Below are 65,372 nucleotides of genomic sequence, written 5' to 3' on the forward strand. Positions count from 1 at the left end.
CAAAAAAATCCTTGTTACAAGTTGGAGGTCTACTCTCCCTAGTGGAAAGTTCCCATGATGATGTTGTTTTCACATTGAAGGAGGTGTTGTTTCCTCTGGTTCAAAAGTATATCTTTGATGAATTCTAAGGATCTTTCAATCTACAATAATACAACATGATCCCATATCTCTAGACAAAAGATTCTAAGTCATATGAATTTTACACACGTACATAGAATTTAAAATGCTTTGATAGGTTGCAAAATATATGTCACTGGCAAAAATGGTCATTCTAAAGTGATTTTCTTTGTATCATTATGATATTACCTTGGAATGATTAAAGTACCTTGTGACTTCTACTCAGATGGTTCACATGGCAGCATGCTATCTATGAATCATGAAATCTTGCTTACCTCTTTAAGTACTGAAAATAGCATCATGAACTCCAATCCATTCAATGACTGTTATCTGAATTTTTTTTTCTTTTTAGGAAATGAATAACTAAAACCAGAGTAATCTTTTCCTTCATACTCCTAACTTTGAACTTGGAAAAAGTATAAGTATAAGAGTATAAGATAAATGTGAAATTTGAAATGAATGTCCTCTTCTGCCTGGTAGAATACAGGGTCTGAATCTTTCAGAATGTTGCCAAAAATATTGGTAATAAATCCTCAAAGAAAAGCCATACTTGACATACTTGTGATAATTTCCCTATTTCAATGGGTATTGTTTGATGTGAATGGTGGTAATTTTTTTGTTTGAACCTTGTGGCCTTTGTTGCTTAGCATGTAAACTTTTGTGTCATTCTTAATTAACTTTTGTACTTAAATGTGAGACTCTGCATTAGTGTATGATCAAAAAATAACCACATAAATTGATATTTTTTCTTGTGTCCATGTAAACCTCCTGGACAAATTACTTTAGTTGCGGAATTGGTTATTGTTGTAACAAGTTAATCAAAGTTTATAATTGTTGTTTGTTTTGAGACGCGAATTACTTTTCAATTAATAGAAGGCGGCCAGAGACCTTACATATGAATAAATGTGTACAGGATGTTTTTATTTGAGTTGGTGTAAGCAATATATGTTTTCAAGGAACAGGTATGAATGAGCCTTAATGAGCTTGTGCTCTTTTGCAAATAATTAAATACTTACTGTCTAATTTCTGTTGAAGGTTATAATCATTTGATATTGCTTCAAAAACTTTTGCCCGACAGATAATACATGGGATGATAACAGAACAGAGCCAGGATACAAATATGGAGCCAATAGCTACTCAGCTAGAGGAAAATCAGGCTGCATGGGCAGATGATGAGCTGCAGGAAAGCATTAGGATGCAGGCTACTGAGTTGGCTCAGTTGCATGTGGATGGGGCACAGGCATAGAAGTTGATGCAGGTGTCTTAGACAGCTCAGGGAGAAGAGGTGATGCAGGTGATTGAGGGGGTTCAGGCAGAAAAGGTGATGCAGGTGGCTGAGGTGGTTCTGGCAGAGGTAATGGAAGTTGCAGATGAGGGGGTGCTGGTAAAGGAAGTGGCCATATGGGTGGGGATGTGTAGAGGGGAAAAATGACACAGCAGGCACAGGATCTAGAGTTGCCTGAATTAGGTACATCTAAACTAATACTTTCCATTTTTAGACAACTGAAAAAAGCAAAAACTACTTCATGTGAGCTTGCAAGGTCATGAGAAAAGAACTAAAAGCCAAGGTGACCAGGCTGAAGAACAAACTTGCCACCAACTAAGAGCAGTTGGATCAAACCTTAAAGGAAATTAAAGAGCAAAATTGCCTCCCTATGATTAACATGGGTAAGACTGCCATTTTGGCACACAACACCTGTTCTGTTAAAGGTGTGAAAATGATATAGGGTATGTGACTTTAATCTACTAAGAACCTGAATCTTGCACACTATACTAATGGTGTAACAATTCATATTCCTTGCAATTCGATTGGATTTTGATTATTAACTTTTGATTTCAATTATTTCAATCGGTTTAGGCAAAATATTAATGTTTTTTTTAATTCTTATGGCATGATACACAATGTAAACAACATATAACCCTAAACCCTCAATTTGAGAAGAAAAGTCAAAGACAGACCAGCATTGACTCTCCACATGGCTTTTGTGGTTGCATTGCATTATTACTTTGATTGCATTATTACTTTTAATTTAACTACAGTGGTATTTCCCTTCAACTCTTTCAGGCTAATCAGGCAGGTAGCAGTTCCAGCATGGAATTCCTCACATTTCAGAAGGCCTTTACTTTCCTGCTAGGCACCAGTATGATAATGAAGTCATTATACGTGACTGCCATACTTCCATCCCAAAGTGGATGAGGGAAGACTGTGCAAGACACTACAGAAACTTGTGAAAACCTGCTGTCCAACACTTCTTTGACAATTGGCATATTGGAAGAGGTAAGCTTTATTTTCACTGGCAATTTCATCTTTGGTTAATAAGGACAGAGTAGTCCAAAATGGTTCTCCATAATTTTACATCAGTTTTAAAGGTTTGGTGCTTATTTTTATGCATGAAAACAACATCCTTATTTTAGTCTCATGCCTGGAAAAAAGGAAAAACAAAAAAATAAAACAGCATGTGGATTATTAATTCATGTCAAATCATTCCTAGAAATCCAGAAAGTACTCATAAAGCAAAGAGAAAACATGAGAGATCATTGGCAAGCAGAGAAAAGCCTGAGTGAGACACTTATTGGGCCATCACATCATCGAAAGAACACCTAGAGGAGGTGAAATCAGTCACATTTCATGCCTTCCTCTCCCATGTGCTTAACAAGCACAAAAATCTACCAAACAGATTATTCAATGCCTGTGCACATGGAAACATCACAACTCCACGTGTATGGATAACCAAAGGTATGACAGATACATTGTTCATGTAAGTTATGGTGTTTAAGATTATCACAGTAATAAATCCTTAAGTTTCCCTCACCAGATATGCCATTACATTAAAAGCCTGCCTGCTTACATAGAGTTGAACTTACTCTACTTCTGTTCTTTATCCTTGAATAAATATTACTCTGTAAGACTTCCCAGATTTTGTCTCAGTCCTTAATGCAGCAACTTCCAAGACTTGCAAAAGGCAAATATCTTAAAAGTTGTGAAAAAGTGTAATGCATTTCTTTTGTTTGCCATGCTCCATAACCTCCCCACCATGGTTGATTTCCTGGCAGCATTGGCATATTTCTGCTTTAATTGTGAACTTGGTCAAACAGTTGGAGCAGATGCACCTAAAATAAAAAGGACAAAATGAGTTAAGCTGAATATTAGAAAAAGTAAAGGGAGACAATAAAGACAATTTGATCAAAAGAACAAAATTCTTACACAGAAACCAAACATCTTCTTGTTAGAGTTTGACAACAGTTGTAAACAAAAGAGGAGATCAGCCCAAAGCATGCTGTATGTAAAATGGCAAGCCAGTTTCTTTTAAGGCCTGCATTAGGCTGAACAAGCATTCTGATTAGAAAAATAAATCTGTGTAGTCTTGATACTATTTGTCTCAATTTCAATACAAGGAATTATTGTGCTTCTACAATGTATTTGTTAAAAAAGATTGTGATCCTTTGAAAAAAAATTTAAAGAAGTACAAAACCTGTTTGATTGAAAAATTTCCTTGCAAATGGTCCTTGTCTACTGGTGAATCTCAGTGATACTTATTCTGTAATTGTAATTAGCTAGTGTTGCTGGTAAAATACACATATTGTTTAAATGAGATTCTAGATAAATACAAAAATCGTGATATAAATCAAGTGAAACTAATCCTATTCGCTATTCAAAATTCCTTCTTCGTGGTCTTTCTAGCACTGTCACCTAGAGTAACAAAATGATTCTTTGCATAATACTTCTTCCTACTTGTCAAATGGTTTCTGGAAATGGAGATCAAGGAGTTATAATAGCCCAAAGGTAGTCTCCTCCTTTCTGTGATTTCAAATCCTAGATCTGTTTGAAGTTGAAAATGATTTGATGATCTATAGGGTACAAATGTGTAAAATAGGCTAAAAATTCAAATTCAAAGATGTTTTCAATTCAAATTCAAATTTGCTCTTACTTGATGTAAAATAGATCTTCACCTAAGAAATGTTCACAATACAATTTTAAAGTTTGTGGTCATAAACATGGACAGATATTAATATTCTTACATTAACCATCATGCATTACCACTTTTTAATTTCTGGTGAATATTGCTTTTTTTTTTTTTTAATAAAAAATTATTCACTAAGTATAACTTATTTTGGACAAGATTTAGTTTATAATAACCCGTTTGGGGTTGGACAAATTCCAATTTATCTCTGGAGCAACTCAAGCATTTGGGTGGAATTTTTGTTATAATTATTAATTATGTCTCATCGGAATTGTTCAGCACTTTTTTTGGGTTAGAAGGATGTTCTATGTTCTCATATCTAAATATGTTTTGCTGAAACAGTAGAACTGCACTACATTACTGAAGATTCATGAGAGGTGCTATCATGCATGGTGGTCACATCTGTTTGTGCTCTGTCCTCTTTACCTTATTCTGGACTCATGTTTTATCTGGGAGCACAACAAGTAAGTTTTTCCAACAGCACATTGCAGAGTTGCAGGTTGGAATGCATTCCCATTAAAAAAGATCTGGGCATTTTGATCAACCATGATTTGAGCTGGAATCACCATAATGGTACTATCTTTTCCAAAGCCTAAATGATGCTTAATTTGCTCTATAGGACATGTAAGGATATTACTGACATTAGAACTTGGATGGGGTCACGTTTAGAATATGCTAGTGTAGTATGGTCACCCTACACCAAAAGAAACATTACCAACTTAGAACAAATTCAATCTAGGGCCACAAGATTCATTCTCGGCAAGTGGTATACAGAATGAGAGTGTGTTAGTCAGTGAAATCTATTACCTTTACAATATTGTAGGGTAATTAATGATTTAGGGTTTTTTTAAGTGTGTTAATAATATACAAGACTTAGATATTCCTGACTATGTACCATTTTGCTCCTGTAACAAGCCTTTGAGAAATATTGATTATTTAACACTTGATGTCCCTTTTGGTCATACAGAAACTTTTAAGGATTCTTTTTTTACTTGGGTTTATCATGCATGGAATAATAAGTTCATTGCCAATTTTTCTCTTAATTATCTTATTTCTGTTATAGTTGAAGGTATTTTTAGCTCTTATTTTTTAACTAAGTAAATAGTCAAGGCAGCTTATTTTAAAGAATCTTGTATTCTGTTATAACCTGTCCTCAAATTGATTGAATTGACTTGTTCAATGTGATTGATTCAGAATTTTATTAAAAATTTAAATTAAATGAGATTAAATAGCTTAAATATCTTTGTTTCTGTACACTGCGAAGTTTTATTGCTGTAGTTTTTCGTTTATAAGGCACCCTGTGTTCTCTGAGAAAGTCATGTTTTCTGTTCAAAATTACTGCCAAAGTTCAAGTGTGTCTTATAGCTAAATATTTTCGGGAAACAAAGTTTTCTGATTGCATTTGTTATTTCTATTTTAAGGTAATATGAAGGACATGCAATGTTGGTCTTTGACTTTTGTAGATATTGTGGTTCTGAAAAAAACCTTTGGCATTTTAATGACTGCTGCCTACTCATCTTCACTTTTGCTACGGGTGTCAAATTCAATCTCTAATTCGTCATCTGCATCCTCACTTTCTCCACCTTCAGTCTTTTCTTCGTAAACAGCATCATTCTCAGTGCCATCAAGTGCATTTGAAATACTGCAGGACAAGAATGATTTGATGACCAGCTCTGCAGGATTCTCTGCCACAGTTTGTTTACCCACTTCAACACAAGTTCTTTCCTCGGTGCCCACTTCTTTCCTGATGGCAGATACATGAAGGGTCCATTCCCCATCCAGTCCTGATACTGTGCTGGATCTCTGGTCTTGAAGGGCATGTTTAAGTATTTGTTGGGTGCCTGCAGAGCCAGAGTAAGGCTGCTGGGGATAAAAGCAAGGTCAAAATTTTTTGGTGTCAGCAGCCCTTCCCCGCTGTCGGTTAGATGGAAGGAATTCCAAACAAGCAAAGCTCTCTGCTCTGGAGCAAATTGTAGGTTTTTATGAACCCATTCATTAGTTCCTATAAAAAAGAGATAAAGAGTAAAGAATTACCATATTATCACTTATTTTGCAAGATTTAATTTTCACGATTTTCGCTATTTCAAAAAATTCATGAAACTAAAGTCCTGTAAAAAAAGGTGGCATGAAAATTAAATATGCGAAATTTAGAGACCTTTGTAAAATCCTTTATTTAAGCTCTCTGTCTTCTAGGAGTTTACATACGAGTAGGACAGCTCAAATTTCAGTTCAAGGCATGCCCTTATTCCACTTCATCTGACTCATCTTGCTGAATTAGTTCCTGTAACACTTTCACAGATGCTGACAACACCTCTCTTCAAGAGAAAAAAGTGAATTATTCTAGAAATCTCCCTTGGCAAATGACCAATGGTAATGTTGGCAAGCTGTCCAGGGAGTCGCTTCATCGCAGCTATAGCATAGGGATCAAAAGGATTTTTTCTTTCATGGCAGCACCTCAAAACCAATTAGTGTGTGGAATTTTGAAGGGTGAGATTAAAGTTGTCTCATTGATCCCCTATCATGTGCGCTGTAAAGATCTTAAAGAGGTCTATTGTAATATTTTCACCACGCTGTTCAGGCATGATGTCCTTGTTTCACTATGGTTTTAAAACAATTCAAACACCAATAGTTTGCCTGATGCCGAATTCTCAGAAGTTGCTACATGTTTACCAAACCAAGAAAACACTTCTCAGGGCTCTGTTGAGTTTAAAGCTGTGGTGTGGTTTCAGTTGGAAGAATGACAATGGCCATGCGCAATTCTTCTGCAGTGCCCATAAAAGGCCTAACTGACAAAAGAAATGTTACTTTAACTTTTTTTGTTGTCTGGCTCTTTTTTTGGCAATGCAGATCATTTACCAGGGGAAAACCGATGCCGGCCAGCCAGGGCGGTTTAAACTCCCAAATGCATTTGCAATTTTGCAGAATCTAAAGCATTATTTGAACGAGCAGCAAATGCTTTCCCTGATAGTAGGCTCTTACTGATAGTGCTTGTAAAAAAAAGCATTAAATGCTTAAAGCAGTGCTTGTGTTTTGCCAAAAAAGTGCTAAAAAAGTGCTAGTTTTTTTGAAAAGTGCTCGTGGTTTACATAAAAATGCCCACTTTTTTTCCGATTTTCTTAAACATAGAATATTACATTTTTCAGATTTTCAGTTACATTTTTCAACAACAAAATGTCATGATCAATGTTTTTTTTCCATAAGTCCAACACAACGTTTGAGGTTTTCTGATACTAGAAGTTAATCATCGCTTGTTATTGGGTCATCATTACCCATAGTAGAAGTTAATCATTGCTTGTATTGGGTCATCACACTTGCTTGCAGATAGTAAACTAAGGTGTGCTCTTGTTGATCGTTGAATGAGGAATTGAGAATAGAGAATACCCTTTCTGCTGCAGCCAAGGATGGCTGTACCAGCAGTACTTTCTTCACTGCAGATGCAGAAAATATTGCTTGAAGTTGAGGGAGTAACTGAGGACCGACATTAGTGGCTTCTGCTTCAATCAAGAATCGCTCAATATCTGCAAACTGCATTAATATTTGTTGATAGACTTCCCACTTTGACCACCATCTCATCTCACTGTATGATGTTGGTCTTTTGCCAGTCAGATCCTTCCACTACAGCTTTGTCTTGTAGCTATGGTGGAACTGGTGAATCCATATGCTACCGAACTCTAGAAGAGTTGGAATGACAAGATGATTCCCAACATTGTCAAGGACATGTGAGAAACACACAACATTGAGCATTTTAGGAAATATAAATACAATCCTATCCAACGCTGCCTGGTTCACACTTGCACCATCTCTCATGGCGGTGAGCAACGAATTGGCCTTGACTCCATAATCAACTGATAGGCACTGATTAAGCACTTGTGCAAGATCATCGGCATTTACTGATTTGGAACATATATCAATTCTGAAGAGACATTGCATAGTCACCAGTTATTGTCAAGGAAACGTACGATCACAGCAATTGCTTCTCCTTGTCATATACTTCCATCAAAAATCCTTGAAGCATCTCTTGTCATGCTAGTCTGACCAGGCAAAGTCAATTCATTTTTGATCCTTTCGACTTCCTGCTTGAAAACAATTGATATATACTGACCAAGATGAGCACTTGCTGTGAGACATTGGCCATTCTTCTCTAAGAGGGACTGTAGCATGTCGATTCTCCCAATTGGGATGCCAGTCCTCAGAAACTCTTTGACCACTGTGAGTAGGTAGGCCTGTTCAGTTATGGGTAGAGTGCTGTCTTTCAGCATCCTGTCCCCCGCTCTAAAAGCCTCCATAATCGTCTGATCCTTCAGCTTAGACTTCTTCAGTTTGTCTTTACCATTTCCATGTTTCTTTGAAGCCAAGTGTGTAAATACAATACTTTTCTTTGTAGACACTATTTCGAGGCATGCCAGACAAAACAACTTCCCATCTTTGGCTAATAGTTCTTCTCCTGGATATTGCTGAATCTGATCATGTATACTTATGTTTTTTGCATCGCAGTTCCCCTTAGTCTTATTTTTTCTACTGATTGATGGCAGAGTATGCTCTTGAGCTATCTCTGCCTTGGCTGGCTGACTTCCATTGTTCCTTGATGACAACGTGGATGACGCCATCTTGGAATGAGTGTGATGGACTGGGTTTCTGGAAGGCAACTGCCGACCCATCAAACCTATTCCCCAAGCCTCCTTGGCTCCTTTGACTAAAATGAGGCCAAAATGTGGCTTTGGACAAGATTAATAAAGTCAGATTATGCTTTTTAGCACAAAATTATACAAATAATCAGTCGAAAATCCAAAATAATGCTAGCAGGATAAAATGTTGAGACCACAAGGAAAGAGCTTAAGCTGCAACCAATACAGAAGGCGCTGCTTATCTGGGATGTTTTCAAGGGGCAGAAGACTGACAAAGTTTTGTTGAAGTTGGCAACCTTGAATATCGAGGTTATGTCAATACTTGCCAACAGGACACTCTTTTTCCAGCCCCTGGATTTAACTGTGAATGGAGAGGCAAAGCACTTTATGAAGGATATGTTTACAACTTTGTATTCGACCGAAGTTCAGAAACAAATGGCATCAGGGAACAGCACTGAGGTCAATTTAACGCTCTCTGCACTAAAGCCCTTACATTCCCCTGACTGGTGAGCCTTTACAATCACTCGAAAGGCAGTGTGTGACACACAGTGCGGCGCACTGCAAAAGGATGGAGCAAAGCCAAAATATCTGAACTTGTTCAAGGGAAGACAACCCTATTGCCTGATGATCCATTTGGCATTGTTGAGGCAATTTTTGTCTAAATGCTAATTGGCAACGTCATTGAGTTTGGGCTTCTGGATTGTGTTCATTTTAATGAGGTATGGAGGTTGGTTATAACAAAGTTTTGTCCCATACATTTAATGGTAACTTTGGCCATGCTGAAGTTTATTGTATGTTGTACCGCAGACTTTGTTCTATAGTGGTTCCTTAAATCAAGGTTCTGCTGTAAAAGTAAATGTATCTGAAATCATGACTACAGACTAAGTGAGATAGAATAGTGAGTTGAAGCAATGGGATCTGCTCTGAAAGTTTCGTCAGAGCTTACCAGTATCTCCTGCTACAAAAGGCTGTAGATACTGATAAATTAGGAAAATATTTCAAATTTATTATGATGGAATAACCAGTAACTGAAATGCTAAACATATATAAAAGTTAAAAATTTTTTCCAAACTCGGAGCTAAAAGTTAAAAGTTATGAAATATTTCATCCGTATTTCGACCGGACTTCATCAGTCAATGATATGAATGTTAAAAAGATGAATTTTAAAAAGGTTTTTTTTAACACCTCTTGGGGGTTAGAATTGTGTCATAGATAGCTGCTAATTCGTAACCATTGTCTCTGTTTAACGCCGGTTTCGTAAGTTTAATTTGAATAGCTTCTTTTATCCTGCGTTTGAAGGTGTTAACTTCGGTTGATAGTACTTTTGTCTTATTTGGGTCCACCGAGTGGCCCTCTAGGCGACAATGCTCGTGAACAGCTGATGAACTTCTTGATTGGTGTTCTTTCACTCTGATTTCTAGAGCGCGGGCCGTTTCGCCAACGTACTCCTTGTTACACTTCTCACAATGGATCTGGTACACAGTACCGCATTTCTTGAGATTGACAGTTGTGTCCTTGACACGTACCAATTGTGATCTTAAAGAATTGACGGGTTTATGAATAAGTGTAACATCGTGTGACTTGAACGCTCTTTGCAGGCATTCCGAGATACCTTTGATGTATGGCGTTGATGCATAGATTTTCTTCTAGTTTTGAGGCTATTCGGTATCTTCTGTTGTAGATTTTGGATGTGGTATTGTTAGCATCCATTCTGGATAGTTATTCATTTTTAGAGCTTGCTTGACATGCTGTGTTTCTCTAGTTCTGTCCTCGTTTTCTGTAACCAAGGTCTGAGCTCTCAACATCAGGGTGTTAACCACAGCTCTTTTGTGTTGTAGATGATGGTTTGACTGGAAGTTTAGGTACTGGTCCGTGTGCGTAGGTTTGCGGTACACGGAGATCTTGGTAGAACCATCTTGGTTAATACTCACACAGGTATCAAGGAAAGGAATCCTGCCATCCTTTTCTTGTTCCGAAGTGAACTGGATGTGTTGGTCAATGGAGTTTAGATGTTCTGAGAAGGAATCGACGGCGTTTTCGTGAATCTTGGCCATCGTGTCATCAACATATCGATACCACATAGTTGGAGGGGTGGGGGCGGTGTCCAGAGCTCTGCTCTCGAACTGTTCCATGTAGAGATTGGCCACTACAGGGGAAATTGGAGACCCCATTGCGGCTCCTTTCTTTTGTTTATAGAATTCACCCTGGAATGTGAAGTATGTGCTCGAGAGGCACATCTCTAGTAGAACAGATAATTCGGCGATATCTAACGGGCATCTGTCCGGTAAGCTCTGGTCACTTCCCAGTTTGGCTCTGACAACTGGAATGGCTTCATTGATCGGAATGCTGGTAAACAGTGAGGAAACATCGTATGAAACGAGTTTCTGTCCAGGGGGTACTTCAAGTTCTGCAATCTTGTTGACAAAGTCTTCACTGTTAACGATGTGATGACTGTTGAGGCCAACAAGAGGTTTCATAATCTTAGCAAGGAACTTGGCAGTGTCGTACATCACGCTACCAATGCGCGAAACTATTGGCCGTAGCGGTACGTCTTTCTTGTGAATCTTGGGTAGCCCGTAGAACTTTGGGACATTCTCTGCTGTGGGGTACAGTTGATCGTAAAGATAATTAGGGATTCTCTCTTCTTTGCGCCACTCCTTCAAGGTTTGAATGAGTTTGTTTTTGATGGCTCTGGTTGGGTCAGATGTTAATTTGACCAAAAACTTCGAAAAAAACATGAAATTAAAGAGGCTGCCGTATTGAATGTCCAGACAACAGTGTTAGATTTTCAAATGACAACAAGAAGTCCTATTTTCACTTATTCGCTAAAAAATATATCTAAACTTGTTCTAAAAAGACTGGTTTACATAACTTTCTGATTTGTACGTACAGGGCTTGATCACGTGACCTCCACCGGTTTGCCGTTCAAGGTTTCTGCTGAAAACCCTGGTGCTAAATGTCACTTCTGTTAGAACTTGCCTTGATCATCCCCAAAAGATCAGCAAGTTATAAACTCTCTTTGAGTCCAAGAATTGGTCGTTCCAGAGACAGTATACCCATGCAGATTGATTGCAAATTTTTAATTTTATTTTTACTTTATGGTTCTCTCAGCCAACCTCTCCCAGTCTTTAACAATGTATTAGACTGGGGTATGTCTTGTGTTGAAAAATGAAATGTTTTGGGAAAATTCAAAGACATCCAACATTTTCTTCTCTCGTTTAATCTTGCCAAAAAGGTTGCACAATTGATTTGGGTTTGTAGCAGGGGCTAAGGAAGAGTCAATAGCTGATTGTATCTGGCAACCTCCTGGTTTTGTGCTTAGAGAGACTTAGCCAACTTTCAAATTTGGGCTCAAGTCAATGAATTTTTCTTGGGTATGTCTTGATTTGTCGTTGCAAATTTTCCCTAGAATATCAACTTTTAGGTCCTGGTAAATCAAGAAAGTAGGGATACACTTGAAATCAAAGACAGTTTGGTAGCTGTCTTTCAGTTTACACAATTGTCACAAATTTTAAATGATAGTGATTTTCTAAACATGTCAACAACAGTTGTAAGTAAACTGAATTTTGTTCAATGAATACTACAAATACTACTGCGTAAGTATTGTAAGTCGTGAAAAATAAATTTATCCTTCAAAGATGCCACATTAACATGTATTTATCATTAATCACAATGATCACTGTGAACAATTTAATTTTAAATAGGAATGAAGTTTGGTCAACTTTCCTCCAATGCAGGATGTTTTTTTTTGTATCTTTTTTTTTTGTCCTGAACTTGTTGCTAGCTCAACTTAAATTCCATTTCTAAAGACAGACTTGATTAAAACCAGGATTATTGGTGATACCTTTGAGCCCAATAGCATCAGGTATATTGTAGGACACAATGTCATTGTTCATTGACTTCTGGCATCCCTCTAGCTTGCTGCAGCAGTGGCATTCACTTATATTTTAAAGCAATTTGGATTTTCAGTTACCACACAAACACCTGCAAGAAAGAAGAGTTGAGGATGTTTTCTTCCTTTAAGTTCAGATTTGCTAATGGTAATGTAAACAAACAGCTAAATAATGAAATGTTCAAGATTATAAGCAGCAACTTACCAAGAATCCACAACTTTAGTGCCATTCAATCTTCTTTCCAGCATTCTCTGAAGCTCTTCTTCTTTTACTTCCTTTTCATTCTTCAGCCACTCTTGATCTGCCAAAGGTTTGTTGGTGTATGCCAATTTGTTGAGGGTTTTGCTTTCAGGAAGCTAAAGAATTAAATGAAAACATGAATTTCTTCATGAAAATAAACTGACTCTCCCTCAAGTTTTAAAAAATTATTTTTACATAAACGTCCTCCACTTTTCTTTTGCTCCCTCAGAGGCTAGATACATGATAAGTGAATACTGTCTAAAAGCATGAAAATTTGTGGTTTTAAATTATGGATATGGCCTGATAATACTGATTATTGATGTTATATCCAGAAAAAATAACATCACAATTGTCATTTTTGGCTATTTACTTGCAACTTAATGAAGTATTTTAGATAGCCTATCCCTTTTCATAATTGCATAGAACAGGTGAAAGTTTGGTTGTGTAGTAAGTCAGAGGCTAACCTGTTTGATGGTCGCTGCAAAAGTCTAATTCCCAATGATATGGTGAGATTGATTCAGTGTAGGATCTGGGCTCCTGCTTGTTGTCTGATTCAGTAACTGACCCAGGATCTTGCTCTTCTTCAGGTCCACCCTTATTATACCATCTCTGTTATTCCTCTTTCTCTGTTTGTGATACAAATTTTTGTTTGAGGCAAGCATTCCCAGACTTTAATCAGTCCTTCAAGAAACCCTTGATGACATTTATCTACAAAAAGCCGAGGTTAAGGGGTATCCATAAGTTGCTTGTTTGCAGCAAATGAACCAGGAGATACCATGCAGCTCACTTATAAAGTACTGGCTGCTGGTCTAATGTTTATGTATCAACTAACAGACTAGTTTAGAAAAATGTATGTGCCATTGTTATTCATAGTTATACCTTTGCTTTGTGTGCCATTGTGTTCCACAAAAAAAGAGATGTTAATGTAAAAGCTTTGGTCCACAAGTATGATATTCGGAAAAAAATTATGAAAACGCCAGAAGAAATGTAGTACATGCAAATTGTTGAACAGAAGAGCGGGTTAATTTGGTATCTGTCAAACTTTTCTTTGAAGTTAAGAAAGAAATTGGGCCTAAAGGGAGACAGGATAGACAACTAGAGTGTTGAGATGTTCCAATGATTGTTTTGTTTCTCTGAAATGTTTTCCATATATTATAGTATAAGCTATGAATTTGATATGCTCTTAAGAGAGCATGTGGAACATTGTGTTTGATGCGGGAAAGGACTTTGGCCAGTCACATAAATCTGACATTCACTAAAGGTATCAATGAAGTTTTAGGAGACTATTGTAGTGGAGATGATGCTAGGTTTTTTTTTTTAATTTTTTTTCAACGACAACAAGAAGAAGCTTTATTACCAAAATGAGAAGTTAAACTTAATTTACACACTTAATATATCGATACAAAAAAGGTAACATTTACTCAGAATAACTGAAAATCTAATCCAGCTGAGTAAAAGTAAATAATGTTTAAATAGAGGACGTAGGTTGGCACTAAAGCTTGAGCAAAGCAAGTTATTGGTAAAAAAAAGAAAAAGAAGATAAAGAAAAAAGAAAAAGACGAAGAGACCAGTTGAAAACTCATGAAAAGTAAGACTGTAAGATGTTTAGTTTGACTTTGTTTTTAAATTTTTTAAGGGGGAGGTGTTTAATGCTTTTGTCAAGGTGATTCCAAACTTTTACAGCTGCAAAGTGAATGTTGAATTTACAATGGTTTTTTTATGGTATTAGTGTAATAGGTGTAATAGGTTGATTTAGAAGCAAGCTTGGTATGGTAAGAGTGCATGGATGCTACTGTTTGAAAAACATTTGCAAAGGAAGATGGAAGAAGATTATAGTAATAGTGATACATAAAAAGTGCATTGTGAAGGATAACAAGATCAGTTAATTTAAGAATCTCTAATTCCTTAAAGAGAGGCTCAGATTGTTCATCTGGTTTTGAGAAAGTTATGGTACGTATAGCTCTCTTTTGAAGAATTATGAAAGGTTTAATAGTAGAACTACAAGTATTGCCCCAACTTGATAAACCATAGGTGAGGAAGGGGTAAATGTTTGAATAATATAATTGATGTTATATGTTTCTGTTTACATGATACCTAACTTCAGATAGTACTCCAATACCTCTTGAAACCCTCTTGCTCAATTCGTGTAAGTATGGTTTCCAGTTCAAATTGGAGTCAAAAATGAGTCCTAAATATTTAACTTGATTATAAGATTTATCAGATGTACTGGAGATACTAAGATTCAACTTATGAGCTATTCTTCTTTGTGGAGAATGGGATAACACAAAGCTGGTTTTTTCAATGTTCAAAGATAATTTGTTAGCATATAGCCACTGGCTTACCTTGTCTAATTCTAAATTTAAGTTGGTTTCTAGATTTAGAATGTTAGGACTATTAACAAATAGGTTTGGATCATCAGCAAAAAGGTGAAATTCTTAGATATTGGAGCATTTTAGGCATATCATTTGTGTATAAAAGAAAATGTGGGCCAAGCAGTGACCCCTGTGGTACTCCACATGTAACAGTTTGGTAGATCATGGTTAAAGTCAAGTTCCTTAATTTCCTTTGCACATGGTGCTATGGCTATGAACTCCACAACTTCTTTGCTGTTGGAGATGAACTTGTGGAATCTGAAACCACTTTTCATGCACAGCTTGATTGCTTCTTGTACTGTGGGGGTTGACTTGAGTCTGTCATCATCCTGTGGCCCCACCAGTGAAAATGGAGGAAGTTGCACTGTTCCTCATTGACGTGGACTTGGTGGAACATGCCCTCTATATCGCAGGAGAATGTCAAAGGTTCTTGTCTGAAGTTACACTGGAGTGTGAAGAGCATCCTTCGCAGAGCAACAAAACCATTAACTGCAGTGCTCTGTCACTTAATTTATGTGGGACATTTGTTTCCACCTGTTGTTGAGCAGGAAGGTTTGGGTCGGAAATTCTAGACAGGTCTTGTTTTTCTGTTGAGACCATGGTATTTTTTGTTGGTTTTAAGGTGACTGTGTTATTTAATTTTGACTTTTATTTTTTAATTACTTTGGCTGGGGAGAGTTCTCCATGCAATTCCCCTTGTTCATTTATGCACTCCAGCTCCCTGTCTTGGAGCTTTAATTTGTTGCGCAGCCTGTCGATCTCTTGATGTCTTTTTAAAGTATCTCATCTGCTTTAATCTTGACAGTTTCAATTGCTGCACATTTCGAGGAGGTTGCAGATAGGGGATTGGACAACACAGATCACAGAGAATGCAATGATCTTTGTGACAGAAGTTTGACTCTTTCTATTTCTTGTTCTTTTATGTGAATGTTTAGGTATGCTAAACATTCTAGTGTGGCTTGATTCAAGTCACAGAATTTTTATCCTGTTCCCTTTGTTCTCAATCATTGTACTCTAATCTGACCAGTAGATTGGTCACATTTTCACATGCAGCCTTCAAGTTGTTTAATTCATCTTCCAAAGTGTCCCTGCAAGTAGGCACTAGGTTTCACCAGATTTGCAGACTCTCATAGAGATTCATAGATTTCATCAATGTGAGATGAGACATCTTTTATTGCTCTTTCCCTTTTCTTTCTACTAACTTCTTGGTGGGATTGTAATCCCTTCTTGGTGTGGTTTTGGATGGAACCTTCCAGTCATTCTTCAAATTCTTTAGTGTCCCAGGGGGTGTTTGTGTTAAGAGTTTCACAGCCAGCGTGTGCAATGTTGGATGTACTGACTTCATAAATTTTTGCTCTATCAAAGTCCATAGTTTAAATTCAGTTTGTTCAAGTCATGCAAAATCTCTTTTAGATTTGAGTTCTGCGAGTTGTTAAAACCCTCTTTGTTGACTGTAAATGTTTCTTTCAAGCTAGAATTGAAACCTGATTCCTGGGTAAATATACGTGCATGCAATAAACACTGAATCAATATAGGATCCTTTCTTTCTTTATTCCTTAGAACGTTTTTATATCAAAGCAGTCAACTGAAATCAGTATGTGAAGAAATTACCTGAGCATGTGTGATCATAGCTTAAGATTAATCTCAATTTTGAAAACAAACACATACCAATTAATAGGAAAGGTAACATAATCACTAAACAAGTTTTTGCTCACCAATGTTTTTGGGTCTTGATTACTTTCTTGAGGCTTATAGTCTAACTTGTCTTCTATTCAAAAAATGATCATGATCACATGGGGTCTTATCCTGAACTGAAATGCTTACTATAATTTTCTATCTAAAAAGAGCTAATGATGCAATCTAACCAGAAAATAACTCACAGCTTCTCTTGGAAGCAGTAACATTTAGCTTTAGCCTGAGCAGCTAAAGTGGTCATTACAATTCATTTTGTGACTTGTTCAAATTAGAGGTCCTCATTACATTTTTAGAGAAGTTATTTTCTTACTGTAGAGATTCTTCCAAGAGGACCAAATTATCAAGCCAATGCAAAGGGTGAAGTTTGTATTAGAGCTATCAGTCTTTCTTACAATTATTTAATTAATGTTGTCTACATCTACATCTACATTTTTTGAGTTGATAGAATCTTGTTAGAAATCACATCAACTATAAATAAAAGGTAAAATAAGATATATATAAAAAAATATAGATATATATGTATATATATGTACATATAAATAAATTACATAAAAGTAAAAATGTCCAAATAACAAGATAAATAACGTACTTTCCTAAGTTTAGCTTAAAATCAGATAATGACGTGCAATTTACTAAGTCAGTGGCCAGTGAGTTCCACTCTGTTATTGATCTAGGGAAGAAAAAAAACTTAAAGACGTCCTTAGATACTTTTGGCATTCTATACTTAAATCCATGGCTATTGCGTGTTCTTTTTTCTCTCTTTGGTATTAAGTGTTCTTCTGTGTTAATGTCTACTAGGTTATGACTTAGTTTGTACATTAGAGTCAATCTCTTTTTCTTTCTTCTTGTTTCTAATGTGTACCATTTAAGATCGAATAACATGTCTGTCACACTTGCTGTTTTGTTGAAGGTTTGAAGACAAAAACGAGCAGCTTTTCTTTGAACCCTCTCCAGGTTGAAATATCTTTTTTGTAGTGTGGGTCCCATGAGGCACTTGCGTACTCCAGTTTGGGTCGGACGATGCTGGTATAGGCCGTTTCATGTACTTTCCTGGGGCAGTTCCAGAGATTTGTCTTGATCAACCCCAAGGATCGACTCACCTTGCCTTAGATAGATGAAATGTGTTTGGACCACTTTAATTTACTGTTAACAGAAATCTCTAGGTATGATGCAGTGTCTACTTGTTCAAGGTTGGACCCACAGAAAAAGTATGTTCGTTGAGGAGGACTTTGCTTATTTGAAATGCAGATGATGTTGCACTTTGAGGGATTAAATTGCATCTGCCACTTGTGTTGCCAAATTTCTAGTTTGTTGAGGCCGACTTGGAGATTGTCGCAATCTGAGTCTTCAACCACCACTCTGTACAAGAGAGTGTCATTGGCGACAGTTCATTGTCATGCGTGTTAGTTTCCTTCTATTGTTCTTTGGCATGTCTTATAATTTTCTATTGTTGTTTTGCTTGGAAGGTTCAGGTTTATTTGAGTTTGATGGTAATATTCCAGAATTAATTAAAGACTCAAAAGAATTTAAAGAACTTGGTAAAACCACAGAATCTGAAGAGTATGGCTTTGAGTTCGATCTACCACATATTGAACACAACCATTTACAAAATGGGTGAGATAGAATGTTGATGTAAATAGATGGTAACTTGCAACACCTAGCATGGAACCACCAGTCACATACATCGGATTGATTTGTTGCTTGGTGCGGCTGTGCAGGCTTGGAACAAATGCTACGAGGATGTTTGTTGCCTGGATTAAGTTCAATATCCCCTCCAAGAAGAAGAAGCAATATTAACGGCATGGACCTTTCGCTAGTACAAAGGCATAAACATGTGTCATTCTTGGCTGAGTGAGTGAGTCGATGAATCACTTCTATTCCAAAGTTTATTGCTTCATTTGACGAAAAAGGAAAGCCAAATGTAAAACCTAGGTTTCCATTATGATTTATGACAGTATATTCCAGCCTAGAACATAATTTTTGTTCCAGGATACATGTCACCATGGTGTCCTGTCTTTCTTTACTTTCTTTAACTATTAATACCTCACGCTAGAGTGCCAACAAGTAAAAACTGTCCCAGTTGCATGCTGAATGAAAATTAGGAAGTAACCAGACCACAAAACATTTTCCAAACTGAGTCGTTGTTTAAAAGAGCATTGCAAAACTTGCATGTTATTCTTTGCTTTTTAAAATGTCTGTAACAGCTAAACTTGTAATGAAGATCAGAGGTTAAATGTCTGTCCCTTGCATTATCTGAGACACAGCTGAAACTGTAACATTGTTGATAGAAATGATCATGAATTTCAAACGTCTCTTTTTTTTGTCAAATTTGTAATTTTGAGCACACTAGCTCGATAAAAAAAATAGGTCCGCAATGCGTACTGGTGTGGGATTTCATTGACAAAGTGTTTGCAAGGGGTTTTTGAGCGGAAGCAAACCTGTCGCTCACCGTGAGTCAACTGTACTACAGGGGTGATATTAGTCCTGGAATCAACAGCCTGAATAGTAATTTTTGTGCGGGAATTATTTGAACAAATACAGATTCACAGGAGGGATCTGGGGTATTAACTTATACTTTTATCAAGCAATATGCCTTTCCCTCCCTCCCTGGAAGCTTTTTGGCGTGTTTTTGAACGTTTGGTAATCGTCTTCAACAAATAAATTACCTCTTGGTGGCTTAGGCTATTTATTTGTTTATACGGCAATACTGGAAATACTTGGAGCAGTAAATATTTTCGTAACAGTCACTGAAAAAAAATTGAAAGAAATTCTGCTACTACTGTTTAACTCGTGGATACACGATAGCGTAGAAACGAGTTCTTGTGGGCGCTCTGCGATATGCAAATTAGCGTGGACTCTTAGTCGTAATTAGTCGGCTTCGAACTCGAGATCTATCCTTCCGAAGAAGTAAGTCCAAAGTCCTGGCGCTATTATGATTGCACTGATCGTTGCGATATTTATTGTCTTTACACGCCTGTTTCGACATTTACTCTATTGAAATGGACTTCAAATGTTTCAGATTAGTGCTATGATCAACTTAAAAACCAAATTTGAAGGGTCTTCGAATCGTCCATGCGCTAAACATAACGAGGACCAGCGAGAATCACGAAGACTTTGTGAGTGACAGCAAGCTGTTGACACAGAAATTCCCACGGAAACATGTACCCATGAAATAAACAATGGTAATTTGCGGCATTATTTCTTTCTACGCCAATTTGGGTCTTTCCGTTGTAATCGTTTCGTTTTGTTATTCTTCTATGCAAACATGACTGTTTTGATGGTAAGAATGAAAAATGATCGCTTTGAAGAAGTTGCCGAGCACGTGACTATAATCTGGCCGGTGTTGTTTTGATCACTTGACGATCTTTTTCGCTGAAAATACAGGACGACTTCCTATTTCAAGGAATGATTTTCCAATTAATTTCTATCGCATCGGTGTAAAAAAGTACAGGTATATGGGTGTTCTGAAAAACAAAAGGGAAATTCAAAACTACGAGAAATTGCGAGTAATCGGCCTCTTCTGCGACACGCGGGTTTTTTTGGTGTAACATGCGTGTGTTTCCCATAAGTTACAAGCACTTTACGCACGTGGGAATGCTGCAATCACGAATTTTAGATTACGTGAAAGTCACGCATGTGGTTGTTTGTTCACTTCACTAATATGTTTGTTTGCTTGTTGTTGTTTTTTTTGGTATCCTGGAGTATTTCAGGAGGGGTTGCAGACTTAACTGTGGAATAATTGTTTAATGCAGGGTTGTCAATAAAGGTTGCAGTTAGAAATTAGCCAAGATGCTAAAGGAGCTGCCTTGAAATTTCAAGACTGTGTGTTATGTAGTTTATTTTTGTCTTTTGTAAATGGTTGTTAAACTGGACAACTCTTAGAAAGATGACTTCAAACTTAAATTTAAAAGGCCTGTTCTAGTACCAAATGAATAAGCAGCATTTCCTTATTAATAGTTTTGCGAGTTTCTCATTACAAATTCCTCTGAAAAAAGGGAAACAACTCTTTTCATAACTATTTACTGCTTTCTTTTTGTTGCTCTCTTAACTTAAAAACAATGTACATCATGATAAAGTAATTTGTTAGAGGACACCGTGAAATGAGGCCCAAACAGCTTTATGATCTGTGAAATATGTTTCTAAAACATCTGCTTGTATATCAATGTTAGATATATTTGTATATATATGATCAATTACTGTATTGTTGTCAGTTGTATAAGTTGATATGAACTGTTTGTAATGGTTATCTCTCACTAGTAAATTATACAAAGGTCTTCTGTCTGTTTCAACAAGCCAATTTATATTAAAGTCTCCAGTAATGATATTGTTGTCTGGTGAAATGTTATTTAATACCTCAGTTATTGTTTCATAAAGTTGTCTTACAGGCACGTTTAGGGAGTGATATATCCCTATGATTATCCAATCCTAAAGACTTGCTAACTTAATTACTGTTATTTCAACACCATGTATATTGTGACAATAGGGGTATCCAGGTAAGTATGGGATTTTACTGTACACAGCTGTACCACCATAAGACCTTGATCCATTGCTGGAATTAAGGTTATCATTACGGAAGAGAACATAACCAGCAATGTCATACATGTCATTATTATCTTGAGAATTAAATCTTGTTTCTGTGAAAATATTGATATCAGCACTGAGATAAATTAAGTCTTTACGTATATCTTCTATGTGTTTGTGAAGAGACCTTACATTAAGATAACAGTTTAAGAAGGGAAAATGTTATGTCATGGAGAGGGGAGATGCAAAGCTTAAGTTTTGCAGTTGTTCTTAATCTCTCCATCTGGATTGACAGCAATCTTGCTTTCACACAAATCAGAAATATATATGCCTTCTATAGCAGTCACTCTACTGAGTCCCACATAATGTATGTGTGGAATAGTATTTCTGGTACTAAAATCCACAACAATTCTACTGTCATTATCAGCTTGTGACCTGTGAATTGTTTTTGCTGCTGCGGGACGCAGTGGAAATTGTCTTCTAACAACTTGTGCTGTTCTGTTTCTACCTATCGCAAACTGTGTAGTCACAAGGTTTACTGGGGTCCATGTGTGTTCAATTCCTTGTACATACAAATGTCTTTTTTCATTCCTTGTTTTCTGACCTACATCTGAGTGGTCAAATTGTACCCATACAATACCAGATGGTTTGGTTTGTTGATGTAACTGAACTCGTTTAACAACATTTCCAGCACCATTTGTCATGCCATCTTCGGTTTGTACATTCATGACAAGGTGTGTTCTTTCACCCTCAGCAAGACAAAGGGTTGAGGCTAACTGTTTTGTTTTTCTTGGATCATTGGGTATTTGTCTTAGTATTTTGTTTCTTAGCTCTGGAGAGATAGCTCCAATAACACTATCTTGAGCATTTATTGTGAATTTGTTTCCTGTGGCTGCATTATGGGCCCTTTGATTAAATTCATCTACTTTAGCATTCTGTATAAATAAGTGAGGTGCATCCATTGGGTTGTTGATGTCTTCTTGTATAGCTCTCTTTAAGTTTTGCAATGTCAGCCACTGTGTGTTTACCTTTACGCAACCTATTAAGTAATTCTACAAACAATTTGCTGTCTCTTTGACCCATGATTTCATTAAGTTCAAACATTTTAAAGTGTTTATGCCATAAACTGGGAGAAAGAACAGCATAAATCTTCATTTTTGAGGTCTTTGAAAACATAAGCATCTATAACAGATTCTAATTGGAATAAGTCACCAATAGCAATTATGCTCACACCTCCAAAATCCTCTCTACAGCCTTTTATATCTTTAAGCCTATTGTTTAGCTGTATTGCAAATTATCATTACCATTTCCTACCATTGAGATTTCATCAACAAAAATCAATTGACTTCTCAAAGTGTTTAGTCTACTTGAATCAAGCTGTTTGTAATTTCTCAGTGATTGATTGGCAGGAATGGCCAGAGTGCTATGAAGAGTGTTACCCTTAAGCTTTACCAGCAACCTGCACTGAACACAAGCCGCGTTTCAGCATGTTGGCTTACGTGAAAAAATCTTCTGTTATAGACACCTGAAGAAATAACGAAACAAACGCCTCAGATTATGAAAGAAAGAACACAAACCAGGTGTACAAACGTAATCGCCTTTTGTGAGAGCTTAATCGTGAAGCTCCCACAACAAAATTGAAAAGTTAAAGCACACAAAGAACCCGTGAAAATATGAAATGACTTATCCTTACCTTGGAAACGAAAATCCCCAAGAAACAAATATGAAATTCCGAATAAGTTCTCCAAAACCCAACGACTGAGAAGAGAAATGGCTGCCGTACAATACACTATGAAAAAAGCCGACTGGAATCCAGTCTTCACGGCTCACTGAACGCAAATAGAAACCATGTGACAAGCGCTTCTCTCTCATGGACAAATAAATAAAGAAATAAAGAAATAAATTTCGCGGGCCTTGACAAAGTGTGGGAAATCCCACACAAAAAGTGGCTTTACATGCCCTCTGATTGAGTTTATAGTGAATATATTCAAGTGTTTTTTTGTCTTCAATGGCATGCTGGCTGATCCTGTCAAAGCAATGGACAGTTTTAGCAAGTTAGCCGTGAGTGTAGCACACTTGTTGATTTCGAGCTGATCTCAATAACTGCCTCACTGGGCTTTTTTTTTACAATATTAGTTTCTAGATTTGTAACTCTCTGGCTCCCAAAAACGCTTGCATAAATAGTGTACAATTCAGTGAGGTTTGACCCTTAGTGATCCTTTAAGCTCTTAAAATTTGTTATCTCCCTGCAAGAATTTATTTGTTACTATTTGTCTAGCTAGATAATTTATTGCTTTACTTCTCGAAGAACTACAAAGCTTCCCATTATTTCTAGCCCAAAATGGTATTTCTATGGCATTTGTAACTGTCAGCAGTTTGGGACTGAGTCTCACCTGCAAATGAATATGAACTACTTCTAAATATTGACCAAGTGTTGTTAATTTTATCTTCGCTAGAGTACAAATCATGTGTATCAAAGAAATTTCCATTAGTGTTCTCTATGTAGCCTCTTACAGTGGAAGAGGCTCAATTATGAATCTAAACTCACTGCTGTTGTATTTGCAGATGTTTCTGTGAGGAATGGATGGCATCAGTAGTTTTAAAATCCAAGCCTGATGTTTGGGTATTTTTGGAGGAGCTGTGAGATTTGTTTTGTTTAAGTGTTGAGTACAAAAAGGTACAATATGGAAGGCTTGTTAATCATTATCCTAACATGAGAGGGCCTTTAACTGGAAAGAGGGAGCTCTTTCTCACAAACATTGTTGATAACCTTAAAGAAGATGAATATGTAATTTCAAATACATCAGCTTGTTTTTATTTTTTTATTGGCTCTTGATCTGCAAATTCCGCAGTTGCTATCTTGGGAGTTTATATACCCAAATCTTCCTCTCTCCCACACAAATTGTTCTTATAGCTGAAAAGTTTTTCTGAAAATATTTCTTCAGCAGTTTGCACAGTTAAAGTTTTCAAGGATCTAAAGCAAGTTTGTGACATTTAATAGAAAAAAAAAGCATGTGACTGTAAAATGTTGATGTTGTCTCACAATATCACAGGAAAGGATAAACCACACACTTCTTTCAAGCTTGAAGGCTATCACCTCGCAAGGAAGATTTTTATAGCTTGAACACACCCTTTTGGTGAATTTATTTTGATGTCATTTTGAACACCATAGTAACTTTGTCATCTTTGATTGTTCCATGACAGTTTCAATGTGTATTTGAGGGGAGAAATCTGACTTGACTGACTTTGAACTGTTGTAGGTTAAAGCTTGGGAAGCTCTAGGAATTTAGGTTTGTTTGTGTGTTTATAACATATGTTTATGGTACTCTCAAATCCTTTCCTTTAGATAGCATTTTGAAAGCTATCTCCCCAGTGGTTGTTAAAATTAAGGAACTAGGCTATCACAAGGAAAAAAATTATAAAACTGAAATAATTTTTACAACTCTTAGACTCTTGGCTTACTACAGTTGGTTGTTGGGCAACAGTTAATTTCAAAACATGTGGTGTTTGAATTGCACTTTGGGAAACTGTTGGATGGATTTTTGTGCTTATTAAAAAGCACTCCAACAGCATTTTCATAACTCCTTTAAACCATAATGTCTATTTTCAAAGTAGAATAAAAGAGACAGGAGCTTAATTGTTCTCAGAAACTTGGCATAAATAATTACATATGTAAAGGCATTTTTTATTGGGAGTATGAGAAATGTCTTTCAATATGGGAATGGTAATGTGTTTGGCAATTTTTTGTAGACAAAAAGGTTAGTTTGCAGACATGAATTTGTCTCCTTTGAATGTTTTGTTTTGTGCTCCTGTTGGCAGATAGGTATTTCCTGTGCAAATCATCTGACCAGAGCTTTTCACTCTAAAAGAAATTGTCTTCAATCAATCAATCCTTTATTTGTTTAAGCAGGTTAATAATTACAAAATTGCTTGGAGACAATATTGCATTGGCAGCCACAGGCTGATGTGGAGCTTCTATATAGAGTAGTAATATTATAAACTTAATAAACTATAGTAAACTTAATGATAACTTAACAATAAATAAAATCATCTGATGTGGACCTAGTATGTAGAATCATAATAACAATAATAGTAAATAACATCAGCTGATGTGGAACTGCTATGTACAATAATATAATAAATAAGACTATAATGAACTGAATAATAGCTTAGTAATTAAAAAAATCATCCTTCTGGTTTGAAATTGTAATAGCTTTGTTAAATGGAAATTGTAGAATATCTTTGGAAAGCTTTCTTAAGATTACTTTAAATCCTTCTTTACTAACATTTGAAAGTTTATAAAATTCCAAAATTAATTAAGTTCTACAGGAATAAGTGAAGACATTGGGTTTCAACCACACCCTTTCAAATGTCAAATTTACAATTTCCTTTCAATTGTTTTCTTTTTTTAATAAAATTATGTATGTCTCCTCTCCTTGTTGGAAATGTGAAGAAGTGTGAAATTAAACTGGGAAAAGCTTTCCTGACCTTTTACTGGCCAATATATTAGGTGGGAAAAGCCACCTTTCTCTTGAATACTTGAAAATATCTGCCCAATATTTACTTCTAGTCACTTGTGTCCCAATCCACGTCTTCTAAAGGATCTTTCCTTCAAATGTTGACTTAAAGTAGATGATAAAGTCCATCAATATCTGTTTCTCCACTTGCATTGAGCTTTCTTCTTTGCCCCAATCAGCAAGTGGCTCATTTTGATATGGGATGATGACACCATCAATAACTCTAGCTTTGCTATCAGAACTGTCACTGTGCTCTCAATAGACTTTCACAAGAGTCACACGATTCATTACATAACTTGGAATCACTAGACATCCTGGAAAGATGTGTTGGAAAGGGACAGAGTTTAACAAGTACCCATGGCTTCCCCGTAAAACACTTTTTGCTGATCAAGTGATCAAAGAACATCTCGTGTTCTCAGTCTTTTGAGACAGTTTTATATAGGAATCAAGCAAGTTTTGGGTGGAAAAAAGCAGTCGTAGGAAAAAGTCTCATTTTTAACTGTCTCACTTCATACATATTGAATTGCCAAAAACTGATAAAAACATTTTTGTGATATACACGTTATAACCATTTGCATGGTTTCTGCAGTTATTGCTATGAGTGTGGTTCCTGACTTTAGGGAAAGTATTTTGGTTAGTGGTGGTAGAGGACATGCATATTTAAAGCCTGGTACAAAGTGTTTTTGTATCATTTAGAATTGCTTTTGCTTGCCTTGCTGTATTTGAAGAATGTATTGTGCTCCACATGAACTTGTATCTTTTGGAATAAATTGCTAAAAGGATTTAACTGCAAGGGAGTTAGCTTTCTGCTATTGCTTCCAGGTGAAGATCTCTTGATCTTCCATCTTAAAAAGGAGCATTTCATCTACCAACCCATTTTTTGAGGCCACAACTTCTGGTCAAACTGTCTTGAGGAACTGATGGGTGGTGGTAAAAGCAAGGAAGGCTAACTGATGTCACACTGACTCATTTGCCTTGTCCCTTTAACTATACACCAGAAATCAACATCATAAAATTTACAGAGGCAATCTATTGTGAGGCTCATCAGAGACTCCCCTTGATGTTATATTATCTTAGGAGAGAGTGTGTCATCCACAGGATCTGAACTGTGAATGTTACAATCGAATATATCAAATTGTTCATATTTCATCATATACGGAATTTATGTTTTGCTTGACAGGTAAATGTAAATTTGAACAGAAATGAAACTAATTTAAAGCGCTACGCAGTGTACCAACTTACCCCCAAATGGAAGAGGAAAGGGCCAAGGAGGATCCCTAAATTCAATAGTCCTTGTAGCAAACCCATTCAAGAAAATTTTGCAGATTGTTGCATAACTAACAGGCAAATATACATATTTTGTAAAAATAATTCAACTCAATGATAATATCATTTACTTATCAATACTTCAATTTTAGTTGTTACACTATCTTGGAAATGACCAGTTTCACACCTTGCTTGTTGTTCCATTGCTACAAGCAAAGGCCCTTAGTCATTTATGAAGATGTAGGGGTACAACTTTGTCAATAGGATGACCTAATTCACGCAGCTGAGACTCCATCTTCTGTAGTCAATGGGCCATTAGTTTGTGTGTTAATGATATATGGACAAAAATAAAAAACTAGAGGGTTCAAAGCTAACTATGTATATTTATGGACAACTTCTTTATGGCAGGGAAAAGCTGGCAAAAATAATCTTAAACAGGTGTCTCAGTCAAAGATTATATTTTAGAGATTGGGGCACAAAAATTGATGGAACAATTCAACTGGCCCAACTGGCGACTTAATCTACCCAAATGATCCAAGTGGCTTAGTAAGAGCATGAAGCTTATTGTTGTGGCAAACGAACATCAAGACCGAATGAAGAGCCAAGAAAATGGCGACCGGAGAAAATACCAACCAAACCAGAGGATACGTTACAGAGACAGCTTTAATCAATCTCGTAAACTGTAAGTGAATTAAATAAGGGACTTATACAATCGATTGTATTCAATTAAACACATGGCGACTTAACAGCGTAAATGAATCTAACATAATAAAGGAACTAATTAATGAACCAAGTGCCACGGCAAACACAAATTATATATACAAAGTAGAGACAAAAGAGCTTGCTTGAAACGAGGTAAAGGAAAAAATTATAACTAGAAATAGCCACCTGACGATAACAAGGCAGTGACTAAAAAACACACACAAAGGCATAAATAAGATCATAGCAAGAGAAACGCTACCTTGCATAAATGGGGCAAGCTACAAAAGTGAAAACAAGCAAATACAACTTACATATCAGTCCCTATATGCCAGTGGCTTGAAACCAAACTTAAGAGATTAACTTGGGATGAACGCCGGACATGAACAGTGAATAGTGAAAGGGCGTAGGATGCAACAACTAAAAATCAGCAGGAGAGAAAGACTATCCAAAGGAATCAAATGGCACAAAGGCCAACTCTAACACAAATGTTACGCAAGTTTAAAGTCACGCATTTACACTTGTGTTGCAGTTCTGTGGGTTCAACTCACTCATCTTCCCTGTAATATAAAATCTATTGTTTCATAAAACGCACCTTCATGTCTGTTGAATCTTGTTATGGTAATGATCATAATAACTATAATAAACCATACCATTAAAAGCTGTTAATACTGCTCGATAAGTTGCTTTGTGCATAAAATTGAAGCCAAAAAAAGTTTCTTTTACCAGCAAGCACCAGTTGTCCTGAAGCAGTTGTGGAAGAGCTGCAGAGCCTTGAAGCTTTTGATTGCATCCATTACATATAAGTACAAAGGCCCCCTGAGAATGGAGATGGCCTTTCGGAGGAAGTCACCTGTTTGCCTTCCTGTCACTCTTTGCACCGCTCTTTTCCCCTCTGCCTTTTGGCATTTCTAATGAAGTGAGTGACATTGCATTGGGCTTGGCTTCCTTGGCAACTTCATTAAAGAATTTGTGAGACTCCTCGGACACTTCAGTAGCTGCCAAAGCAGGGGCACAATTTGTGAGTAGGCCTGTTTGCACAGGAGATGTTGTCGGTGAACTTGCCAGTTTCTTAGGGAAATACTTTGGTTTGATTATCTGGTAATGACTTGCTGGATAGTGTTGTGGAATCAGTGAAAGTCCAACCTATTTATTGGTTGGGATTTGTGAATACTTGGAAAAAATTCATCTCAGTTTCTCGAATGGGATGTGGAGGATCTGCTTGTCCTCCAGGGGATACAGAGATAAAGAATTTATCATTAATGGAGGTGGCATTACCTGAGGCAGAGTCATCTCAATGTGATGACTTGTGGGATGCTAGGTTTCTTGTGCTATACCATAGGCAAATGGACTGAAGTTAAGATTTAACAGGGCCCATTATGACTTTATAAGATATGATGTCCTTTCAACCTTTTTGGTCAATTTTTTGGAGAATTTTATTTCCACTACAGTTGATAGGCTAGTTTTAGTAATTGGGGTAAGAAAGATCATTGAAAAAGCATGAACCTTGACAGTGTGCATGCCCTATAAGCTAAAAGCGTTTTGCAGAGTTCCAATGAGTGTGTGGCATGTCTACATCCTCCCAAATGCACATTCTACATGCATATGCACAGAGGTGATCCTCACACTGACTTAGGTTTCCACTGCAGTCATCTAGTTCTTCCCAGTCATGGTAGGAGGCATACTTAGTGTTTAGCCATTTGGCATAATATTTGAAATGTCATAGCCGCTGTCAACCAGGACATTGTCGTTTGGCTCATAAAAATGAACACCACTTTCCCTTGTAATATGCTTGTCTAATACCTTTCCTCCCCACAAGTCTGAAATGAATGACACCTGACCATTTGAAGTGACCTTGTCTTTCAATGTGTTATGGTAAATTTAATCTGACCAAGTTTTTAGAATGTGCTAGCAGTGGATAGTCTCTGTATAAATATTTCACTGTAATCCAAGGTAATTCTCACAATGGGTATTCTGCACACTTATGGTATGTTCTCTGTATTCTTGTGATGGGAAGAGAGAGTCCAGGGAGTTTCTTAGAAAAAAAATTTATCCACTGAGTGTGAATTCATGAAAGCAACACTCACCCTTATTCCAAATTGGCATTAGAGATTTTGCACAAACAGTCCTGCCTTCAATCTCATCAGAACAATAAGCAACTCTTCAAGGTAGTTAAGAGTCCTTGACTTATGATTGGTTTTATCACACTGTCGGTATTACTTTGTTTAAAAGCAGCTATTCTTTATATGGTTAGCTCTGAGATAAATTAGGCTGCAATTATTTTTTGGAAGGATTCCTCTTTGATCTTTTGATCATTAAAACTGTATGTAAGAGGCTAAATGGTGTTCTTTGTTGCACTAAACAAATAAAATTCTACAACTGACGCCTTCCATGGAAACCATTTACAGTTCAGATTATTCTTTTGAGCTGCACATGTCTGCATTGTTAATGTAAAAGCATGACAGAGGTTTCAAGGTAATCCTGGGAGGTGAACTCTTGCTGTGATAATAATAAAAATAGTAACTGTTGTAAATGGGTGTACTGGGCAACTAAAAAATTAACAATTAAGCCCATCCCTACCACTCGAACTGACAGCCATATTCAATTTTTAACGGATTCTAAATTTGTCTTTAAAATGGCAACTTTTCATGTAAATTATTAAAGTTCAAATATGTTAAGAATTTTTAAATGATTCTAAGAGTTACAGACCAATAAAAACTGATTTTAGCCCACCCCTTTCAATCTCTGGTGGCCATTTTGGATTTTAGCAGAATTGTTTTTCTCACAGAAGTACCTCTAATCTTGGCAAAATAGCATTTGCACTTATTAATTGCATATGATAAGGTACATGAAAAGAATATAGTTCATTTTCAATGTTCAGTCTCACTCAGTATGGTAAATTTTGAAGCAAGGTGCTGGACAAAGTCCTGGTTTGTGTGCACAATCCCCACAGTGGTATTTGCTTTCTTGTTTTGTTTTGGTGCACACAACACCAGGAGGTGTAAGGGCAGAGGGCTCAGTAGCAGTTGCAGTAAGTAAAACATTGATACAATCAAGCTTGAATCTCAATAGTGGTTTTCTGCTGCCTTGCTTATAGAATGTGAGCATACAAGGGCCCTTCTTCAATGAAATGGAAAGCCATTTTTTGGTCCACTTCATGCTTTTTCACAGGCAAGAGAAGGTGCCAATCATCTTGTCATTCCTGTCAACACCCTTGATGTACTAGTTATAGTTGTCTGCAAATTTGAGCTTTCTGACCACATTGCCATGTCTGTCATGCTTTTCTATGCTATGGAGACACTGAAAAACAAAAGTTAAATTGCACGTAGTATAAGGGGCTTTAAGGGAATTCCTACTTAGTTGGCATAGTGGTTGATGATCAATTATTCAAGGAAAACTTAAATGAAACTGGTTTGTGTTCTTTTTCCAAAATGTTCTTCAATCCATTGGTAATTGTTGTAATCAACCTGATGAGATCTCAAAAACATTGATGTGGCTAAAAAAAAAAATTGGTCAGTATGGTGTGTTCACATTGCTTAGTTATTGAAGCAAATATCAAATGTGTTTTTTTCCTAGGAAGCTGGTCCAACTAGCAAGTATGTAAACAATCTGTATTGGCAGCATTGAAATACATGCCAAAAGATGAACTATTGATTTAAGATCTCATTACCTTTTTTGAACTAAAATTAAAAAAACATCAAAGAAAGGAGATGAAATTTGACTTGTACACAATTCATCTAAAACTTATATTACAAGAGGAGTTGAATTTTTTTCAAACATTTTTCTCAGCAATGTTGGCAAATTAGGATAATGAAAATCAATGTAGGCATAGTGCCTTCTTCCTAACAGGGTGTTAACCATTCACTCTTTAAAGTACTATTGACTTATCCTGCAAACTTCTATCTTAGACATTCATGTCATCAAAAAATAAATGAAAGGTTAATCGTTATAATGCTTTAAAAAAGAAAACCTATGAATTTCAATATAGGCATTAAACAAATACCTTAGGAAAAATCACTCAAAATAGAAAATGAAAATATTAAACAATTGAAATGTTAGTTAAAAACATATACATAAATTGAATCTTCAAAACCTGCAGGAAAAAGGGATGTTTTAAAATATTTTTTATAAATATTGTTGTTTTCCCTAAAGTTTTAAAATAGCAATTGGACTCTATTGCAAACTGCTGAGTATACTTACAATTGTACTCTCTTTTGTCGCTGTCACTGTACCGTCACCATTATGATCATGTGAATATTTCCAAGATTCCTACAAGATATCAAAAAATTACTCCTCTGAGTTTTGATCACCTAAGTCTGCAAGTTTGTTTTCCAAACGAAAAGGTTGACAAAACGCTTGCATTTAAGAGTGTACTGTAATGCAACCCTCAACTGGGGATAATTTACCTGTTTAATTTAGTGAATGTTGAGTAAAAATGTGTTAACATTATCCATGTACTATGTCATAATTCTTGTTCTGTTTCACAATAATCTTGGAGCTACAATCTGTCACATGGTAGTCAAAACCTGAAAATGAAACATGAAATTACATTTACATGTGATATACTCGTGTAAGAACACTATGAACCCAAAATAGACCTCACTCAGTGGTATTGCTAGACTTGATTTCAAGTTAGGACAATTGACCTCAGAAGTTGTGAAATGTAAATGGAGAAACCGTTGTAAAGTCAATAAGTTCCTGGTTCTGTCCCATGAAGAAGCCAGGCCATGTGTAGGTGGTGGCTCATTGGAGGTTAATCTCCAGGATTTTATGAGATTTCCCTGCAAGCTCTTTGGGTCTCAGTAATACTTTAAGAGTAAATGTATCTTATCCAAAATCACAACTGGATGAGATATAGCTAGGTCTTGAACCTGACTGCAACTCAATCTTTAGTTCCACATGCTTATGATTAACCCAACACATGTTTATCGTTACCTGTACTGACTGCCTATGCAAAACAACTCCACCCAGTTACTTCTTGTGCAGTGATGTACATAAATGGCCACATAAGGGGCATGTCACTTGCTGCAGTCAGCCTTCTTAACTGCTAGAGATCATAGGCAGTTTTACCCTTGGGTTTGTGTATTGAAGAATCAGTTAAGTAAATGTGTTCTTTGCATGACCAGATTAAGATGAATCATTTCAAATCTTTACTTTCTTGCCTCTGCACTAACCAGGTCATTCTCCTTCGTCCCCACTGTCCCAGCTGGAAAACAGTAAACATGTCTTTTTACACTTGAACTCCATATTTGATATTTCATTTAAGATATTCATGGCCAAAACCCTTCTAAACACGATTTTAATTAGGCTTGAAAGGCCAATATGTGACCTTAAAAATCTATGTATGTTGGATTACTCATTATCTTGTACTGCAGAGGCAGCCACTCCTTACGCGCAGCGATTAAGCATCTGTCTTGGTTTAACAACTAGCTACTGCACTTGTTACGATCGCCACTTCGGTTGAAGGATTCACTTTGACTTGCAGCCCCTGTTTGGTTCAAACTGAAGTTGATTTCTAGAATGGACCTTAAGAACTGACAATGAGTGTCTATGATGGTGGTTGTGAACTGGGAGGAATGGGGAGAGGTTGCCGTTGTAAGGCACATGAAATAACCTTAAAAACACTTGTGGAAGACATGGATGGCTTCATAGCGGGCATTTGCTTCTTTAGTGAAAATATGGATTACAGAGATATGTAACCTTTTCCTTGAAAGATTTGATGACCATGATATTTTTCAGGACAAATTTCTTCTCTACGATGCAAACATAAATTTATAGCATTTAATTATTTGAAAATCTCGATGTGTGATTAGCTATGACATCTTTTCATCTTCATGTTTTCAGGAAGGTGTGGTGCTGTGAATGTTGCTTGTTGATTCTAGGCATTTTCTCTCTACGATGATGTCAAGTATTGGCTTGAGATGACCATTGCCTGTCTTCTCAAATATGGGCCTTGCCACCTATGCTTTTGTATTTTTTGGAAGCACTACCTTGTATTGCAATTCCCGTTGGTTGGCACCCCTGAATACAGTGGCCTATTGCCTGCCAATGTTGGCATTATGGTCTAGGGCTGCCAACCGAGTTCAAGTAACCATGCCATTATAGGAGAAGTGCTGCCGCTTGGGTGCATATTTAGTCTGCACACTATGATATACCTCAAAACTGCCAGTATGACAACATAATGTTAGTTGTTGAATGTCGTTCAACATATTTTTATCAAATACAACCTCCCCCAATGCATTATAAGCAGAGGAGCTTTTGAGCAGAGGAGCTTTTTAAGTTAGTGCTTTAGGAATGCTCTTGGAAAGGTGCCACATGTCAAATTGATGATCAACTTCTGGGAAATTTCTTTTCATGTCAGCCCTTATACATGACACATGACAACATTGCAACAACTATAATTCCCCCCCCTACGCAAATGTCCAATACACCCAACCTGAGTCGGGTTGTCTTCACCAGCAGGCAGATTGAGTCCAGTTGTGACCAGAACCAGAAATGGGGCCAAGGGACTTGATCAGTGGTACTAGAAGTAAGAGGTTGACAGGAGCAAAGGGGGGGGGGGGGTTTGAAGAAGTTGGCCAAAAGACTTCATTGGATCTGATGGAGGCAGTTCATCCTGGCAAGAGTTGATTGGACTGTCTGCAGATCAGTTCGCGAGAGACAGAGAAAATATCTCTCAGCCATGAGGAAAAACAAGTGGGCTACAGATGAAATATATGTCATTCCTAAAGCCATGAGGCGAAACAAGTGTGCTACTCTTGTAACATTCGTTGTTCTTTAAGCCACGAGGCAAGACAAGCATGCAACGCATGAAATGTACATTCTTAAAGGCATGAGGCAAAACAAGCACGCTTCATGTGTAACATTTGTTGTTCTTTGAGCCATGAGGCAAGACAAACACTACATTTGTCATTTTTTAAGCCATGAGGCATGACAAATACTTCAATGAAACGTACATCGTTCTTTGAGCCATGAGGTGAAACAAGCGCGCCACAATGAAATATCCATTGTTCTTAAAGGCACAAGGCAAGACAAACGCGTTACATGTGTAACATTCATCACTCTTTAAGCCATGAGGCGAGACAAATGCTGCACATGAAATATACATCAAGTTCCTAAAGGGAGAAGCTGAAACAAGAAAGGCAATTGAGGCATTTCAAGAAATAAGTTACTTTCCCCAATTGGTAGGTGCTATCGACAGATCCCATGTACTGATAATTGCACCTAAAAATGACCCTAATGACTATTACAATAGAAAGCAATTCTATAGTGTCGTTCTACAAGGCGTAGCTGATGCACGAGGACATTTCATACATATGAGTTGTGGTTGTGCAAGGAGTATCCATGATGAAAGAGTATTACGCATAAGTGCATTGGTCAAGAAAGTGGAACATGGTAACATCTTATTATTTCCCATCATTCTTACTTGGGCTGGTGACGAAAGAAGGCCCCTTCTGGTAGCTGATCCTGCTTACAAGCAGGGTTGTCAATAAGAATTCAAGTAGGCGGAGATATTAGGAAAGTAGATGGCTCTGAGGGCCGAAGGCCCCCACAGAGGGGAGGGGTCTGGGGGCCGCTGAGGCCCCCAGTGAGTTACAGAGGCAGAGCCCCTTTGGGGGTCCAAGGGGGCGAAGCCCCCAGAAGCAAAATGAATTTGACGTTTTGACACTGCCAAAAATTGCCTTTCCTCACAGAAATTCGAACAAGCTTCACTTCCTGAAAAGAACAGTACTCTTGATGACTATTCATTTGTTTTATTAATTTATTCTCAAGTAGCTTTGACTTTTATTAACCTTTAGTTTCAGTATAAACGTTTATGTTTCAAGTAATCTGATTTCCTATAATCTGTCATCGATTATCACAAAGTAACAATTCAGACTTCACTTACTTGCAGTTACAAAAATATTGTTATTATTTTCCTATATAATCAATGAATTTTTTAATTTTTACTAACATTAAGAAGCTGACAATAATATTGAAGCTTTTTGTATAAACGTTCAGTCATTTCTACTTTGCTTTTAAAAAAAATAATTAAGTCATGAAAAAAGTAAAGAAATTCAAGATCATTTGGATGTTGTCAAAACTCATCTTCACTTTCAAAGTCACTTTCAATTGCAGAGTCATAATCTAAATCAGGCTCCGGAAGTTCAATTGCAGTGGCAACAGTTGCCGCTTCTTCTTCTGCAGCTGCAGCTTCAATTTCGTGAAGGCTTTCTTCAGGTTCTTTGAGAATGGCAACTTCAGCTCCTTTCAAATCGTCACTTTCTTACTTACTTGAACCTGGGATGACTCTAAATTGACTTCAGGCTTGGATGAAGCAGCTGCTCTTTTTAACTTTCTTCTTGGCTTTTGCTTCAGCAAGTGATCTATGGCAGCCTTCACAACATCACCACATTTGCTGCTCTCTGGAGCATTGATGGAGACATGCATGAGGGCATTCAACATCTGATTACTAAGATGGTTGTGGAATTTTGTTTTGGTAATGTTAATCACGCTTCCTCCTCTTCCACGCCAGGCATTGCTGCATGGTAATGAAAGCCCAACTTCAGCCACGAACAAGATCTCTTAATCATGGAGGGGTGAAAAATACCCTTGTTCTTTAACAGAAATGACAAGAAGAAGGTGGTGCTTTGGGTTCCAGATGGTGCTTGAAAGGGTTTTCCAGATAGAAAAAACTTGACCCGTGACCACTGGCAAAGCAACTTCCTCTTCTTGTCTTCATCCCCTGGAAAGAAATGGTTGGCAAGAATTGTAACTTCACTCTCCCCATATTCCCGGAAGCTGTCATCGTCACTGTTTGGCAGTAAAAGGGGATCAAAGATGGCAAAGGCTTCGATCACATCAGGAGAACTTCCAAGGCGATCTTTGATGTTACTTGTCAAGGCATCGACATATTTGCCAGTATCGTTGCGGAGCTTCAGATCATCGGAGATGTTTGTGAAGGAGTCAATGTCTGCCTGTAGTTTGTCTAAAGGTTGGTTGGTTGTCTTTTAATTTGTCAAAGTTGAGATGGCTCGATTAACAGCTGGCCTTATCATTGAAAAATGAAAATTGCCAGCTTGAAACTGCCTTGAAAGACATGAAAGAACAGGCAGAATGGCATTAAGAATATAAAGGGCACCAAGAAATTTTACTGACTTGAGTTTGCTTATTAAGCCGATGGCTGTAGCATCATTTATCTCTTGCAAAGACAAGAGAATAGCTTCATAGCTCTGCAAGGCTGCAGTGACAGAGGCATCAAAACTGAGCCATCTTGTCTGGCATGCTTTCTTAAGCCTTTTTGCTAGGAGCTTCTTTGTTTTGCCAGCATGACTGAGACTGATTTTCTTCAGCTGAATTTGGCACTTAAGAAAACATGCGGCTTTTTTAGGGGAATTGTGAAAATAGTACCATAGTTGCCGTAGAACATCTTCCACTTCTTTGATAAACTTCAGTTCCTCACAGCTGTCTGTGCAAGCCAGTGCAAGGCGGTGGCAGACACAATGCAAGTTTAGAAGCTTATCATTACTTTGCCTTAGCTTTGCTGCAACCCCATTGGTCTTTCCAACCATCACATTTGCCCCATCTGTGGACAGGCCCATCAGTTTGCAGATATCCAATCCAGAGGCAGACAATTCCTTTTTTACCAGCTCTGTAATGGCTTCTGAGTTGCAACTAGCAAAGTTCTCTAAAACATTCTGAGAAGAGAGAAACACTGTTGCGACAGAGGAGCTTTCTTCATCCCAAAACTGCAAGAAAGAGATCAGCTGTGATGCCACTGATATGTCGGTAACCTCATCTATCAGTATGCCAAAGCTTTTTGCTTTCCTGGCCTTTTCCAAAAGGTTTCGCTTCACAGTTTCGCCAAGAGCTAAATAGATTTCTCTGACAGAACCTTGTGAACGGTGGGAGAAGTGCTTTAGCGGGGACAGTCCTAAAACATTCTCCATAAAACTAAGAAGGGGGATCAGCTTGCGATTAGCAATGAATTCTTTCATGAGAAAGAAAGCAGTGGCAAACACATTTTGAAGAACCATTGTTTGAACTTCATTTCGTTCAACATAGTTGTGATGGAAAACTGACATCCGTTGAAGCAGGTCTGCCTCAACTGCCGAGGAATGGACACTTGAAGCCATATGTGTCCTCAACGAATCCTCCTTTAGACGTCTTGAAGGACTTTCTGAGAACGTCTGGGACCTTTTCTGGGCGTTGTTCACATTGTGCTTCTTACAGAAAACAAAAAAAAATCCACGGCCCTCCACATAACACACAGACCAGTAGCATGGGTTTAACATCCATTCATGTTTAAACTTGTCAGGTTTTTTCTTCTCCGTTTTCTTGGCGTCTTCTGCAAACTGAAGTCGTCCCCGCTCTTCCTTGCTTAGACTGGAGCATCCTGAGAGCCTACAGGCAAATAGATTGTGGACTTTTTCTTCAGGCCACATTTCCTTAATAGCTGTGGTTACTTGATCGGAAGTCCCAATCGCAGGGTCTGAAATTTCAGCAAAAGTAATTAGTGAATCGTTTTGTAAAAAATATTTTCATTGTGCTAACCTGACGATTTGCTGGGCTGTTCCTCAATGTGTGCACTGCCTTGGGTTGCCACATTAACTTCAGATCGACAAGGTTCTAGAAATAAAGAAAAAAACAAATAAAATAAAATAAACATCAGCAATGTGTCAAGTGTGCTTTGCCGCTATTTTGACAAACACACTATACCTGTCTGCTGTTGAAATTGAGGTTTAGGAATTTGAACCTCACCAGAGCCAACATCGCTTGGGTTTTGAGACTCTTGAGCTCCTTCTGCCGACATAAAAAATAAACATTTGTGTCATGTGAAAACACGTCAAAAGCTGACTGCACTTTTAGAACGAAACGAAAAAGAACGAAAAGTTAAATGAAATTCACCGAACTTACCTTCATTTCTTGTTCCTTTGCTAAAAAATTCTCTAAAGAAGACTGTCGTTTAGCCATTTCTTTCAGATTTTATACGAAAGTAGAGTTTTGAAAACCGCGTGTCGTTAACTATTGTGCAAGTGTCAACCAAGACGGAAATATTTGTTTACTTTAGGTTGCGACATCGGAAAGTGTGAAAGGGCAACTTAAAAGTATCGCATGCATTTTCCGTCAATGAAAGCTTTACAATTTGTAAAAAATTGTTTTCTTTTAACTGTTTGTAGCACGGCTGGTTTCTTTTATTGGTCCCTAGACCTACTCATCGCCGGCAATTATGTTTCACACTGAGTATTTCGATTGTATTTTTCTCACAAGAAAGGATTACGTGACGCGACGCGACGCGACGCGATCAAAACTGATAAACACACACGCACAAAAAAAAAAAAAATGTAATACTCAACTTTTTATGTCGATGAAATAAACTAAGGTCGACAGACAATTTTTTATATTTTTATTTGTGTTTATTTTTTTGTAAATGAATGGACATCACCTTGAACTAGTGAAGATTAAAACTTTACGGGTAATTACAGTCAATTGCCGTCTTTCAAAACTTAATTTAGGGCCTGTTCACATGAGAGTGGGGTACCCCGGGTGCCTGGGGTACCTCAGGTAGCCGGGTCGATAAAATGTTTGTTTCATATGCGTTTGATGACCCCGGGGACCTGGGGTAGGGTGCGTTTGAAGTCATTGCGTGGTTACCTAGCACGCAACACACGCATACACACTCAAAACAAAGATGGCGGACAGAAGACAAATTTTGGCGGCAAATGCTATTTTCCTTTCTCTGTCGTCCTTGGCAGCAGCTTTCCAGCTTTGTGGCTTGATGTTGATCTATTTGATTATCGAACAGCGTAGAATGAGGAGAATCGGCATAGAAGTCGCAAATCAGCACGAAATCGCTGTAGCTCGCCTTAGGAACATGAAAAGAAGGCATGTTTATCGAGGGAGAGTATGGCGAATACCAGGCCGCACAGAACAGTGGTGGTTGAATCTTTACAACGGGGATCTACCAGAGTTGGAATGGAAAAAGAATTTGCGTATGAATCGCAAGGTCTTCATGATATTGGCGAATGAGCTTCACCCCCATATTGAACCCAGAAGGAGTCCACAAGGACATGATGTATTGACAGTCGAAAAGCAACTTGCGCTTACGCTCTACTTTCTTAAAGATCAAGGCTCACTTTCGATGACGGCCAACACATTTGGAGTGGCAGTTAACACTGTTTCCGCCGTAGTGCGTAAAGTATGTGCTACTATAACTAGGGTAATGGGCCAACATTATATAAAACTGCCTCAAAATGATAGGGAAATGGTCGAACTAATTACCGGAATGGAAAACAAATATGGATTCCCCCAAGGATTTGGATGCATTGATGGTACACATGTGGCAATTAAACAGCCTACTGAAAATCCACATGATTATTTCAGCTACAAAGAAAAGTATACAGTCAATTTACAAGCTGTCTGTGATTGGCGAGGCAGGTTCATAAATGTTGAGGTCAAATGGCCAGGCAGTGCCCATGATGCGAGAGCTTTTGGTAACTCTAGAATTAACAAACTTCTCAAGGAGGAAAAACTACCAATGATGTACAAAGAACTTCTACCTGGATATGACAAATTGCCAGCAACACTTATTGGAGACCCGGCTTACCCTCTGTTACCATATTGCATGAAAGAATTTGCAAATCCCAGGAGTAATGAAGAAGTAATATTTAACAATATGTTGAGAAGCACTAGGAATCCTATAGAGTGTGCATTTGGGAGACTTAAGGCTCGGTGGCAAATTCTAAACAAGCGTATTGATATGGGTCTGGTTTTTGTGCCAGAGATTATTTATGCATGCTTTGTTCTCCACAACTTTTGTGAGAAGCATGGCATTGCTATCGAAGATGATGCTGTAGCTAGGCAGCTTGCATTTGAGCGGCTACAGCCAGACAATGCATCAGACTGCCTTTATTCCTTTAACACAGTGGAAGGAACTTATTCTAGGAATATAATAACTCGTTTTTATAAGGAACATATTACCACATTGACATATTTCCTTTTTTGCTCTAGTAGGACCAGGGTTAAGGATCTAGAAGGAGTGCATTGGGCTGTTCTTTTTTTTATCTGGAAACCTTTATTGAGGACTACACTAACCAAAAACTTTTGTATCCCAAAACATTTCTTTCTGGATATGGCTATTGTCCACACTAACAGGGTTGATTTGCAAGGGTATCCAGTAACTTTTGAAATCAGGGTTAGTGTGGATACGGAAACTTTTGTATCAGAAAAGGAAAGTTTTCGGATACTGAAGTTTCCGGGTTAGTGTGGACAGGGCCTTAAATGTGGAAAATCCAGCTGGGTGCCATACCCTAAATCTAAGATCATGTTACACACCCCAAGGAAATCCATTTCTCAAAATTGGTATTATCCCCTGGGCATCCAGGGCCAAAGTTGCGATACTCTGAGGATATCCAAGCTCAATAGGGGGTTACAGATAACAAATTAAATAGCCATTGTAGAGGTGATTGAGACAACCCGAGAAGATGAACCTTGTATCTCAGAGCAATTTATTATTTCAACATCAATGAAAAAGCAGGACATAATATTGCTGCACAATTCAATCTCTACCCTGGAGTGCTGTAGTCATGGTATGGTTCACATGTGAACATAATTTATCAATATCTTTTCCCTATCAGGTTTACATTCTCAAACAATCCTGCTATTTTATTGATATCTTAGCAGGGCTCAAAATTAAGAAAACAAAAAAAGGCATATTTTCACAACCAATCCTGAAATTTAAGGCTTTAACACTTTTCACCTTATTATCAAGCATAATTTTAAGCCTTAATGATTTTATTGTTATAGTATAGGAACTTGTAGCAGGTGGAATTTCAAGTTCTGCTAGGAAGAAATGAATATGATCCCCTGGAAATATATTGTCAATGATTTTGTACTATTTCAAGTGTTGTTTATTGTTGTATTTGCATAATTAACATAAATTGCTAGACAAATTGTATGATTCAAGTTCTCACTTTCAAGATTTACTGTCACCAATGAATTATTTGGTTTCTCTCTTTTACTACAAATAATTAGCAATGTCTTGTGATAATTTTTCTATTGGTATCATCGACTCTGAACATGCAAAAATATAATTTTTTACATAAGTTTTGATTTGGCTTTATAAAACAATATGATTTGTTTTTTTGTATTTTGTAAATTTATATCTCTATCTGTATAAACTTCTGAAATAATTGTTTTGTAGATTAAAATTGTTTAGAATAGATCTAGGTAGATAAATATGATGTCCATATAATTAACAAATACTTTTTATCATTTAAATTTTGTTCATATCATATATTATAATAAGCAATACATCTTAATATGTTTGAATTAATATACCTTGATTCATAACAAAACATAACAATGTACTGTACACTTCCTTGATGACAAAATTATTCTAAATCTAGCAATCTGTGTTCAATAAAGGATATATTTAAATATCAGTCTTAGTTTGGACTATTGAACTATTTATGTTAGTAAAGGTATTAATCCACAGGCAAATTTTATATGCAAATAAGGTTACCTTTCTTATCCTGGGGTCAAAGTGTGTAGATCAGATACCATGCTAACATAATTTAGAATTTAGATAATCTCTCTGAGCCTGAGAGAGTGCCTTTTCCATGTGTTTCCTTTTGTTGTCCACCAGTTTGGGAATTGTTTTGACTGCAATATTGGACCTGGATGGTTGTGGGTCATCTAATGGGCTGTCTGGAGGTAGTGGCGAATCAGACTGTGCAGAAATGCCTAAGAAAAGATTAAATCAATGTGATGTGAAAGTGCTGTCGACCAATAAGGCAATCAAGTGGGTCCACAGTACATGGCCACTAGGACATGTGTAAAAAAAAGAAATACAATGCAAAATCTGAGGCTACATGTATTTCTTTAATGCCACAGCAGGTTAGTTGATTTAAATCTGTTGGGGAGTAGGGTGGAGTTGTTGGCAAGTAAGGTTTAACAAGGGCTCTTCCCCACTGTGAGAACCTGTGAAACTCCCGAATGACATACATGATGGTCGGTTGCTATGTAAATTCCTCCCATTGCTATCTTAGAGGTCACGTGATGACGCGTTCACGGCTTGAGCTGATTTAAGGCGTCAAGCTAAAGGGCTTTTTTCAGTCGTTTATTTTACATTGGATAAAGCTTACCAACCTTCTTTTTTTCATATTGAATGACTATGGCCTTTCACTTATGGCAGAAGAAAGAAAAAATCAGGTTTTTCGAATGACTTCTCCATGAAACGGCTCGTCTAAGATAGGTACGCTACCGGCTAGCAACGGGTTTACAGAAGCCAATACGTCAACACAACCGCTGTGATTTCTGTATTTCTAGAGTCCTGGTACTGAGAGAACAATTTTTTACTTAGGGGGCTCCACTGTTAAGACAAACGCAGAACAAAAACGAAGAAAATACACCCAAAATACCTGTCCTCTTCCTTGAAAAGTATAATTTTGACCGTTTAGTTACCGAGCGTGCCATAAATCGAAAGTTGAAAGTGGACTTTGGTGTAAATGGCGTCGTTTTCGCCAATTTCTTTGGAGGAATCCAGGTAAGGAAATGTCCTGTAAACTCGATTTTCTCCGTTGATCAGTTTAGGCCGCCATCTTGAATTTCCTCAGGCTCAATGTCGAGTGTTTTATTTCATCTGTAGCCCTGAAGGAGACCGTAAATGTTGCGGAAAATGCAGCAAAGGGAAAGGCCATGTGGGCAAATGTGATTCGAAATGACAAGTAAATCGTTTCTGGGAAACATCGCCCATTTTTAACATTCATAAGGAGCGCCAAACGCTCCAAGACAACTTTCGCCATCTTCAACTCCAAGAAGATGCTTTATCCAAGAAGGAGCAAGATATCTTGGCTTTACAAAGGGAGACAGATTCTCTAGTGGAGGAATCAGGTTAGTTTCCTACTTGTAAGTGGGTTAGTTGCGGCAAGATAAACAGAATTGATTATTATTTATTCATTTATTTGCCGTTTTGGAATTGTCATTATTTTGATGATGATTCCCTATCCTTGTTTATAGAAAGAGCACTGCAAAAATCAAAAGGAGAGAAAGAGACACTAGACAAAGAAATAAGTGAAGCAGAGGAGACACTGAGAGAACTAAAGGAGGCATATGAGAAAGTGAAAAAGCTGTTGGGGCAAGAGGAATATTCCCGAAGACGAAGGAATGCTGCTAGCACATCATATGAAATGATTAATGATTATAAGTCGAGCACTAGATATAGGAGAAGGGAAGAAACTAAAAACATTTTAGAATTTATTCATGGGGGTTTTGAAGCTTCATTGTATGGGGCATGGGATTTTTTGGCTGCCAATGCAAGTAATGAAACCATGACCAAATTAATGAGTAGTTATAAGAGGGGCCGATTTCTTCAGGGTATTTTTGAGAGAGCCATTAATGATTTTCAGAAGTCAGAAGAAGTACTGAAACAGTCTGTGGCACTTAAATATCAGAGTTATTTGTCTAGAAGAAAGTATAATCTTGTCTGTAAAACACAAAGTTCATTTTTTAATGCTGAAAAAGAAGTCTGGCTGCCACGTAACATTAAATGTCTTGGAGTTGACTTAAGGTTACCCAAGCTCAGCTTCTCAGATGACAATGTTGACAAGTTTGTGAAAAGTTTAGACATTGGTCATGTCACACAGATCCCAGGGGTATCAGGTGTTTCTCGCACAGTCACTGGCCTGGTGTTTATGATTATTGATTTGCACTTGAGAGTTCCCCATCTTTCTCGTAAACTTGTCTGGTTCAATGAAAATGAAAATCATTTTATTTTTCAGTTCTCAGATGATGGAGCTCCAGAAACAAATGAGCTGACAATGTCAATAGGAAGTATGGTGTGCTGGAACTTTGGAGATCAGGTACGAAGTAGGGACTTCCAGTACCTCCTCCACTGTGTAAGTGTAAAAGAGAAAGATCAAATAATGCATGACCTCTGGAAGCAGCACACTGAAGAGATGAAAATGTTGGAAGGTAATGTTTTGACTGTTTGTGATAAGGAGTGCACTGTTGAATTTCAGCCAGGAGCAGACATGTCCTGGCAGAGCTGGGCTGCCAATGAACTCAACCAGGCAGCTACATATCCTTCCCCATATGCAAATGTTCATAAAGGAAACATGAACACTATGGGGGGTAGTATTGGAGTGGGTAAAGATGACACCTGGAAGCCTTACACTATGGAAATGAGAACCTCTAATACTGAGAAGGTAAACAATTTTATCGCCTCTCTTCCCTCAAACCTTTCAGAAAAAAATAAAAATTCCAGAAAGTTGCAGTTTATGGCTGAAAATGGCATCCGACAGTTAGGTCTACCAAGGATTGGGCATTTTGCAGACAAGTTAAGGCCAGAACCCATGCACTGTGAGATCAATGCCTGGCAGCATTATATTGATCTCCTATATTTAGAGGCAGTAAGAAGAGGAAAGTTTGATCCTTTTGTTTCTGCCCTGGCAGCACCTATAGGGAATAGAGATGGAGATGTTAAGGAGGGACAACCCCAAAAGACTCTTTTGAGGGTTTCTGATATAGACAGTGTTGGGGAGCGTGCCAGAAAGCAAGAAATGTTACAGAAATCAGAGGAGGACCTAAAACAATACCTGCAGAAGACAGGTTTTCCTCATGTAAGGCATGCAACAGGTGAGGGGGGGTGTGGACTGGGATACTTGGCTTCAAAAGTAAAAGAACATTTTAGTGATGAAACTAACAGGTATAACAAATTACCAGTTAGGCTTATTGGCAATCAAGCTATTGCATTGGCTCGATATTACTACTGTTTAATTGACACTTTAGAAAATGAAGATGAAACAGAGGCACAAACAATCCAACGACTGGCTCTTAGCAAGATAGGTGAGTATCTGAGGAATGCTGGGGGGCTTTTTAATAGAATAGAGACCAATTCTGCTCAGGTTGCAGAACTGAAAGAAATGTGTAATATGTATTTTAACCTGATGTCTTTGTTTTTTTCATCCAGTGTTAATGTCACAACATGGACAATTGGATATGCCATTCCCTATCATGCAAATTTCCTGTTTACAAGGTATGGGGTGGGCTATGGGATTGTCTCTTTGCAGGCTAAAGAGGCCAAACATTCTGGTGTGAAGGAAGATTTGACCTTAACTAACCGGTCAAATGTAAGTACTGCCACTGGTAAATGGTGGCAAGTAATGCGAAGTAATTATGTTCGCTCATTTTACCTCCCAGAACATCAACCAATGCCCTCTTGCTATACCTCACACTACCAATCACGTTCTCCACCACACTGTCACCAATCAAATGTTTGTAATTGTGGTAGAAATAAAGAAAACGATTTGCTCAGTTGTCAAGTTTGTTTCTCCAGTATTAACCTTGTGACTTGTGCAAGCAGCAGAGGTCTGACAGAATCAGTGTTGTGTGCACTAAAACCTGTTGTCTGTAAACAGTGCAATACTTGCTTTGCTGACAACCTGTCATTATTGTCTCATTTAAAGTTCTGCAATGCCACTGAGGTAAGAAAGGTAGCTATACAGCCAACTTTGATGACAGTACCTAGTTTAAAGGAAGCTTTACGAAGTAGAGGATTAAGCACTGCAGGTACTAAGGAAATTCTAATTAAGCGCCTTGAAGGTGCATTGGCTGGGAAGGGGTAGTTGAATTATTTTTTTAATCAACAGTTTAAATCTCTCAAAATATTTGATTTTCAAGTTATTTTTCTTGGCCAAGTTGGTGCACAATAAGGCATACTTGTTATGAGAATGATAACTAGGCTCTCAACAAATTCTGTGTACCAGTAATGTGAGTAATATACCTACTTCATAAGAAAAATATATTTAAATTGGTGCAAAGTTTTTTAAATTAGCTATGTTTGTCAGAGAGGTTAAACCTGTCCAAATGCAAAAGTACTGTTGTCACTGATATCACTTGGTATGCACTGATATATTACATTTAAAATTTTATAAACCCATTATTTTTTTTACTAACTTGCATTTTAGAGGCAGGGTTTCTGCTCTAATGAATTTATGGAATTTTGTACTTAAAGGTTTGGCCACTTAAGCCTTTACATGCTAACAACAGCATGAATATTCTCTATACTGTTCTCAATATATTTTACAAGGTGTTGACAAGGAGAATTTGCTAAATAATCAAGAGCTTCATTAGTTAATAATTATTTCCCTCATTCTTGTGACCTTATGTTTAATTTGGGGTTAATATTGTAAGAAGAACTTAGATTCTAGACATTGTAAGGGGTCAAAGGGTCAATAACTAGTGGCCAAGCATTTTGCTTATGTGGACACAATACATTTGTTTTATTAATGGATTTGTCTCAAATAAAAGGTAAACGAATTTGCAGCTTGATAGTTTTAAGAGTAAGATGAAGTATACACAGATAAATGAAATTTGTATCTAAAAGGAGTAATTCTGTAAACTGATAGATAATTTCATAAATGAGTCAGACATCATTGTTAGTCAAATAATAAAAAAGCTTTCAGCTATTATGTTTAGGTAAAACCATAATTCTATTTATTCACTCCAATGTATTACAGTCTTCAAGATACGAAGATTAAATTTTAAAATATCTACTTGTTAATACACACACTTTATTTTTCTTTTTTTTACAAAATAATTTAGATTATGTTGACCCGCAGATAGCAAATTTGCTATTCGAGGCGGGTCAATCGTCAACAAACATTTACAATATATAAAGAAAATTAAAAACTAAATAGTTAGATATTGTTAAATTATAAAGAGAAGCATAACTGGTAAATACATCAATAGTTGTTCCATAAAGTATAGAAGCAGATAAATTAGTACTTAAAGCAATCGGATCAATTTGTTTTAATTATGCAGTCCTTAAGTTTAGAGGAGATCTTTTCAACATCAAGATAAGAATCTTCATTATCTAGTATCTGAAATAAAGACGTTTTTATTTGTTTATTAAAGGAATGTTTTGATAACGTTTTGAATTCTTTTGGTATCTTATTCCAAATTTTGACACCAACACGCGAGAAAGCCTTTTTTTGTAGGTTAAGTCTAGAGTACTTTGTACTAAAGAGCTGCGATTTGGATGATCGAGTATTGTAGGTATGAATATGAGATGTTTTAGTAAATAGTTTCAAAATATTAATGGGAGCCCTCTGGTTGTGCACATCAAACATAAGTTTACTTACGGCTTCATAATATAGGAACGTAACAGGCAAAATTTTTGCTTTGGCAAATAAAGGGATGGCATGCTCTCTTCGATCGGTGAAATAGATTAGGCGCAAAACTCGCTTTTGAAGAACTAAAATCTTGTTTAAATAAGCATTTGACGCATTGCCCCAGGCAAGGAGTCCATAAGTTATATAAGGTAGAATTAATGAATTGTAAATATTTACAAGGACAGTAGAGGGAACGAAGTACCTCAGCTTTGCAATCATCCCTATTGTTTTACTTATTTTTACGATAACAGAGTCAACATGGTTTTTCCATGACAAATTTTGATCAATTAAAACGCCTAGATATTTGATATAACTTTTTTGCTCTAAACTAACTCTTCGGTTTGTCTCACAATCTAAAATACCTATTTGTGGAGAAAAATGCATTTTTTTCTGACGAGGACGAAAAATTAAGAAATTTGATTTTTTTGTATTCAATGTCAACCTATTTGTAGTTAACCAGTCATGTACGTTATTCAAATCTACATTAACCGTTTGCTCGATCGCCTTAAGATTCTTATCAGCATAAAGTATATTAGTATCATCCGCAAAGAGATAAAATTTAAGTTTATCAGAACAAAGGTGAATGTCATTTATGTAAAGTAAAAATAGAAGAGGTCCAAGGACTGATCCCTGGGGGACACCACAGGTGCTCTCCAATCTGAATTGTTTGTGTTCTATTTTTTAAATATGATTGAAACCAGTCATTTATCAATCCACGGAAACCGTAAAAGTTCAATTTATCGAGTAATATTTCATGATTGACCATATCAAATGCCTTTTTCAGGTCAATGAAGACACAGCATGAGAAGTACCGTTTATCCATATTACGTAGTATATCTTCGACAATATCAAGTACTGCATGCTCTGTGGAATGTGACTTGCGAAAGCCATACTGTGAGGAGTACAATAGGTTGTTTTTGTCAATAAATTCCTTCATCCGGTAGTACAAAAGTTTTTCAAAAATCCTATTAAAATTAGACAAAAGAGATATTGGTCGATAGTTTGAAGGGTCGGTCTCGTCGTCACTTTTATATATTGGCGTTATTTTAGAAATCTTAAGTTTTGAAGGATAAAAATCGAAAAGCTCGTTTCCATCACGTCTCTTATTTGGGTATTTAGGTTTTTATTAAAATTATACGGAGAATAATAACGGCTGTAGATTTGTTGATTGAATAAGTTATTGTTGGTATTTAAACTGTCATCAAGATTTGAGTTTAGTCTGAAAAGATCAAGATCATGCAAACCATTTAGGTTTTCGAGTTGTCTCTTAGTCGGTAGCTGATTTTGGATCAGAGAGTTGTTAAATTGCCCGTGGTAGAGAGTTAAGTTGCCAGTGAAGTTATAATATGGAAGTTCTTTAAGAAAGAGTTTTCTATTTCGGTCCTGTTCTTTGTATCTTCTGGTTCGCTTTTGCATCTAAAGCGCGTTTGAAATCATATCATAGGTGAGATATTAAAAAAAAACAATAATATTGTCACTGCGTTACTTATCTCTATCCTTGGGTAAATGCGTTTAGGTCCTCCATATTTGCAAATTTGCGGATCAGTGAATTCTCTGATTTCCTGAGAAATACGGAACCATTTTTCGCCCAGCAGAATTTGAAGCTGTTGGCTTCTTTGAACTTCTTTGCCTCATACAGAAGGGTTTGTAGACGAGGTGTCAGATGATCATAAATATTGAGGTGACTCACATCAATCTCTGAAGAAAATCCTAGTTGCTGTGCTGTTATGTTCCTTATTGTCTTCCTAGACGCCATGATTTTTTCCTTTACCATCCTTCTAACAAATTTACAAACTACTGCGTCTGGTTGATTCGAGGGATTCCTTGATGGAACTCGGTGGGCAATGTCAATGTCATTTATCGAAACATCTTTCACTCCCATCTGATGAAATAGTTGAAGACTTGTATTAAAAACATGTTTCTGCTAGAACTTTGTTTCAGATTACATTCAAGGTTGTCATTCTTGTGATGTATGAAGTTTCGTGACAAGGTCTAACAAAACATTAGCAAGTCCTACTGTTAATTAACTGTCAAGCTAGATAGTGTTCAAATTCAATAGCTTTTGCAAATTGGAGTCCTTTGCAAATCCTTCTCGATCATAGCGCTGCACGCAAAATGTGGTTACTACCCTTTGTTGTTTTGTTGAATAAACCATTTGCAGCAGCGTAGTTGGTGTTACAACAACAATTGACTTGCCGCTGTAACTTTGAAGCACGCAACCATCCTCGGGGATTTTCTCGAAGTGCCCCTTCTTGAGAAAATTCTCTCCTTTAAATCTCGCAGGAGACCAAATTTTTTCTGCAGTGTCGAGCCTTTGGAAAGTTAGCGTTATTCTCTCACCATTCTTGGTTGTGTCCGCGCTTCCCCCGTAGCCTTGTACTAAAACCCAGATATGTTTAAAGATTTGAAATGGCATAAAGAAAGTGATGGGCGCCATAAGACCGGTCATTCTAGAGCGAGCGAGCTTCGCATTAATAGAGAGCCCGATCTCCCGATTAGGAAGCCATCCACCAAGGGACCTACAAGCTCCAACTTGTTGCCTGTGAGTTCTTCCAACACGGGATCAAGGTCTCTCATCCCGTAATTACGTTTATTTTCTGCGAAACGAACCCTCCTCAACCATTCTTTCTCCGCAGAGAACTTCATTTCTACGGAGTTGGTATTCCAAAACCGGTCTCCTCTCTCTGTTTCATCCTCCATGCCGAAGTGCCTTAAACAGAGTTTGTTTGATGTGCTCGCGCTGTTATTATTTGCCGCCATTTTTGAATAGGCCTTTACTTTTCGTGCCAACTGCCGCTGATGATTTCTGCGCCAGCGCGCATCAGAGTTGCGGGAGGAAAACCCATGGCAACCGACCATCGTGATAAAACAAACAAAGCAAAAGAAACAGAAGTATAGCTCCAACATGAAACAATGAGCAGAACGAGAAGAATACAATGGAATAAATTAACAGGTTCTTACACCGGGTTAAACCTGTTCTGAGGGTTTCCCTGGGTTTTCCTCCCTTTTCAGTTACACTGTGCTCACGACAAGCCACATGCAACTGCCAGAGGCACCTTCATTGCCATCCCAAGGGATGTACTCAGGAATAAAGTGTTGGGTAGGTTTGACAGAGTACTGTACCAAATTTTATACCCAAAATAATACCTGAGTCATAAATAATTATTTTGCTCCCAAAGTTTAGCCAAAAAAGTTCAAAAAGTACCCGAAGTTTGTTAAATTGATGTTTGTGTGTCCAAAAAGTCAAGAATATTTTCATTTTGTATGTTTATCTTAAGACAAAATTTATACCAAGAATGTAAGAAAAGGTCACACTGAAACATGAGATGACATGTAACTTACTTTCATCAGTTGAATCCAGCAGTGGCTGACTATCCAGTTCTTCCTCAGTACCTTGAGCACTATCGCCATCAACTCCGAAGGGGAGAGCAGTTGTTGCGGGCGAGCCACCCCAAATGTCAGCTAAAAGTTCAAAGTTTTCCTGGACTATTTTGCCGCTACTGCTTCTAGTCCCCTTGTTCACCGCGGTTTGAAAATCCTGCCTCACATTTCGGATCTACCCTTCAGCGGTCATAGCCTTTCTTGGTTTTCAGGACTCCTTTTAGCCACTTTCGCCTTTATAGATTTCTGCTGAAGACCATCTGAAGGTTTTCACTTTCCCTTCGAGTTCATATTCGTATTTTGCCTTGGGGCATCCAATTCCAATGAAATCAGGGCCTGATTGGGCTGAGATGCTGCAGTCTCGCTTAAACCATCAATATCCTGACTATTTTGCCCCAAATTTGAGCTGTCAAGTATAATTTGGAGGTGTTGTTTGCGGAAAAGCTCACCAGGTTGATAACAAGTGGACGCCATTTTGTTTTGCCGCTTGTTTTTGGCGGGCTAAATTGTGGAATGCCCGTATGAACCTCACCCCGGTACCCTGGGGTATACTGTTCACATGGAAAAAATCTACCCCACTCAGGCAGGCAACCTGCCCCAAGGAGACGGGTTGCCCGGCTGAGTGGGGTACCCCACCACGCATGTGAACGCAACCAGATGAACAACAAAGAATATATGGAGATGCTGGGAACCCCAGGCACCCGGGGTACCCCACTTCCATGTGAACAGGCCCTTACATTTGAGAAAATCAGATAAATTCAATTGAAAATTGACACTGCTAACTTGTACCAGAATGACAAAGTACATATAGATAGCGTAGACATATCCAAATTTTAAAACAAAAGGCGACAATGTAAATTAAACAAACCTGACCTGTTCACTCGCAAATCATGCAGCACATGAAACTAAACGAGCCAAAACTTCTGTTGTAAATCGCGCATTGCAAATACATTGAAATTATGAATGAAACAAACCAATTTTCTTTTTGTTTTTTGTTTCTTTTTTTTTTCTTTAAAGCGTTTTGATAATGACTGCTTTTTTCCCGCTTATCTCGACCAATTTGCAGCCGGCAAAAACGTTCAAGTAGCTGGCGATATCGCCGGTTGCCGGCGCTTATTGACAACCCTGTTACAAGCATACGAATTGGTGTATGAAGCTTTATCCTGAAGCAAGAGCTATCACTAAGTCAATGAAATTTCGACAAAGCACTAAGTCAGGGCAGGGTGGTTATAGAACAGGCATTTGGAATGTTGAAGGGCATTGGCTTTATCTCTCAGTCAAACTTGACAAATTGATAGACGAAATACCTTTTACAATTATCACTTGTATTTTGCACAATATCTGCATTGACATTCGCGATGTGTATGTAGACCCAGAGCATGATGAACTGGATGGGCTCCCTCTACTCCCAGGGATTGGGTAAAGGAGGCTTTTTTTCCAGTAACTTGTGCTTATTTAATGAATGCTGCTGCTGTTTTCATAATTGTTACATTTCTTGAGCAAAATATTTTTTACTTATCGTTTTAAAATCACAAAACAAAATTACTGTTGATCCAAAAGGGTAAATTACATGTAAAAATATAAATTGGCAAGAAAAAAATTAAACCAAACTTTTGTGTGTAAGTAGGACGGTTCATGTTGTAGTTATTTTTAAGGTGTAAAATGATTGGTATAATTTGTCATTATATCGTGATTTTGTGCTTAATATGCCACTGGAAACAAAACGAAAACTAAGAAAAGTTTGTGAACTTCAGATGATGAAACCCTTGTCCATTTTCCAAAGTTCTAGCAGCTCTATATGTGCTTTATTCTCTTTTAATCTCTTTATTCTCTTTTTTGCAACTTTGTTGACCATGGAAAACATCATTTGCTGGCTATTTCATTCTCTCTCTCCCTCCTTCTCAGCCAGTTGTCCAAAAAATTTGTGATCATGTTTCTGACTTTCATTCAGGAAAACAAAATACTCAGTGTTGCTGGGGCTTTGACTGTTAGACTCCCTTTTTTCTTGGGCTTTTAACAGCTGGTTGTTTGGTAGCGGGCTCCTTTTCTTTGGTCTTTCTTGCACATTTATGCTTGAAGAATAGCAACTCAGAAAATGCAATATCGTTATTCCTGGCCATACTAGATGCTGTAGATTTTGGGCACTGTTGTTTTGAAGAATTCTTCTGTGGAGACAGTTTGCACCTAAATGTGATTGACCTTCTGCGGAATGACAGACTTTCTACTAGAACATGACAGGGAGATATTCATTGACAGGCTCCTGTCTTCAAACCCACAGTCAATAATGGATTTCGGCGTGATTTTGGGATGGCAACCCAGAATTTTTTTTAATTCTTTGTAATATGTGAAGGTTTTGTGATCATTACCACTTTTATTATTTTGATCTTTAATGTGCTTGTACTTGTCTTCTAAATTCTGTATCTTTGCCTTGCATTGGTTTCCTGTGTGAATGGACCCAATGCCCTGTTCCCTTAGCAGCTTATTTAGCTCACAGACAATTGATTTCCAAATGGAGGAATTGTGCCGCTTACTTATGGGGTGATGGTCTCTCCATACACATTTTAACAAGGAAAAATATCGCTGAAAAGTATCGCTGACAAAAGGTTGTACACAGGTGGAATAATGAAAGCAGACCTAAAGCAAATGATTTGTTATGTTGGCTGGTTGCTTTACATTTCCAATGTTTCATTAAAAATGAGATACTAACCTGGCATGGCTTAAATGCAGATCCTGTGTAGAGGAAGTGCCACTTTTTGGATAATTAAACAGATTCATTTTGTCTTTGCTTCCCTTTTTGTCCTTTTGCTTTGGCTAGAAGCATTTATTTCTCATTTGGCAGGCTTGTCAAATCAATTATGGAAGTTGCTTCTCATTGGCAGAACTCCATTGCCGACTTGCTTAACCTATCTGGTTTGGTGGCTTAAATTAAATGGGAATTTAATTTAATTAAGCCAAAACGCTTAAATTAAAGTGTGTTGAAAAAGTTTCTGTTATCATGAAATGTCCATTTGTCACTTGCTAAGTGACTTGAAAGTGTTTGTGAAAACCCAATCCTTATATCTAAACAATTTAAATCAGTCCTATATGATAATATGAATTGCTGATGTGTTGAAAAGTCATCAGAATCCCAATATCATATGTTATTAAGAACAACAAAGTGTTGGCAGAGTTCTTTGAGATTTGCAAGTAGTTTTGTTATTGGCTGTCACATTCTTCACCTATTCAAACATTTATCAACTTTGGAGAATATTACTACGTTATCTTTTCCTTGTATTTGTATTATCTCTCCCTTGAAAGCTTATTTTGGTTACATTACAAAGCCATTTGTTACAAATAATAACATTTTCATCATAGGACCTTGTTGTTGTCCTTGTTCTCTTGGAAAAATTGTCGCTAACTACATTTGAATGATGCCACTTGAGTATCGGTTAAAAAGAGTAAGAACTAGGAGACCCACAGTAATCAGTTTAAGCAACATTACACTTGGGGATGTGAGCATCCTGTTGGCTGCTTTGACTTTTTGTGGTGGCTTAAATTTAACGAGAATTTAAGTTGATTAAGCTGACTCGCTTAAATTAAAGTGTCTTGAAAAAGCTGCTGTTTTCATGAAATGTCCAATTGTCACTCGCTAAGCGATCTGAAAAAGTGTTCATGAAAACACAACCATAATATTTATACAATTTAAATCAACGCCATAAGGGGAACAATATGAATTGCTGTTGTGTTGAAAAGTCATCAGATTCCTGATATCATACGGTATTAAACAAAACAAAACATTGGTAGAATTCCTTGAGGTTTGCAAGTAGTTTCTTTATTGGCTATCGCATTCTTCACCTATTCAAACATTTATCAACTTTGGAGCACATTACTACATTATCTTTTCCAAGTATTTGTACTATCTCTCCCTTGAAAGCTTATTTGGGTTACATTAAGAAGCCATTTGCTACAAATAATAATATTTTCATCATAGGACCTTGAGGTTGTCCTTGTTCTCTTGGAACAATTGTCGCTAATTACATTTGAATAATGCCAAGTTATGCAACGTTACACTTGGGGATGTAAGCATCCTGTGGGCTGTTTTGACTTTTTGTGGGGACTTAAATTTAATGAGAATTTAAGTCCATTAAACCAACTTGCTTAAATTAAAGTGAGTTGAAAAAGGTACGGTTTTTATGAAATGTCTGGTTGTCACTTGCTGAACAACCTGAAAAAGTGTTCATGAAAACACAACCATAGTGGTAAAAGGAAGGAAGTATAACGGGTAACCAATCAGAATCGAGTATTCGGGTCACGTGATTAAAATGGACCAATCAGAAAGTAGTATTTTGACATTCCATTCTGATGACGTCATAAGAAACCCAGAGAGGTTTGGTAACAAGTTTTGTGGGAAAGGTTGGGTGCAAGGTGCGCGGGTGAGCTTGGGAACGATTGCGCGTTAACTGATGAGGCTAAATCAACTGCGCAGACTCGAGGGAGGTCAAAATAAGCCTTTTATTTTACAAACAATAAAATTTTACAATGATTTACAAATAACATCATGTGAAAATATTATAAAAAATGTTGTTTTTCAGAAGAGAAGGTGGAAGAGGGTTTTCCAACGGTAGAATCATCTCTTTCTTGTAGCAGACTCTAGGGCTTTGTTTACACCATATGAGGCACCTGCTCCTGCAGCGGCCAATCCAATGGCTTTACCTCCAGGGATGAGGGCTGGAAGGAGTGCTGCTAGTGGTAGGATACCTCCTTTCTGTCTTCTTTGTCTTCTTTTCTTTGTTCTCCACCTGTTTCGTGGTGCGTTTCGTCCTTGTGCCTTCTTTTTTTAGGGAAAAATGATTGTAGGAGATCTCTGATGAGGCATTGTTAAGTGCCGTAGAAGAACAAGAAGATATGCAACCCTGTGCAAACCAACGTAAACATAAGTTTAGTGATTGCTCCATGGAAAGCGAACATTTTAGTAGATGAAGGTGAGAAGAAAGCGTTGTTTCTACCATGGATGTCTAAGGTGTTATCCAATACAATGTAATGTACTCGAACGGTTAGGATGACGACAAACTACGAATGAACCAACTCTTTCACTGTTTAATCGAATGTAAACAACTTTATTCTTTATTACACATTCTTTCGAAACCGCTAGATATGGCTGTGTCCCAAGGATTGTAGGAAATGCTTCTTAGATAATGTAAAATAGATGTGATGTAATATTCTTTGTTCCAAAGTTCAAGTTCATTGATTTTTTCTTCGTAATGTTTTTTGAGGTTGGAGTAGTCATCTTTAAGTTCTTTTATCAGTTTTTTAACTCTTTTGTAGTTTTTTTTCCTGTTACTCCTCGTCATGATTGAAGAGCATTAATGGCGGAGAGCGGATGTTTTCACCTTTCTTTACCCACTTTGTCCACAGTCTTTTGAAGGGATTTGTCTTTGATACAGGCAGACTGTTTGTAGGTTGAATCATATGATACTTTTCAGTAATGGTGTGATTGTACCACGGTTGATTTATCCAATGTTTGACGATTTGTTCGTTGGGTTCAGCTGTTTGGTCGAAATTTACCCTGAATGTCTTGTTATCTTTTTGTCCAGGGATGATGAGGAAATAGGTGTGTTTTACTACGTCTTTATTGTAGAATTTACAGTGGTAAATTTGAAGATCGATGTCCTTGATGCTGTGGTTAGTTTCGTGGAGTGGAGATGCATTTATAGCTGTAGGGAAATGATTGAAAGGTGTCATGATCGATGACTCGTTTATCTAAAACGAGTTTGTAAGTTTTGTCTTGTGAAACTGTTTTTATCGTTTTAGTGGATGAACATCTTGTGATTTTGTGTGGGTTGTGGAGTGTTAATGTGTGCTGATCATCATCATCTTCTGGTTGTAGTATTTTGTATAAAACTAGATCTTTCATGCTGTTGAAATGAAGGATTTTTTGTCCTCAGTCGTTGAGCGTGAAACCTCTGACTTTGCAGCATTGTTTTCCTTTGAAGGTGTTGTAGGCATGGTTTTTGGGTCCTGCAGCTACAAATTCGACGATGTGGTCTCCTTCATCTAATTCGTTGCTGAATTGGCCCAGATAGTTGCCAATGGGTATTGAAGATTCTGTGGGTTTCTGGGTGTAGATGACAGAATCTGTGTCCATGTACAATACTCTTTCTTTCAAGATGTCTAGAGCATTGTATAGTTTGAGTCGTGCATAACTTGTGGTGAAGCAGGCAATAAAGATGTTCACGTTTGTTTGAATTGGATCGCATACTTCTTGAAAGGAGTGGTAGACTTCTACCACATGTTCGTTGTTCTTGAATTCCCCGCACCCAAAAAACTGACAACCAGAAATGCGGTGCGGGATAAGCAGACAATTCTTAGCCCATTTATTGAACTAACCAACTAATCACAAGACAAAAACAACTGTTTACACTGTTTAGACACCAAAAAATTAAACAAACTCTATACGTTCGACGTGGCCAAAGTAAATTGAATAAACAAAACCACTTATAATGACTGGCAATCATCAGGAAAGCACAGCTAAAAATCGTTACGAGGAAATGGATTACAGGATTCCAACCACAAAATAAAAAAGAACAAAATTTAACTGTCCGCTTGTAAAAATCCACAATGATATGTCACATATCACACTTCTTCCCCATAATCTCACGCCGGCACTTAAAACACACTGCCGACAAATGCACTTGTGCTCGGGAATTCAAGAAACCATTTATCTTTTGTTTCATTACGCTTCGCTACATTCAGGCAAAGATAAATGAACAAACAATTTTGATTCTATGTATGACTTGTTGATTGTCCCTGATGATTTGAAAGAATTCACAGGGTATTGTGCATGTGGTGAGTTGGGTTTGGTTGGGGTGTTGTCCGAACTTTCCCCAGAAAGAATTGAGCATTAATTTGGCGAGGGAATGTAGACCTGGGTTCTTTTCGATGCGCTGATAGTCTAGTTTGATACCTTCATGCTCTTTGTATTCTTTCAAGTAGTTTCTTTTCTTTTCATCGGTGTCACATTCTGGAGGCCATCCTGAAGCTTCTTGTTTGATTTTCATGAAAGTTTTTATGTAGGGTTGAAAGAGTTGGTTTGAACGTTGATTGAAGTGCCATACTTCGTAGTGATGACATACCCTTTTTGGATAGCTTTTTGAAGTTCCAGGGTGGTCCATGTACCTGTGAGGGTTTGTTCCTTATGGGAATGTGTCCAGGTTTCGCTTCTTTCTAGAAGTGTTTCCTTCATTCCTTGTTCCGCGCATGTTCTGCAGAGTGGAAAAAGGAGTTTGGAGTCGTATCTGTGTGGTAATACATGATGATATACTTCGTAGGGTGGTAAAATTTTACATTTTACCAATCCGTAATATCTGGAGATGTCTGTGGTCTTGGGTTGATCGATGAATTCTGGGTGACCAATGGGGTAGTCACATTCTAGATTTGCGCATGGGTACAACAAAATCATATTGCTGTAATGGATTTTTTCGTTTTCTTGAACTTTATGATGAAGTTTGATAGCATTGGTTCTTCCACCAAAAAAGGCTTCGCGAGGGTTGAGAGGTGTGGCAACATCGAGTGTATAGATAAATTGTTTAAGTTGTGAATCTGCTTGTATCATACGATTCCATTCGCATTCCCACATTTCTTTGACATGGTATCCCAATTGGGATAATTGTTGGATTTTTGTTCTTGTTTCTCGACGGACATCGCGCATAGTTTTGTTCAAGTTAATAGGGTGTCCCATGGTGTGATTGGGAAAGCAATTGATACATCCATGGTAGAAACAACCCTGAAACTCGTAGAAGGTCTTTGTTTGCTCGTCATATCCATCTACCTGAGATGTTTTTTGTCCGTGGAACAATCTTCTTTCACCTTTGTTTCTGGCATGAGCAATTCGGGGCACATGATTTGTTTTTGTCAGTTTTGATTCTTCTCAGTAGAGCCATTTTTGAGCAGCATGGGATTGAATGTGACGGGGATGCCATCCCTGTACTGGTTCTACGGCGATTTTGTTTTCAGGCATCCATTTTTTGCGGTATGCCACATTGGAAGCGGAAGCAATGGTGATGCAATGTTCTATAGGGTTGAAGTTGACAAAATCTTTGAACTGGGATTGAAAGGTCATACACCCCTGTTTGAGGAGCCTTGCATCTGATTGGCAATAGTTTTAGAGTTCATGTTGAAAATTGAAAATGTATCTTTCAGATACTTTTTCATCGTACCACTTGTGGAATTCATCTTTGCGCGCTGTGGACATACTGTCAGGGTCGGAGTAAGATTTGTCAGGCATGTACCCAACATAGTTTTGATATTGCTGGGTGTTGAAGAAATGGGGGTAAAAGCCTTTGTTTAATTCATGAATTCCAAATGTTTTGGAAAGTTTGACAAAGCCATGGGAAAAAAATTCTTGGAGTCGATGAATTTCACATTGGTTAATTCTAAACCGAGAATCTTGGCTCCATTGACGATTTGCGTGAGATTGGTGACATCTTGATTGTAGAGTTCTTCGAGAATGAAGTACCTGTCATGACCTTTGAAGTTGTGTGCTACTAATAATAATAGAATATAAGCCTTCCTCTACATTTTCAGCCCTTTTCCTCTACTGCTTGACAATCGTTTTCTAATTAGCTTCTAGATTTAGTGCTAGTGTCTCATTGAAAGTCTTGGATATGTAGCTGAATTCTGGGTGATGCCATATGAAACTTTCTGAAGATCTTATGCCCCTGTGTGATCTTATGCCCCATGTGAGAAAGAATCAGCCAAATTGAGGCAACCCATATTGGTCTTGCCTCAAGTGGCTGTCACTCTCTACTACATGGTTTCCCTAAGTTTCAGAGGAGTTTTTGCTACAATTGCTGAATACATAAGCTCAATATATCCATGTCTACCTATCAGAGAGCAAGAAGTGAAGGAATTTTTCAGCAGGAATATGCATGAGCAACTCCCAGCAGAAGTTCAATTTTACTATTTGTCTAGATTAAATTCTAGTCATGTTTTGACGGCATTTTGTTGTCATTGGTCAAGGCAAGAAACAGCTTTGTAGCCAACCAATCAAGAAAGTTTGTGGATTAGTTGATGTGTGTAAATGGTTGGGAATCTGGATTAACTTGATGTGTAAATGCTCACAAATCCACTAACTCTAAAATGGAATCTGGAAGAATCTCCTCTAATGTAAACCTAGTCTAAGTTGAAATAGCAATTCTGTAGAGAAAACATTTGTTCATCAAAAGAGAACGATGTAGCATGAGATTTCGCTACATTGCTACAAAAAAAAAGACTCATCCTTTTTCATTGCTTGGAACTCGCTTGATTCAGACATCGAAACTATCAAAGTTCATGCTGATGAAATGTATGGGGAAGATTCAGCTTCATTCAAAGTGCACTTTTGAGCATGGGGTTCACACAAACTGAAAACCACTCATACTTTATATTTCCACCATGTTCTTAAAGTGAAGAAGTGAAAGAAGTGCGCTACACATGAAAAAGGTTATTCTTTAAGCTATCATGCAACACTCGATCTCCAAAGTCAACATCATGAAACAAGCATGTGACACATGTGTATACTCTGTTCTTTAAACCGTGAGGTTGAACAACCAAAAAACCAACAAGTTATTTGTAATCCAATCACTTTATTGTATGGGAAATCAACTTGTATTACAACTTTACATGTATAATTTGCATTTATAATTCCACCCCTTTCACTATACTTTACCTTGCTGTATATTTCTAAGTCTCTTGTGAAATGACATGGGGGGAGTCCGATGGACTCTTTTGATGTTTGATCCTGACATGTTTGAATCATCTGAATCTTCCTGTTTTGTGGGTAGGTAAATACCATTTTCTCTTGGAGAGACTTCTGGGGAGGCAGCAGCTTCAGTTGCTTTTTCCTTGCTTTTTGCAATTTAATGGCTATTAACAAAATAAAATAATTACCTATAACAAAGGAAATGCCATAAGGAAAGTCTATAGAAGAGTCTAAGACCCCATCCTCAGACAGACCACCTAACTAAATATATAGTTTAAAACTATAATTAATGGGATTAATTAAAAATCTGATATAAGAATTCTAAAATATGCGACAATGAATTATTCATAAAGAGGTTCCTCATGTCAAGCTTACAACTTGAGATACTAAACACTGATCTAACTGAAAATGGGAGTAAATTCCACATATCAACAATACAATTAAAAAACTAAACTTAAAAGTGTTTGTACTAGCATAATTCTTCTTTAAAGTAAGTCCATCTTTCTCTCTTGAAGGGTACCTAGCAGTATCAGAGTAAAATTGTACAGCTGAAGAGATGTCAATGCCAAAATAACCATTCAAAACTTAAAAAAAATAACACATTGAAAAGAAATAGTCTATGTTTCAAGGACAGCAAGTCTATGACTATGATACTAGAAACTAGAGTTGTAGTATCATAGTCATCTTCACATTTTAAAATAAACTTTGGAGCTCAACATCGCACTCTTTTGAACATCGCAATATTTCTGGCAGCAAAGGGTGACCATACAGGACACAAAAAAGAGTTCTAAGCGTAGAAATATCTCTCAAATCTCTGCAATTTCTTTTGAGGAAACCAAGCACCTTGTTTGCCTTGCTGGCGATCTTGTCTATGTGAGAGAAACACAAATTTCCGAGATCACGAAATGTAGTTACATGTAAATCATTGTTGGTCATTGACTTTAATTTATGTGGTGGCTCCTAGAGGAGCCGTTTTGTTTGTGAAGTTGAAGTTTGTGACATTAAAGTTTTTAGTCATCGTTGTCTTCTTCGCTGTCAGTCTCAAACTCGTCCTCCATGTCATCATCAGCTACCTCAGGCATTTTGTCATCGTAGATGGCGTCGTCTTCTGTTCCATTGAGAGTGTTTGAGATCCCGCACGTTTTGAACGATCTTCTCACCATCTCTTCTGGAATCTCTTCCCATGACTGCTTTACCCAACGAAGGACCAGGTTTTTCGACAAGGCCTTCTTCTTTCCTGCTGGCGTGTACTCGAAGGGACCTGTCATCATCCAGTTAAGGTACTTTCGCCGCATGTTGTCCTTGAATGGTTTGTTGAGGCATTTGTCTAATGGCTGCAGGACTGGAGTCAGGCCCCCTGGAATAACAGCTACGTCGATCTTGTACTGTTGTAGGTCTGCTTTCACCGACTCTGTCAGATGGGCTCGGAAAGAATCCCAGACAAGCAGTGACCGTTCATCGTGAGGATTCCATGGCAAACAGGTACAAATCCACTCCTTCACTCCTGAAATAAATAACAGAATACCCAATTAGAATAAATTGACAGAATGCGAAGATCAGTCATTTGGGCATAACATCAATTACCAGTGAGCTATGAAATAGAAATGTGACAAATTCCTACCTTTTTCATCCATCCAGCCCTTCTTGTGGAACAATACTCGAACAGTGTCTGAAACAGCGAGGTCTCTTGGAGTGCGAACACCTTTGAAGATCACAGAAGGTGGAAGTTTTTTGCCATCAGCGGCGACTGCGAGTGTGACTGTAAAGCTCCTCTTCTTGGCGCCGCAAAACTTCACTGGAACTGTTCTGCTGCCACTGAATTCAAGGGTTCTGCTCGACGGAAGCTCGAATCGCATAGGAGTTTCATCCATATTGAACAGCCTGGAGAGCAAATGGCCATACCGCTGCCGAAGTGCAATCACGAACCGATGGAACTGGATGGTCTTTTCTTCCAGATCTTGTGGGAGTCGCTGGGGCCAGGGTTGTCTTAGTGCGAAGGCTGATGGAATGGCGCTTTTTCCATCTCTGGTACCAACCCAGTGAGGCTTTGAAGTCTGGATCACTGCTCAACTCCTTCGCTTTTAGCCGTAGAATTAATCTGCTTACAGCAATTCCTGTAAAAGATAAAAGAGATCAATTGTTTGACTTGTTTTGACAACATGAAAAACTGGCCAATCAGAAGCAGTCATTCCCATGGTTTGTGTAAACATTGCAACACGATCTGACAGATATCAGCTGATCAAAGCTTTTCATTGTTTTAAAGAAACGAAAGACTTACCTTGACTCCTCTGCTCTGAAAACCAGTCCAGTAGTGTTTGATCCAATTCAGGATACTTTGGCGAAAAGCAGCCCATTGTCTTTCGCTTTGCTGACATTTTAAGCTCACCATTAAACAGGTTCGCTTGATCTTTTCGCCAGTGACGCACCATCGATTCACTGATTCCGTAATCTCTAGCGATCCTGGAGTTGTTCTCGACAGCCTCTGCTTCAGCAACGACTTTTAGTTTGAACGCTAAGTTGTATGAAGAACGACGAACTTTCGGCATGATGATCGATTATGATAACTTTGAAAGAGAGCGATTGTTTGAGACAGGATTCTGAACTCAGGTGAATGTTTTGTTATGTCACGCATGGTTCTATTTCTTTACATTAAATTCAACTTATCTGTGATTTGTTATTACTTTCAATTAAACGACCAATAACAACTGAGTAAATTGGACTTAATGAATATGTTTGTTCATAACCTACTTTTTGGTTGCATGTTTCCCGAGAGGGAAGCTCCTTTTGTTTGCGGTTTATGTTAATTCATCTTAGTTAACGACACGCGTGGAGTACTTTGCAATTATTAGGTCTCGGCTTATAGCCGAATGTTTTGTGTTTATTTTTTATTTCAATGCAACAGCTGCTGAAATGAAAAAGTTTAGGGTCTCGGCTTATAGCCAAGATCGGCTTATAGGCGAATAAATACAGTACTACCTGTTGCTCATGATTCATAAAGTAGTCCTTGCACCAGTTCAGGAGGCAACCAGACACACCAAAGTTACATAAGTTCTGTAGTAAGATAACATGAGACACTTTGTCAAAAGACTTACTGAGATCCAAGAAGACTTCATCGACTTGGTTCCTTGCATCCAAGGCTTTAGTCCACTGATGATGAGACAGCACCTGCTGAGTGATGGAGGATTGACCCATAATAAAACCATGCCGCCAGTCATTTAAGTAAGGAGCTACATGTGCAAAAATAGCCTGATGTACAATCTTCTCCTGACACTTGCTGGGAATGGACAACAAAGAGATTCATTTGGTTCTTGTTATCAGACTTGAAAACAGGTGTAATGTTAGCTCTTTTGCACACCTAAGGAAGCACACCCAGTTTAAAAGAAATGTTAGAGAGAGTTGTTAGCGGGTATGAGAGCTTTAGTGAACATTCTCTCAAGATTCTCGTTGGAATGTTATCAGCTCCTGTCGCCTAGCTTACATCCAACTTAACCAAAACGTTCTGGACTTAGAAGCAGTTGTTGACACTTCCATAAGTATGTGAGAATGTACTGTCGTGTACCCAAGTGTAGGGAATGGTAAGTGTCAACCACAGCATGCAAAACTTGATTTTCTCAGCTTTATTCACAAACCAAATATCGCACACATGCAGTGAAAACTGCGTAGCAAATTATGATTGCGTAATTAGAAACAAAGCTAAAGAAATTACAAGCAAAATAGAAATCAAGAAAGGCAGAAAGCGATCAATATGTACAATGGTAACTCGCGTCTGTTCCTGCGTAAAAAGAAAGGTGAGCAAATAACTCCGAAAAGGCAACTCCAGTGACTCCAAAAGGAAAACTCCAACTACTCTGATACTGAATACTCCGATCACTGAGTGGTTACGCAAGTGATTCCTTATTTAAGCTAGATTGATAGCTAAATGGTACAATAAGCTCTGATTAATGATTAAAAACATGAACAATGGAACGATAAAAAACGATCATAAAAATAAACAAAGCTGCGATGACTGAATTATATATGGAAACAAAACACGAATTCTAACGTTTCTTTTCTCTACATTACGGATACTTAAACATTCATCACATGTACCACATCATTCTGTAATCCTGCAAGATCAACACAGTTAGCTATAAAAACAGAAGGAAAAAATTCATTAAACAATGGTGCCTTCTGTGCTGGATCACTAACAGACTTATACTGCCACTAATGTCTC

At 37.5% G+C, this 65,372-nt stretch overlaps 2 protein-coding genes and 2 pseudogenes across 2 annotated transcripts; 3 read left to right on the forward strand and 1 right to left on the reverse strand.

Moving 5' to 3' along the window:
* The window catches only part of LOC131775790 (uncharacterized), a 3,857-nt pseudogene extending 2,013 nt beyond the window's left edge, over positions 1 to 1,844 (forward strand).
* Positions 1,845 to 39,503: 37,659 nt separating this feature from the next.
* On the forward strand, positions 39,504 to 42,247 carry LOC136282081 (uncharacterized). The gene has a single exon (XM_066169306.1). It carries the CDS (start codon positions 39,579 to 39,581, stop codon positions 41,148 to 41,150), a length of 1,572 nt encoding a protein of 523 aa, XP_066025403.1. The 5' UTR covers positions 39,504 to 39,578; the 3' UTR covers positions 41,151 to 42,247.
* Positions 42,248 to 43,655: 1,408 nt separating this feature from the next.
* LOC131775791 (uncharacterized) lies at positions 43,656 to 47,596 on the forward strand. Its single transcript, XM_066169307.1, has 3 exons — positions 43,656 to 43,780; positions 43,907 to 45,733; positions 45,858 to 47,596. Exons 2-3 carry the CDS (start codon positions 44,077 to 44,079, stop codon positions 45,983 to 45,985), a joined length of 1,785 nt encoding a protein of 594 aa, XP_066025404.1. The 5' UTR covers positions 43,656 to 43,780; positions 43,907 to 44,076; the 3' UTR covers positions 45,986 to 47,596.
* Positions 47,597 to 50,095: 2,499 nt separating this feature from the next.
* On the reverse strand, positions 50,096 to 50,919 carry LOC131775792 (uncharacterized; annotated as a pseudogene).
* Between the last annotated feature and the right edge of the window lie 14,453 nt (positions 50,920 to 65,372).

The sequence above is a fragment of the Pocillopora verrucosa genome, chromosome 7 (assembly GCF_036669915.1).
Source record: "Pocillopora verrucosa isolate sample1 chromosome 7, ASM3666991v2, whole genome shotgun sequence".
Classification (NCBI taxonomy): Eukaryota; Metazoa; Cnidaria; class Anthozoa; order Scleractinia; family Pocilloporidae; genus Pocillopora; species Pocillopora verrucosa.

Coding starts and splice junctions, on each gene's coding strand:
- LOC136282081 (XM_066169306.1), top strand. CDS start 39,579: ATGGCGGACAGAAGACAAATTTTGGCGGCAAATGCTATTTTCCTTTCT.
- LOC131775791 (XM_066169307.1), top strand. CDS start 44,077: ATGATTAATGATTATAAGTCGAGCACTAGATATAGGAGAAGGGAAGAA. Junction 45,734..45,857: donor ACTGGCTCTTAGCAAGATAG/GTGAGTATCTGA, acceptor TTTTTCATCCAG/TGTTAATGTCACAACATGGA.